Raw genomic sequence first — 72,089 nt, forward strand, 5'->3', positions numbered from 1 at the left:
GCTTGTCTGTTACTGCAATGTTGCTAGGTACCTAGACTTGCAAGTAGGTACTATTGATGGTCTTGCATTTACCCCCCTGTGGCCCATGATACTTCTGGCAGCGGCCCGATTGGCCCTGCCCTGTAAATAATTTGCCTGTAAAAGTGCTCCATGGTGCCAGTCGGCACTGTGTAAAAGTTTACAAACTACCATCTCCTTCTCATACTTCTTTCAAGTACTGCCCAAGAGTAAAGTGCTTAATTCCAGGTGCAACCGGTAGAGGCAAGAGTGGTGGGGCAGGGCGGGGCGGGGCGAGGGGGAAGTCGACATACGACGGGATATGGTAAATAGAATTAAAAAAATATATAAAACCACTTACCTTACTCTGCGATGTGGCGAGCGCAAGGTAAGTGATTTTATTTTCTTTCCCCATCCGGTCGTCTTTCGACTTCCCTCCGCCCGCTCTTGCCTGTACCGGCCGCGCCTGCTTAATTCATCTTTTTTTGTCAATCTCAATATCACCTTCAGATGTTGACTGCTCTTTAGACAAAGTACATACTGCATACATACTCGCGGATGTTGTTTTGATTAACTTGGCATCTGAAATTATATTTTCGATATTTTACCTGCGCCTTCGAATTGGTATGATCATGAAAGAGAACAAAAAGATGTCCTTGTAGGGGTAATCACAGGACTCAACGCTGCATCAATTACTCCTTCCAATGAGGTTTCCACGGGCCGTCCGAACCTTATAATTTTTATAAACAGTAACACATGAATGTAATTGATGTTAACCCTTCATTCAAAAAAGGAGGGACAGGTGACTCCCAGTTTTTTTTTTTTTGTTTTTGTTTTTACAAATTTACTGTGTTTAAAAAAACATCATACAACATTATAACTTTTTGGGCTCAACAACAATACCATTCAGGCCCAAGTACTTAATTAGTCCCGTGACGTTTTGGTCCTGGACAAAGGTCCATGGCATAACAGAGAGATGTTTGCTTGTTTATACGTGTCCTGCTGGCTGCCGATGAGTCTCTTTCAACGAAATTAATTTTATATTAGAAACAATGACTAATTCTTCATCCAGATGAGAAACGGCTCTGACCTTTCCCTGCTGTGCACATAAAGACAGGGTAGGAGAGGGGCGCTCGCGCTGCCAGCTCAGCTGTGTGTGTGTAAATGAGGGTGGTGTTGCACAGGCGCAGTCAGAGCAAGATAGGCTTTCAATTACTGGCATGCATTTACTAAAAATCAAGAAATGGTATTTTCTAAATTAAGAAAAAAGTAAGAGAATCTTACGACTTGACAAAATCTATAACGGTGCAACAGAATATCTGACACTACTAAAATATGTGAATGGGACTTGATATTTCAATGCGTAGATTATCATTTTTGGGTAGGGGAGTTTAATAATCCCCTCAGTCAGAGATGCTCAGAGGTGAATTATACCATCAGTCAGTCATGAAATATTCCTCATCTGCAGTGGCACTCTCATATCACGCATCAGGGCACAAGTCCTAAAAAAAGAAGTGGGGGGATACGGTCACCGGAAGTGACGTCACAACAGGAAGTGACGTCACAAAATGTGGCTCCGATCTGGTCCCAGAGAGGCCAAAAAGGGGAAGTCTAGCTGTTTGGCAGGGGGGACGGCGGCCACCCTGTAAATAAGTGGAGGGACGCCCTCCACCCGCGTGGTACCCCACCTCGAGCCCCGTCACACATAGTTCAAACTAGGATGACCAACTGTCCGTAAATTTCACGGACCATCCGTAATTTATTTTGGACCTCACGTCTGTTGTCCATAAGGACCCCTTTTACGGATGCCTTTTGTACATGATTCTGGTTCTTGCAGGGACCAGAGCTGTCCCCTTGGGAGAAGACTCAGCTCCCTGATGGGGCCGCCTCCTACTCCTCAGAGCACACGAGCAGCCCCACCCCGCCCATTGTTATTCTGTTTGCTTGCTGATGATTGTCACATACAGAATGACAATGGGCCAATCTGAACTATTAAAGTTCAGAGGTGGACTCCTCCTGCCTCGGTCTAGAGCAGGGCTTTCTTTTAGATGGAAGACATGTACAAAACAAATGTACAAAAACGCCCATGCTGCTTTGTGCTAGTTCATAAAAAGTAGCCGGCGAAAGACGTTAAAATAAAGAGGTTATAGTTCTTTGACAGTCTCATCATTTCAGAGCTGAAGCATTTTTAATACTATATACAATGAAGCCTTAGTTGCTGCTTTTTTTTATTTTATGCAACTAACACCTATTTACAAAGCCTATAGTCTTGGCTTGTTGTAGGTCTAATCAGACCCTCCAGGATTTTACGATTTTGCAATTACGCGGTTTGCCGCGAAATCAGCACTTTTGTAAAAATGCCTGATTTTTACAAAAGTGCCTGCGGAATCTGCACTTTTGTAAAAATGCCTCAATTTTTACAAAAGTGCCCTCAAAATTGGCAATGCGCTAAATTAGATAGTAGCTGTTGGTGACTATGGCCCACATGCATCAAGCATTTTTGGAGTCGCAAAAGGTGCGATTCCTTAAAATCGGCCGTTTGCGATTCCAAAAATGCTTTTTGGAATGCATCCAGCATTTTTAGAACTCGCAACATTTTAGCGATTTCTAAAAATGCGATTGCTTTTAAGAAATCGCAAATTTGCGATTTCTTAAAAGCAATGCATGATTACTTTTATAATTGTGAATTCGCAATTAGGGTGTCAAATTTACCGAGTGGTTGAACCACTCGGTAAATTTGCAAAAAGTGTTAAAAACGCTGCAAAAGCATTTTTTACACATTCATGTTATTGACACACATGTCCTTAGGACATGTGTGTGTGCAAAATGATGCGAAAACAACATTTCATGGGTGCAGGGGGGGTCATTTGAACCCCCCTCTCCACCCTTGAAATGCAATCAGGATTTGCGATATTCTAAGTGCGAATTCGCAATTCCCATTCATTCCTATGGGCATTTTAGCCCATAGGAATGAATGGGAATTGCGAATTCGCACTTTGATAATCGCATAATATTTGAGAATCGGTAAAAATTGCGATTTTTACTGATTCTCAAATATTTTGAGAAAATGTACATGCATCCCATTTTGCATTTCCTAATTTGCGATTCCCTAAAAATCGCAAATTAGGAAGTGCAAAATGAAACAATGATGCATGTGGGCCTAAGTTTCATGGGGAGACGCTTCTTCCACATTTTAAGATGGTTCCTTTATCATAGCAAACACGGGCAGAAAGAGGACATCTTGGGAGCTAAACCCAGTGAAGGAACTGGTATGGTAATGGCAACATGACAAATGTAGGTGGCAGGCGAGAGAAGGGCAGGCGGCAAGCTTCCTGGTAACAGAGTTGGCATAAGTAAGGGTCAGGCGGACGAAAGGTGTCGGTCATCATGGTTCAAAAGGCAGCACAAGTAGATGAGATGAGGACAAAGGCAGGAAGGAGTGGGATGGCAGCAAGCACCTTATGGCAGAACCTGGCACGGGTAGAAATCAAGAGAGAGGAGGACATTCTCCAGGCATCAAGTGAAGTGACCAGGTAAGACCAGGATATGAATTGATGAGGTGGCAACTGGATAAATGCAGGGAGTAGAGGAAAAGTAAACATGAAGGGACCATGTTGTGGCAGAATGGGATACAGGAAGGTAATTAATGGGCAGCAAGGTGAAGGGTACCATGGAGACAAGGGACCAGAACACGACACTTAGGGGGCAGGCAGTGAAACCATTGGGGCAGATCAGGTGAAAAGAAGTCACACTCTGGAAATTGCCAGGCGACAAGGAAGTTATGGAGAGAGGACAGAGCAGCAGCAAAATACATCCATACATGTACCATGCAAATGTCTGCCACCCTAGCAGAATAGTAAAAAAACAAGCATTTGCAATGCAATAGGTCTCGCATTTATGCAAGTTTGAGCTATTGGCATTGTAAATGACAATGCCTTTTATTTATGTTTTGGTCTTTAAAACATAAATAAATTACATTATCATTTACAAGGATAATAGCTTGAACGCAAGTAAATGCGAGTCCTAGTACAATGCAAATGTTATAACGTTGTGCCCCCGCCCCCTTCACCTGTGAAAACATAAACGGTCAGAGCCCTAGCCAGACCCTCCAGGATTTCGCGATTTGCCTTGAAGTATTACACGGTTGTATAGTGCCTTTATTATGAGTTTCTCCTCTGCTGCTCCTAAGTGGATTCCACAGGTCATATACTGGTTGCATAATTTCAATTTCTTTGGGTATCTCCCTGTTCTTCCAATCTGGACACCCAGAGCATGCACCAAGGTATGTTCTAGAATGCCACTTCCTATGGGATGCTACCAGGCCATCTTTGATGGGATTCTCAGAACCTATACTAAAGCAAATGGAGGGTTGCACTTCCAAAAGATAACAGCCTTCACCTGTGGGCTGCTTTCTCTGTTCCATATCCAAGGTTACCTATTCAAAGCGGAATGCTCTGCTAAAACAGTTTCCATTGGTTTAAGGCTGAAAATGAATGATTATGAGTAAAATAAAGTGCTGCAAAAATGCAGGTACTTTTTCATATTTGTGCCGCTAAATTTGCTAATCTATGCCACAATATCCTGGGGGGGTCTGCCTAATTTTTCTGTATGTAATGATAGAAACAGCAAAATACCAGCACATCAAGCTCAGCACACATTTTTAGCTTAGGTGTTTTAAGCCACGCCCTTAATTACATCAGACATGCCCCTTGTAGAGACCCCTAGTTTTTTCATCCCACTTAAAGCCCTGAAAACAACCCCATGGCACAACCACCTCGCGTCTTGGCACTGTGCATAATGCATAACTTTCAAGTTTTCAGATTGCCTATGTGCAGGGGCATAGTGAACCCTCCCCATCCCACCCCTTGCTTTAGGGGTGAAATTCTTGATGGTCCTCTTCTGTCTGCAACTCAATAGACAAAGGCTGAGCTCATAATTAATGTGAAAAGGTGGGTGAGTGAGTGAGTGAAGGAATGGCTAAATGGCTAAATGGATTAGTGAAAGGATGAATGGATGAGTGAATGGGGGAATGGATAGATAATGAGAGAAAGGATGGATGGATGAGTGAGTGGAAGGATGGATGAGGGTAACTAGATGGATGCATGGATGGAAGGGTAGACGCAGGGGTAAAAGGGTGGATGGATCAGTGAAAGGATGGATGTCTAAATGAAAGGATGGCTGATGGGCGAGAAAATGGGTAGATGGATGAGAGAAATGATTGATGGATTGATGAATTGATAAGCGAAGGGGTGAATGTATGGATGGACGAGTGAAAGAGTGGATGTAAGGATGGGCGAGCGAGTGAAAGGGAGTGTAGATGGACAAAGGATGGATAGATTAGTGAAAGGGTGGATGGATGAGAGAAAGGATGGATGGATGAGTGAAAGGATGGATGAGTGATAGGGTCAATTGATGGATTCATGAGTGGATGAGTAAATGGATGGGTGGGTGGATGAGTGAAGGGTGAATGAAGGATGGATGGCTAAGTGAAAGGGGGATGAGAGAGAAGGGGAGGATGGATTGATGAATGAAAGCATGGATGAATGATTGGCAGAATGGATGGCTGAATGGGTGAATGGATGAGCGAAAAGAAGAATGGAATGATGGATGAGTGAAATAATGCATACATGAGTGAAAGGGATGGAGGAGAGCTGGAAGAAAGGATGTATAGATGAGTGAAAAGGTGAATGTGTGAACAGATGAGTGACTGGGTGGATGGATAACTAAGTGAAAGGATTGCTGGATAAGTGAAAGGGTAAATAGTTGGATGCATGAATGAATGGATGGAAGTGTGGAAGAGTGGATGGATGAGTGAAAGATGGATTAGGTGAAAGGGTAAATGGTTGGATGGATGAGTGAATGGATGGATGGGTGGAAGAGTGAATGGATGAGTGAAAGGATGGATTGTGTGAAAGGGTGGATGGATGAATGATAGATGGATGAGTGAAATGATGGATAGAGGGATGGATAAGTGAAATGATGGATGGAAGGATAGATGATGGATAGATTTGCAATGTTCGAAAAGGTTTGCATATGGATGGGCACACAGATGGAAGGACAGAATAAATTATGAAAGACTGAATGATGGATGAAAGAATTAATAGAGGAGAGAATGTACATTTGAAATGGTGGATATAAGGGGTTTGATGGAAGGATGAATGGCTAGATCCTTGGACTAGAGAGTTCTTCTGGGGAGGGTTGTGACAACTTACTGTGGTTTCTCAGTGGCATAAGAGCTTTAGTTCAAAGTGGGAGTTATTTTAATTTTCTGGCTACTCCCTTGCCTATGTATTACTATTCTGTATTTGCTGTGGGCTTATGTTTGGTATCTATACATCATGCATATGACATTTTGAGTGACACTCTACTGCTACACGAATGTTACCCTAGTAATTCTAAATGTTTGTATGTTTTGTTTTATGTGTAAGGTTTTAGGGAGAGCCTCATAGTGCCATGAGCTGTGCTTGAGATGTATATTTTGTTTGTAGCAATAGGCAAGGCATCAATAATAAAGGATGTAATAGTGTATCGACAGTACCTTCTTTAAGAAAGCTGCAGGGAAAAGCACCTTTGTGACTTCCGTCAGCTAGTGCAACTATCTGCAAATCCCCCATAAGCAAAGTCAGACTTCATATTTTAAGTTCCACTTGCTGAAACACCCATAGTGCTTTCCCTGTAGAGGGTTCATCACAGGAATCCTCGCTTTAGTTCACCTATGCATGCCGCTTTACATTTCACAATGGCACTCATATATGAGATGCTAGTAACAAAGTCTATCCGAGTAGAGCTACCTGACCACTCCTCTCCCCAAACATACCTGCACGCACAGGACCATGAGTTGTAAACAAAATGTCAGACTGGACAACACTTCCAAGTTGCAGTGGTTCTCCCATATTGCCAAACTGTAACTAGCCCCCCCTTTTTTTAATAGGACAGGATATTGAGGGCCTCATTTATGAAAAGTTTTGCATCACTGGGAAAACACAGAGATGCAATACTTTTCATAGCGCCAACCTTGCAACACCAGATGGTGCAGTAATGACGCATTGCCGGAATGTGTTGGTAAACGGATGCAACTCCACCAATGTGTCATTACACATGGGGCGAGTCCCATGTGAAAGGTCCCTACACCTTGCTTGAAGCAGGCATGAGGATTTGACGCAGTGAAGTCATTGAAGTGGCGCATTGAAATCTTATTGATTTCACTGCGCCACTTCTATGTGCCTTTTTTACCTGATGCAGATATAATGTAGCGCAGGGGTTTACAAAGTGATTCGTCTGCCTAAATGCATTGCTTTGTAAATAGGGTGCAGTGTGGCGCATTAATAATGCTGCCGCAGGATCACAAAAAAGTGACATAATGACTGCATAAGCCCTTCATAAATAAGGGCCTGAGTTTGGTTGAAGAGAGGGAGTGAGGCGTGGATTGAGTCAAGACAGAGAGTTGATGAGACAGCACACTGAACCTGACCACGGACTAGGATTCTGTGAGAGGCCATCGTTTGGATGTGTAAAGTTGTGGGTGGAGAGGTTTAGACTAAGGGTGGGAGAGTCAGAAGTTAGCAAACAATCTTTCAGTTAAGCATTTTTTTGCACGTTGATAAGTCATCAAAAAACAAACACCTTTCTCAAATTGCAGCCATAATTGCAAGCACTTCCATGGTATTCAGACACATGCTTTTAATAGCAGAGCAAACTGTGTGCTTCTCAGAAGCACTGTAAAGGTGGCTCATGGACAACATGTCTCTTAAACGTCTCCATATGCCCGTTCCTCCTCTGTCTTTATGCAAGAGGCATACCGATTTGAAATAAACACTATGCAAAGTTACCTTGCAGTACATGACAAGGACCAGTTTTAAAAATCACTTTTGCACATTTGCTTTGCCTAACCACTCTAAATATCAGATACAAATCGGGGATCACAATTAAACTAAGGGGCTTATCAAGGTTAAGGAGGGAATGGGTAGGAGTGCTCTGAGCTGTACGGGCTCTCAAGCTCAATGAGGTGGGCTCTGAAGGCAGATAGAATGCAGGAAGTGAGGGGTTTGCCCACTGGTGAAGGATAAGAGTGGGGTTCTTCCATCAATGTTACATCACTGAAGTCATAGGGAGTGTGAAATATCGAAGCATCACACAAAAAACATGTGTAGCAAACGAGCCATGTCCAGTCAGCAGGAGAGTGGTAAGGGTGCTGTACGTGGCCAGTGGTGAATTTTGGAGCAGACTTCCGCAAATATATTACTAAAGCTTGGTGTGGTGGGACACTGTCATTTCAAGCCAACATATTCTCTATTGAAAAAGGCACTAAATGTTCACAGGCACAGGTTGCACAGGCTTTATTGATAAAACTAAATACCACACAAACTGTTATGGGAATATTTCACTTTTCCACATCACCATGTCTTGATTTGTTTTGATCCTACTAAAATGTACTTCATTTTTGCTTTTTTAACTGCTGATATATTTTGAAATGATTGGGTAGTTCATCGACAGGTATGTAAATTTTGCTGTCTTAGAAAAGACTAGACATCCTACAGCTTTTTCTTTTACACTCCTTGTACCCAGCAAGATTGTCACATAAGTCACTTGACAAAATCATCTCACTTTTTAGACAGAGAAAGAAAAGTAAAAAACAATCTCCTGGTTAAAATAATAAGCAGCAATTTGTCAGAAGACACAGAGTGACAGTTAACCTCTGTCTTTGAACAAACACCAAACTGTGACAAGATAAAAAATATTATTTAAAGGCATCTTTATTACTCATTCACCTCTGAACTCTAAAATCAATATTTTAGGGTGTGCTTCAGCAACTCAGTGTCTGGAATTTCAGCACCTATGTATTTGACCTGTTTCCTTGTAGTGAGTGTTCCTGTTAAGGGTTATCAGCAGTTCAAATAATATAAGCATGGTTGTGAAAAGGGGGTCTGTGTGCAGTAAGGCCATTTCAGCTCTCTGTGGGCCATACCAAAAGCTGAAAGGGGGTTTTAGGACTGCCTTTTGCTTATCATTGGTTAGATTTATTGTCACTCTCATTTGCTTGCTTCTCATTTGATGGTTTTCCTTCCTCTTTTTATGTTTGTACCTCCACTCAAGCACAGCATCTTTGCCATGGTTTTTGATTAGATGACTTTCATGCTTCCACTGCTGGCATTCAGGAAACAACTCTTTTCTTTTTCCTTAAGCACTCCTTCCATGAGAGTGCATGTGTTTTCTTGCTCTCTCTCATGTGAGTTCTGTTCCTCTCTTCAAATACTCGACCATGCACTCTGCTTGCTGCCTCACCCTTTCCCTACTTGTTCTTTCCATCATGTGCTGCTTCTTAATTTCAATACCCAACCCATCGCACTCTGTGTTGTTCCCCCACCCTCTCTTCCTTTGCTCCCACACCCCTGAACATCCTTTAAATAAATGCTTGTTTATTACCTTTGTAGCAGGCCCTGGCAGCTGCCATTTGCTTTGGAACCACTCCAACAACTATGTATTTACTTAATTTACCAATCAAAGTGGTTCACACTGACTTGGATCAGTAAATAAAAAAATAAGTATGACTCCTGCGATCAGCATATATACAAAAATAATAAAAATGAAATGCGTGGAGAGGCATGGTGTGCAAACATCTTCATGCATGCGATTCTATGTGGAATGATGCCGCCTCTAGCAGCATCATGATACATATGTGTTCAAGAGCATTTGAGGCACTGCGCCTATTTCCGTTTTTAGCTGTTGCTGCACAGAATGAGCAGATTACAATAGTAAAGCCAATAGACCAAGAAGGCCAGACCTGTTGGATTTCCCAATACTAGTTTAGAGGAAGTGTAGGATATGATTAGGTCCGGTTGACATTTCCTATCCGCAGGCATAATCTCTGTGACTGAGGGGCAGATTTACAAGAACTGGCGTATCTCTGCATATTAGCAGAGATGCGTCAGCTAACTTGCGTGACGGAAAAAAAGGCTTGTGCCACCATGGATTCATCGCATTTACAATGCGGCGCACTGTGGCGCAAGGATAGACAAATGCATGATGCATCTTTTGTCGGAAAGGCAGTGCATTGCTGGAGTTGTGTCGTAACCACGACACAACGCCAGCAATGGTCAGGCATGCCTATTCCCATCATGCTGTGTCACTCCTTATGCCTGCTTTAAGCAGGCGTAAGGTTTTGACGCAGTGGCATCGTAAAAGTGACTCCGTGAAATCTTGTAGATTTCTCTGCGTCACTTGTACGAGGCTTCCTTGCGATGGAACGCCCACCCTGCATAGAGTGTACCTGACGCAGGTATAATGTAGCTCAGGACTTTACAACGTGACGCATCTCCCTAGATGCTTCACGTTGTAAATATGTCACATCGTCGTGCTTTGTTTACGACGCCGCTGCGTAACAGAAGTGACGCAAGGGTGGCATAAAGTTGTTGCAAGGGGCTTGTAAATCTGCCCCGAAATGTGTTTGCTCATGCCATTATGCTATGTTTCATGATTGAGCTTTTATTCAGCCCTTTTGCGGCCTATTTACAAACCTCTTGCACTGCCAGGGCATAACTTCTAAAATAGAAAAAAGTTACGTTCCGGCCGCTCAATGGACATGTAAACTAGCTCCAAAATCTGATACCAGAGGGCAGGAACAATGTGAACAAACTGAATGGAAACAATTGTTATTCATGTTACCTGATTTTACTCTATTTGTTTTGCATGCAATGTGTCCTTGTGTCCAAAATTGACACAAGGATGTAGTTTGTGCTAAAATAAATTAGCATAAAATGCCAGATCAGCATTGCACGTGATAAGGCATATCTTTGTGTAAAACTTTTACCATTCCACATAATTTTTACAAAGAACAATACTCAAATTTTGCCCAGGCTTGGGTATGTTCATACTGCCTTAAAGACTAGGGTGAGGCATTTTTACCCTATGTTTTGTGGGTATCAGGCTTGTTTGGTGTCAACACAGACAAGGTCTTGTGTGTATGGAGAGGATGAACAGCGTCAGTGTGGCCAAGTGTATTACTTTGCTCAGTCAGAAGAAGGAGCTATAAATGGACGAAACAGAACATGGGCTTCTATGGGAATTAACAAGGGCGTATTATCAAGCCCAATATCACCGTTTATCGGCAGTTTCCTGCCGATAAAATGGCGATAATTTTAACACCGGTCCTTGATAATATGCCCCAAAGGGTACTCATTATTTAGGAGACCCGAGTCTATCGCTAGTACAACGCCCCACCTGCTGCCCACCACCCATTAACCATCTGCTGCTTTTCACGAGTCACCAGGAAGGGATGCCAGGACACACTCATAAGCGATGGCATCTTGGAAATCTGCCTGGCAGTGGGTTGCCAGACGCTGGCATTCCACGTCTTTCTAATGTACTCAAAAGCAGCCTAATCTAAGAGTTTGGACCGAAAGGGTTGGAGACGAGCCTGACATCGTCTAGGTGTGAGCTGTCCACAGCGTTTTAATTTTTGTTATTACTCAAGACAAAGGCCCTTTCAGTCAAGAAGGTTATCCATCCCCAATGTATTACTAAGCAATCACTATTGCAAACAACGTTGCTTCTTGTAGAATATTTTCAAAGAAATGAATTCACGTGTTGCATTCTAGGCCCGCTCACCTTACTGCATTCTTAGGAGTGTACTCAGGGGATTTATATTGTCTCTTGTTCTTTTAAAAAGTACAAGTAGCCGCAGGGATATGATTTCCTGCAGCTGAGAGTCACCACACATCCTCGAGCTGACGAGTCACAGCTGGGTGTCATTGTATCCCCAGTGGAAGATTTAGCCTAACATGAATCCAGTCATTACTCGGTTCCTCATTACAAGCGAAGTGGCATTTGAAAGGACACATCTTTCTGCAAAAAGCACGTGGGAACATGCCAGGAAAATGAACTCGAATTTACGGCATACTTAAATTGCTAAAAGCATACATTGGTGCAGTAGCACAGGTTTTGTCATGTTGCACTCCATTTCAGATGTGTAAACTCAAAATGGCCTGGTAATGATGCAGTACTGTCTCCTGGTGTCTCTAATACAGTGTGCAAAATTACTGTGTCCTATTACTGAGCCATTTGTAATGTGGTCCTTGGAGCTCTATCTGTGCATGCCTGAGTACCCATGTTTGCCCAAGATGGTTCAAACCCTCCTGTGGACCTTTTGATGGCTGCCATTGACACATATCCTGTCGCCAAAGCAACAATAGCTGAAGCACCAGTAGGAAATCCTCCATTATGTGACATGCTGCTGGTCACAACAAAGACCCCTATCATAGCTCCAGGACTCTCTCCTCTTCTCGCTAAATTATCCCTCCTAGTGATCATTTATTGATCAGCCGAATGGCTGATGCGCTTTGAAAAACAGCGGGTCATCTTTGCTTTTTGTGAATTTGTGTCCTATTGCTATTCTTTTGTCGGACCTCATGTGAAAGTCACCTGGGTAAACTATTCTATATGTGCTACTACTATCTTCAGATGCCTTTGTTCAATGTTTCTGTTCTGTAGCCTTACTTGTTTGGGAGTACAATCTTTAAAAATGGTCCAAAGTTGTTTTCTAGTTCCACCTAACTATGCAAGGAATGGTACAGAACTGTTGCCCACCTCTCAGTGACCATTACGTGTTGCTACATGTCTCTGAGCAGGCTATCCTGAAGCAGGAAATGACACGTAACAGGCTGCACCCTTCCACCATCACCAGTAGGTGTCAGCCTGGGATGCTGTGGGGAGGTGGGCCATGCATTGGCATTGCGGCTGGTTGGGCAGTGGTGGAGGTGGGAGGCAGGGCCGGAACAGCAGGAAGCTGCGTTCAGTCAAGGCAGAGACCAGGGATGCTGCCCGCCTGCGCTACTCGCCATGTTGCCTAAAGCGGCCCCTCACTGGAATAAGAGATGTTTGCTGTTGCTGTCTCATATTTTCGTAAAATATTGGAGCATTGAGCTTTCTGAAGTTTCCCTTTGTATTATTTTTAAAAAAAGGTTGTGTCCTCACAACTTTACACTTATCCTTTATTAGCCCTGGCAAAATGGAATCATGCATTACTGTGGACTTTCCAAACCACATGGGGGCATACTTATAAAATAGTGGCGCAGGGCAGCACAGCAAGTCATATTGCTGCACTGCACTGTATCACTGGGAAAGGGTAAGAATGACGTGACATTTCCCCCAGGCTGGCACACAAAGGGCTGCCAAGCACAAATGCAGGCCCCTTGTACCATGGTGTGAGGGTGCGTGCGTTGTATGCCGGATTTTTAGGTCTCGGCTAAGCGCGCGGAAGCGCGTTCTCGCCGAGAACCTATTGTTGCCGTGTCTGCTTTCCAGGAGACAATCCTGGCCGCGCCCATCGCCTTGGAGGCGATTTGAAACGCGCACGCGAACGCGCTCGCTGTGGGCAGCTGCTGTCGCGCTTTCACACAGACGCACACACACGCGCACCCATGCACCCATGCACATACAGACACCCCCCCACACATACACACGCGCACACACACACGAGTGCTCCCCCCCCATCGCACACAGACACACACACAAGTTCACCTTGACCCCCCCAGCCCTTTTTAACTTACCGGGCCAATCTCGGGGGACTCCGCCGCGGCCGCTCTTGCCAGCTCCTTTCACGGGGCTCCCTCTTGGTCAAGGGAGCCCCGCAACACTTGCGTAACCTCCTGCTGGCAGCCCCGGGGCTCTCCACCGCTCACAGGAGCCCCGGGCCGCGATACGCATTTAGTCCGCCTGCCTCCTCTTCTTCTGGTCCGGACACGGCCCCGCCATCGTCACAGGCGACATTGCCTGACTTCCGGTGCGTGCGCCAATGGAGACACAACACTGCAGAAAGGTGTGTTTTGAAGGAAGTTCATGTATGTTTTTTACTTCTTACTTTTATTAATATGCTAACCTTTTTTTCTACCATCCACTATTTTATGTTGTCATTCTTAATAATCTGTGCGTTCCTTATCTTGTGTTACCTCCACTCCATGTGTTCATTCACTTCCCAGTAAGCATGGGCGGAAAATCCGTTTCGCTCGCGGATTTTGCGGATTTTCGGGAAATTCGCAATCCGCGAGATTCGCGAATCTCCCGCAAAATCCGCAAATCCGCAAGCAGCGGATTTTGCTCGCACTGCTCGCACTGTTCGCGTGAGTTCGCGGCTTCCCAGTACAACTTCGCGCCCCGCGAATAAGTGCTAAATTACAGAAATACGATCTTAGCAAAACTGAAACTACTTACCAGGTTCAAAAGTTCAGGCTCATCATTAGTAGCCATTTCCTGTAGTGCTTCCTGAGGGGCCCCTCCAGAGTTCAGTTGCCAGTTGCAACTATTATGTGACCCTGCTCTGAACCTCAGAATAGTTACACATATGCCACAAAGGTCCTGAATTACAGCTAAGGGAGACAAGCAGGAGCCAGGCTGGAAGTTCAAATCCATTAATCAGCCCCTAATTCATTATTGTCAGTTGGGGCAGGGCAGGTGTTGTAACTAATTTTGCAACAATGAAAGCACTTAGCAAGTGCAAAAGATCACTAATCAGGGCGCACTAAGGAAGCAGGTGCCAGCTAAAAAAATATTCTGTGACACATTAATCAGCCCCAAATTAATTCAGGTCACTTGAGGCAGGGAAGGTGTGCTTTGCTTTGCCGAAAATAATGTACACTGGACAACCAGAGGGTGTGGTGATGAAACAGAGGGTGGCATGGGTGGGCCAGAGGGTGGCATGAGTAGTCAGAGAGTGGCAGTGGTGACAGAGAGTGGCAGTGATGAAGAAGAGTGTCCCAAACAGGCTGGACACGTAGAAACAACAAGTTCGCAAAACTTGCGACCCGACAGGTAAGTTCGCAAATTGCGAAATTGTAAAAACCCTCGCGAACTGGCAGAAACACGGGCGAACACAAAAAAAAAATCCGCAAATTCGCGGGAATTCACGGATTTTGCGGATTGCGAGTTCGCAAATCCGCAAAATTCGCGAACGCGAGATTCGCAAAATTCGCCCATGCTTACTTCCCAGGCCTTGTCTTCATGCAGTTTCTAATCCCATATTCTCGCCCTATCTCAAACCGCTTCTCAACTCTCTTTCCCTCCTCATTTAGCTTCTTTGCCATTTTCTGGCTTTTGTTGTCTTTCACTGTCTGCCTGACGTAACTATCTATCTCCCCTTCGGTCTTACTTTCACTTTCAAACTCTACTTTTCTACGTCCCTTTCTTTTCTTTCACCCCACTGGTTTGTTGTGTCTTCCGCTCCTTCGCCTTGCCTTCCTTAACTCAACCGCCTGGCTCTCTATCCCTCCCTTTTCTCTAAATCTGCTTGCGTTGTTTTTCTCTTTTACTCACTTTCTCTTGCTCGCTGCCCCTTTACTGCATTTTTGGTAAAAGAGAGTGGGCTGCATGCCGTCTGTAGCCTGTCAGCATGTTGGCTCTTCATTAATAGCGTCATTGCAAGGATGAAGTTTGGTGTCCGCGAGCGCTGCCTGCAAGTATTCTGGGATGAATGAAGCGTTACCTGCGGCCCGGTGTCCCTGCTGCAAGGTTCCAGTGTCCAGGTGGGGACACCACGGGGGTGTTTGGAATAATGCGCTCAGTCCGGGCCAGCGGCGCTGACTTTGGGGGGGGGGAAATCAGTGTTCACGCCCGCGCTGCAGGGGCACTATTTCACGACCCCAGGGCCCTTAATTAGATAAATAAAACGACGTCCCCGGATTTCCACTGCATGCGTCCATACAGAGCAGGGTTGTGAGTAGGTCCCGGCTGGGGCGGGTGGGGGGTCTGTGGTGGAGTCCACGCCCAGAGGGCTGCAGTGCCATGTGCTGCAGGCATGGAGGCCATGTGACTTAGCAACGACTACTGGTATCAGGATGAAAGAGCTCTTCCATTTTCTTCAGGGAGCCTCCAGGTACCAAAGATTGCAGGTTGAAGGAGCTCTGCAGTAGGCTGCAAGGAGCTTACATTGGGTACACCTTGCAGGATGAGGGTGTTGTCAATAGACTACAGGGAGCCTGTAAACACTGTAAGGGTCAGAATTTCTGATGCTGCATGCTTGCTACAGTTACTACAGGTAGCAGGATACTCTGGGAGGAACTAGCAATAACAATAGGTAACAGGATTAAACGTGAGCTCTACATGATACTGCAGGCGAGCTCTGCACAGGCTACATGGCGCGCCTAGAGTAATCCGGTTCAGGGCAAGGGACCTCTTCCAGAGGCTGCACCTAGCCTGTGGTGACTACAAGGAAGAGAGCACTCTATCTCTGAAGTGCCAAGCGCATTGTCTGGTGGGTAGCTCGCTATACCGTGAGAGTTTGCTATATTTGAAGTGTGGTCAATTTGCCACTCATTTCCGTGCTGTACGTGATTAACCAGAGGGATGCTCTTATTCTGTCTTTGGTCTAAGTGCCTAACACTGGCGGCAATTGCGGGACATCACCTGCAATAAGTGCTGCACCATTCAAGTTAGGATCACAGGCAGACGCTCAGGAAGAAGGGTGCTGGTACATTGTTTTTAGGTCGAGGACGGCGTTCACGATTACCGAGCAGGAGCCACAGAAAGGCACGGCAGCCCATCTCCCCGCAGGAGAACGCGGTGCCCATCGCCTCACCGTTCCCGCTCCTCTGCTCGGAGGTCCAGATCTCGCTCGAGATCACCCACTCGCCGACCGACATCCCGCTCTCGGTCGGCATCCAGGGGAAGAGCCGAGCCTGCCTCCAAAAGTCGCCCCGTCTCCATGTCTGTGTCTCCCAGGAAGTGATCCGCCATCGGGGAGGCCCACGAAGAGGAGGTAAGAGACATGCAAAAATAAAAGTTTTTTTTTTCTCTGAAAGTTTCTGAAAGCCGTTTTAGCATTGTTTTCTTGATGACACGAAGACACATTGTTAAAGAAATACAGCAGTAAAGCATCTACATGTAATATTGAGGTTGTTCTGCTGTGTTGTCAGTATCCTGCTGCAAACACGACATGAGGAGTCACCTCTTCACACTTAAACTGAAATAGTGGTGTATAGGGTGTATTCTTAACGCGTGCTTCATCAGCCAGAGTCGTTGATGTCTCCTTTGCGCTCGTCGACTCGTGGAAGTGGTGATAAACCAATTGTTTGCTCTTCATTGACTTTAACAACACCATGACCATATTTGATGTTTTTTTTATTATGAATTTTTGCCTTATTTAAAGCCAGCATTCAGTTTTCAAAACAGGTGCTTTGTCGTTTTGATTGCAGACATACAGGCGGCGCCACTGAAATAATGCACTTCTGCTTTTGCAGTGTTTTCTGCATAAATATTTATTTACCCCATATGCCAAATCATCAGGCATCGCTGCATGAATTGCACATTTCACCCCCAAAAAGTTGCTTTTAGCTCAAATATATTAAAAGGTACCTCAAAGTAAGTACCAAAGATGTCGACCCTTTGCAAATGTTAGCTGGTCATCTTTTTATTTTTATACTCCGGCTGTAAACTGGTACTTTTGAAAGGAAAATATTGCAGAGGTAGTGTTTGTTAAAGTTTCAAAAAAGTACAATAGTGACACAGAATATGCCATGTTGTGCCAAATAATGTGACTTTTATTGTTCGCATAAGTTAGCGAACCTTGCCACATAATTAAATCTTCCGTTGTTGCATAGTGTCAGTGGCCCTGTGTGTTGGTTGTTCGAATCAAATGTACAAAATTCTTCTTCAGGTTTTTCTTTACACAGTAGACTGTGTAAACACAGAGGAATGAATGTAGAAAATGAAAACGTCTCTCTGACTTTGCCCATCCTCTGTGTTTGTGTGTGGGGGGATCTGTGTGTGTGTGTGTGGGTAGCTTTTTTTGTATGTGGCTCTATGTGTGGGTGGCTCTGTGTGGGTGGCTCTGTGTGTGTGGCTCTGTGTGGGTGGCTCTGTGTGGGTTTCTCTATGTGAATGACTCTGTGTGGGGCGCTCTCTGTGTGTGTGTGGCTCTGTGTGGGTGTAAATGCAATAGGTCATGCATATGCGAGCGATTAAGCTATTGCCATTATAAATGACAATGCCATTTATTTAACGATTAAGTTATTGACAATGTAAATGACAATGCTATTTATAGAGGATTTAAAAAAAAAAAAGTCATGAGCAATGCCGATAGCTCTACCTTTAATAATGCCGAGACCATTGCATTGTAAATACTTGCTTTGTGAAGGAATCAACACTTTCCTGCACAAAAACAATCCTGAGAGCCATATTCTTCTACCTATGTGTGCTACAGAATGCAGCACACGTAGAAAGATGATGTAACAAGGAGAAATACAAATATTTCTTCTTGCTTTGCCTCTACTGGAAACAGGTGTATCTTTTTGGTGCATTCCCAAGTTTACATGGTCTTGTAAATCTGAGAATGCATCAAAAACTATGAGACTTGAGTGAGAACACCCATGCAATGCTCAAGGAATACCTTTCCATGGCAGAGTAATGCAACACAGTGATTTGTGCTGCGATATACCATATTTTGCAGCCACTCAATGCCAAGCAAAGTGGTGTAAAAAATCTGACATCAGGGTTGCGTCGCACTTGCACCACGTTGCGTGGTGCAAGAGCAACGCAAACCGGGTCACAAATGTGGCCCTTGGTTTATCAGAGATGTCATTCTGTGAGTGAGGAAGAACTATGAAAGCCAAAAGGAAAACTCTACGGCTCTGGAAACTGGTCTAGAATCTCTGTAGTACAGGGTGAGAAGCACTGTTCCGTGACATCCAGATCTATATTTTCACGGGTCTCAAAGCAATTTTACACACAGTTAATATGAATTAGAACAATTTCCTATGATGTCAAAATGTGGGATAAGCTGACATTTTTGGGAGAACGTTAAGATTAGCAACATTTTCAGACTAAATCTGTACATTGCATTGATGGCCCAATTCTAAAAACTGATTGTGAGTGTAACTTTGATGTATATGCACAATGGCTGGGATTCCGGCTGTTAAGAATTCACAAATGATTCATTCATATGATGAAACAACACATGCATTCATCACGCATGCTTTTACAACGCGTACAATACACAGCATGACCCACTTACACGCACGACCCACTACCACACACCCCATTACCATGCATACCATTACAACGAGCATGCATCAGGACACTTTGAAAGTGACATTACAACGCATACACTAACCACGCATGCCACTTCCACGGAAAGTTATATAACAACATTGTGGTGTGTGCTATACAGCATATAACACTGAAAGCTGCACCCAGAAACCAATTGGGCAGCTCAGCAGCTCCATTTGGGGATGGCTGCCAGAGCGGCAGTTCAGGTGGCAAAACATGTACTCTCACCCTCGTACTCCCCTGTCATGTCAATGCACCCTCGACTTAGCCCTTGCAATGACATACCCGGCAGTTCCCGGTGTGCTCAACAATTACAGTTGACGCCACTAATTCTGGGCCGTGGCCACGCCTCTGAGACCGTTAGTTGCAGGTGAGTTTCACCGGCTGTAGTGCCCACGCAAGCGCAGCATAGATTCCAAGGCTGCGCTACTCACAGGGACCACAAGATCACCACGACACCCTCTCGTCACTGCAGCTACTAGATTGAAGGTTTTTGTTGTGCCGCGTTGTTCTCCTGGGCCATGGGGATTACCAGCTGCAACATGGGCAATACCTGATGTCTACCCTCTATGTTCAACCTGTTTCAACGTATTTGGCCGGTGTTATAGGCCATCCAAGAAGACCTTGAACCAGCGCTCACACCAGGGACACATCTCGCTGCAGGCAATACACTCAGAATTGGCATGTTAACAAAGTTAATCTGCCCTTGCTAATGCTTTCTGTAGTTACATGTGTGCAAAATTGAATCATTGTTGAGGTCTCACTCTAGAAGTCATTGCCTGGGGCGCCAAACCAGCAGTGTAGATGGTGACCAAAGACATTTTAGTAGCTTCTTACCATCAGCTTTGCAGGTCAATTTATTCCCCCCCCTAGAGCCTAGAGGCGGTCAGACAGGGGGTCCCCTTTCACAGCAGACACTCCGTTGGGGTTCCAGACGGGGTTTAGGGCTCTGTGAAGCCCACAGTCAGGTTTGATGTCTGCAGGCTTGGCCATGCCTCCACAACACCAACATTACCCCTAACCCCTAAACTCAAACACTAACCCATAATAACTAATTTAAAGTACTGAAGCCACAAAGCCATTACCACACATATGCCTTTATCATTCATGGATTTACAACAAAATTTGTTATAAAGGTGTACTCGTGGTAAAAGCATGTGTGGTAAAGGCATGCATGGTAAAGTCATATACTTGGTAATGGTTTTGTGGTAACGGTCATGCATGGTCATGACTGCATTGTAATGACTGTTTCCCAGCCCCTTTATGCAAGGAAATATATTTTCAACCACAGTGCATCCACACACTGCAGCTGCAGGAGGTGATTAGGGATCGAAATCGTGACCCAGTCAACAAGGGCAGGTGGAACACTAGGGGTCAAATCCACCAGGGAGCGGAACCAGCAGCGTAAAATAACAACAGGTAGGTGCTGAGACGTGACAGACCTGCTGGCATCTACCATAACTGGAAGTTTGGCTTCCATTCTTCACTCCAGGTGCTTAGGAGGAGAGAGTATCGGGGAGTCTGGACCCTGAATAGCTCCAGAACCAGGGGAACCGCAGGGATGAGGCTCAAGGGGACACCTCAAGTAATTTTGTTCTTAATGGAGGTCATATAGAAGTGAGACAAATCTGGAGCTTGATGGGAGTGTGAGACCCCAAACCTCTCCCCCAGCCAGCACTTCTGCACCCCTGGTTGACTTCCATGCTACAACACATGTTGATGTATTCCGTTGTCTTTAAAGAAAACCACACCAAGATGTGAATGGACACTTCCAGACTCCTATCAGATGTTCTGGCTTGTGGAGGAAAAATGAACCAAAAGTTCTACTCTTTAGAGGTTGTTTCTGTTTTTGCAGACCAGTAGGTTGTGGGTTTTCGATGGTAGGGTTAGGTGGAGTGTAATGGGAAGCTAAGAGGCGGGTTCTACTGTGTTAACCGCAGGCCAGTATGTTGTGTCTGGGGTGCATTAGAACAGGCAAATTGTTTCTGCGAGCCAGAAGGTTGTTGATTTTAGGGTAACAGGTGGGTCTTATGGAGTTTTCTCTAGGCCAGTGTTTTTTGGGGATGCGAGGTAGATTTGGTTCATTGGTAAAACAGGTTCTGGGTATTGGGGGTAAGCAAAAATATTTTTTTAGATCTCAAAAAGCACACATTGCTATAGTAGTCCTTGTCATGGAAGGATACTAATTTATGTGCAGATTTGCTCCTTGTCAATGGGTAGAATGCCTTGTCTCACAGTGAAGCTTTCAAATGGCAAAAGTTGGCGGGCGAAAAATGTGGAGGACACAACAGCCGAGTGAATGAAGTGGGATGGCTAAAAACACCTATAAGTAAGTATAAAATTTGTAATTTTTCAGAGATCATAAGATCTTGGCTAACTCCTTATCTAAAAACAAGACTCAACGGGTCTTATTTACAAGCCACTTGCACCGCCCTTACATCTCTTTTAACATGGGAAAAAGGGACGTAACAGCGACCCAAGGGGCTTGTAAATTAGCCCAAAATATCCCAATTCAAAGTAACCCCCAACCTCTTACAGAGCAGAATGAAATACTCAAGGCTGAGATAGAGAAGCTGAAGACCTGAGCTTAGGACTGCTAGATCAGAGGTGTTGGGGTAAGAGGTTCGCAGTGGTTTCTTTAGACTGGGAGTGTTGGAGTAGTAGGCATTGTGGTGTTCTTCAGTTTGAAAGGTTGAAGGTGTTAACATATAGGCGTTGTGTTGCCTTTTTTAGACTGATAGGTTGAAATTGTGGTTGTAGGTACTACTGTATTTTCTTCTGTCTGTATGTTGGGGAGGGCTGGTAACATGTATGTGCTGTGGTGTCTTTCTCATGCTAGTAGGTTGTGGGTGTTAGGGTATCAGGTGTTACAGTGTTTTCTTCAGGGCAGTAGGTTTGGCGTTTTGGGGATACCAATGTGCCTCACAATATTTTTTGCATGTCAGTAGGTTGTGGGTACTGGGGTAGCAGGTAGGTGTGCAGTGTTTTCTTTCATCTAATAGGCTGGGTGAGAGGAGTTCTTGATTTGATACATATATTATTTGGGATAATTGTACCCATTTCAAGTGCACTTGTACCAGTTGTCAATGATATTTTAATTTGTTTCAAAGACCTAGGGGCACATGAATCAAACTTAGAAATTGTAAATCCTTGATAGCGAATATTAAAGATTCACTATTAAGAATTCGCTATTTCCAATGCATGACAGTTTTTGCGATTTTTTAGCGAATCGCTAGAAATAGCAAGCGCAAATAGAGATTAAATAATAGCGATGCGCAAATACAGAAATACTATTTGCAAGTGTCTATTTCAGGAGACATATCAAAATGTAAACATCAGTTCAGCTCTGATGTACAGATACTAACTCCAGTCCACATTTTCCTGCAACACCCAATTGCATTATGGGAGTAACAGGCAGGTTAGGCAAGTTTGTAGGCAAACACACAAGAAGAAAGTAAAACACGTGAACACTGTGTGACAGAAAGCAATTTAATGCGACCCAAAAAATGCTGAATGTGACACGACATTACCCTTACAACAACTTAACTTTGCACGGTTTAACATCACAGATGCAGCAGAAGGAGAGTCTGAGGAAAGTGAATGCGGACACACACACAGGAGACTCGCACTGAGGCCGATGTGGAAACATCTGTGGCCCCACAAAGCACAACTTCTGCCCCCACTATATGCAGGGCCCCAGTTCCACCACTGCCGCCCATGGAACTTGAGGAGGAGCATGAACTAGCTCCACAAACAAGCAAGCCTCGAGGTACCCTCACAACGACACCCCAGTCACAGGTCCGGTGCAGCACAATCCAAAGCCAGAGACGCAGGTCAAGGGCACGCATCACATCGCAGGAGGCCCAAAGTCCAAATGTCTGGGGTGGGCTGGAGAGCCAGATGCTGAGGGGGCAGCGCCTGCAGGCAAAACACATAGGGTCAATGCAGGCACAACTCAGCAAAATGGCAACCAACATTGCAGTCATGAGCGATTATGTGAGAGAGCTCACAACAGCAGAGGTGGAAGGCAACAGGCAGTCCAATGCTGTGATGCAGGAGCTGAGCAGGATGATGCAGGAGGGTCAGGTGACACAAAGAAGAAGGTATCACCAATTAATGCTGCACTTAGAAGGCTACACTAAATCAAACAACCGCCTGAGCACCAACACTGCACTGCTGTCCCATCGGTCCGTGGCCATGCAGCTAGAAATGAGCCATTGTTGTGGGGATATGGCCAGGGCACTGGTCCAGGTAACTAATGCCATGGAACAAATCCCAGCTGCTACTTTGGGGGCAGCAATGTGATAGGGGAGAGGGGAGTGAGGAGGCTTCCAGCCTCAGGAGCCTGTCAGTGCCATTCACCACATACAGGAGGCGCACCACTCTGAGCACAACATCTCCCGAAGCCTCCATGAGGGATGGAGATGATGCAGGCGAAAGGCGTTTGGGAGTGTGTAGTAGGAAGTGATAGACTGACTTTGGCAGACCAACTCAACCATGGTCAGGCAACCATACTAGTGACTGTGATCCAAGTCCAAAAATTAGGCATTGTTATTTTTTTCTGCAAACAATCAGTGTGCTAATTTGCACCTGCTATGTGTGCTTTAAAACACCAACATGGTTTAATGCAAGTAAATACAGTACAGTTCAAACATGCTGTGTCGTGTCTCATCATTAATCACCTCTAAAATAATGTTGTGCAATTTCTGCACATCTCCTTCACCTTTCTGCTGAGCTTGCCCCATGTGCTGGTTGTAGTTGTGGCCCTTGCTGGTTGTCCTCCTCAGGCTCACTGTTGGTCAATTCAATGTGTATGCCTCTCCTGGTAGCAATATTGTGCAATATAGCACATGCAGCCATAATTCTGCAGCAGGTCTCGGGTCGGTACTACAATGCTCCGCCAGTCTTGTGGAGGCAGCAAAAGCGACTTTTCATCAGCCAAAAGGTGCGCTCAATGACATTTCAGGTGGCGATGTGCGCTGCTTTGTATGCCTGCTCATTTGGGGTGACTGGGTTGAGGTATGGTGTCAATATATCCTTTCGCACAGCGTATGCCCTGTCACCTACAGGGTAGTGAGCAAAGGGTTAGAGACAGTTATATATTGCCATTTGGCCATTGTGTGGGAGGAATCATTACATATGTTTACCAAGCAGATGTCCTTCACCAAAATCACCCCTGAGCAGAAGGGAGTGTATGCCACTGTGTCAAAATATATAGGAGTCATGTGTGCTTTCAGGGTATTGAGCCACAATGTTTGTTATGATATAGTTCGCATTGCAGACTACTTGTATATTGAATGAATGATAGGATTTACGGTTCCTAAAAATGTAGTCATTCACTGCTGGTGGACAAATGGCAACATGCGTACAATCTATGCAACCTATTACATGTGGAAACCGGGCTACCTGGAAGAAGTCCAGTTTGGTCTTATTCAATTCTTGTGGGGTTGTGGGGAAGGTAATGTGGATGTGGATCCTTGTCATCATGGTGTTCAGGAAAGATTTAAAGAAACATGAAAGGGAGCTTTGTGACAACCCTCCAGCTACAGCTACTACCCCCTGGAAAATGCCTGACACATGTAGGTGCAGGCAACATAGGACCTGCACATGAATGGGGATGGCATTGGCCGTACGAGTCTGGCGCTGCATTAGGGGTTCCATTTCTGCAATTAGATAAGGGATCATGGCACCATTCGGCCTGTACTTGTCGTATATTTCATCATCTGTCTGTCCCAACAATCTGATGCGCACTCTGAAATGCGCTCCTGTATTCTCCTTCTTCGCTGAGCTGCTGCATGGAGCCTCATCCTCCTCGCCATCACGTAGAGCGCTGCCATTGTGAAAGATTCTGAGGACTCCTAGGTCAGTTTGAATAGTTTTCTAAGGATTTGCCCCTGTAGGGCTTTTTTACTCATGGTTACCACCTGCCTGTAATCTTCTTTAAATTGCACTCGCTAAATTGCGATTTTCTACAAAATCGGTATTTGCAATTTTTTGTGCATGTGTTTGTGAATCTTTAATTGAGATTCGCTATTTGGTATTCACTATTTTGAAGTTCGCAAATAAGGAATCGCTAAATGACCTTATTTTTGCGTATTTCATTAGTTTTGTAATTTTGGGTTCATGCATTGGAAGTAGCTAATTTGTGGTCGTAAACATGCTTTTTTGCGATTCGCAAATTTTGCTGCCGCAATTTAGCTTGATGTATGTGCCTGCTAGAGCTGTCACTGCCACTTGTGAGCTGCTCATCCATCCCTGGTTACCACTTTGTATTCTGGGGCTTGTAGTTTAAGATTTTAAAGATAAGAGCAAAACCTATCCCAATTCAGACCCCCAAGGCTGGTTGAAATACTCTTTTTCTATTTTGGTATTCAAAATAAGCAGCAGGATCATTTCTCATATTTCATCATTCATATTCATATTTCATATAAATTACTAATGATATATAAATAGATCATTATTAAGCATCATCGCAGTATCTCATGCTTCATACTTCATATTCATATTTCATATAAATTGCTCATGATATTTAAAAACAGAATTATTAAGCATCACACTATCTCATACTTCATCATGCATATTCATATTTCATATAAATTATTCATGATATATAAATAGATAATTATCACAACATTATATAAAACTATTCATAATGCATTGCCAATATTTGTATGTGAAATTATCCCCGTCTAAATTGAAGTATTCAAAAATAATTCTTGGCCTAATTGTTCTTACCCGTTTTCCCAACTCAACCAGATTTTGCTAACATGCTTAATAGCGCCTACCCTTTTTGCATAGAGGTGCTCATTGGTATAAACCTTACACATCTTATTATGCCATTGAGTCATGGTAGTTTTTTTTATTGACTTCCAGTTTCCTAAAGTTAATGACTTTAACTTTAGATTTTAGGGAGAGAATGTAGCCTTTAGGCCCGGACTGGCCGTTGCGGGCACGGGCAATCCCCGGGTGCGCCGCAAGGGTGTGGGCCAGTTTTGGGCCCAGGGGGGGAGTTTTTTTGTTACAGGGCCGTTTTTGCAGCATAGCTGCAAAAGCGGCCCGGTAACAAAATCGGCCCGACAAAGAGCTCGGTCGCACCCCCAGGGGGCCGGCCGGGCACTTTGCCAGGGCCGGTTTTGGTTCTCAGTCCGGCCCTGGTAGCCTTACGGCTAGTGGGGCGACGTTGCAGCTGGGGAACCGGGTTCGAGTCTCAACATCTTGCGATTCTGGGGAAATCCCTTAATCCCCCCGTCCCTAACAAAAATGAATGTGTTCTCAATTAACAAACCTGGTGCTATGTAAGGCGCTCTGATACCCGATATCTTCGGGTCTAGTTTGCGCTATTTAAAACTCTAAAAAAAGAAAAAACCTTGACAAGCATAAAACAAAGCTGATTCAGGGCATTGACACCCTTAGTAATTTTCCAGGCCATCCTTGTTGCTTAAGACTTCACTTGCCCCTGCATTGCTTTCGTACTACCCCCACCAATGTTGCTTGCCCCATCCTCTTTACCCCATGTTGCGTCCACCCATCCAACACATGTTGCTACCTCACCCTCTCACCCATGTTGCGTTTTCCACATCGCCTTTTTAAAAAAAATTCACTTTTGCACAATTTTTCTTTATTTCTTTTTTTATTGGACGATCCACATTGGATAAGGGAAGGAAAAGGAATAAAAGCAGGCACATCATTTGGTAGGTGTGCGTATATGTGGTGCACATACATACAAAGTGACACAATAGATGTGTTTTTCTTATTTAGCCATACTGTACAGAATGGCATAAAGGTAGTGGCAAATCTAAGAGGTGCCACAGTGAGACCTATTGGCTTTACCAGTAATTGCAATTCTAGCCGTCTATTTGTTAAGTTGTATTGTGTGGATCTGTTACGTAGAAAGTCGCCTCTTGCAGAAGAGTTCTCACCTACAATCTTAGCAAGTAGCGTATCACAAAAGAAACACAAATTGAAAAACGTCCTATCAACTTGTAAATTTACAGAAAGATTTTCTGGGAGAGTCACAGTGTGCACTAAGATAACTTTTATATTTTTCTTTAGTCTGGGCACCTCTGGAGTGGCCTTTTTGAGTGCGCAAATGGCAATACATGGAAAGTATTCTCATACTCGTTAGTTTTTGCAATTGCATGTACTTTTTAAATTCTTTTAGTGTTTTCTGCTTTGCTATTTTATATATTTTAATTTTATTTATAAATTTTATAATGCGCCTGAATCACCCCCGTGGGGGGGGGATCTCTGCGCTTAGGATGAGCACTAACCAAGCAGACAGACCTTATGGAAATAGAGCAGTTTTAAGATGTTTTCTAAAATGCAAATAGTCAGGGCACTGTCTCACATCAATGGGAAGCTGGTTCCAGTAAAAGGGAGCGAGGCAGGAGAAAGATTTCCCACCTAGCCTTGTCTTCCTCACCTGAGGAACCACAAGGAGCGCCTTGTCTCTCGACCTGAGGGACATCATGGGGGGATCATAAATCTTAAGTTTCCTGGAAATGCAAGAAGGGCCTTTGTTGTGCAAGGCCTTGTGTACAATGCAGCAAAATTTAAATTTAGCCTGCTTGTGGATGGGCCACCAGTGTACATGTTGAAGCAAGGAAAGGGAGGGAGTTCTTGGCGGGGCATTCATAACAAGACGTGCTGCCGTGTTTTGGACCACCTGCAATCTGCTTAACGAGGACTCATTAGCAGATATCAGGAGAGCATTGCAGTAGTCCAACCGGCTCACAACCATGGTCTGGACAAGGGTTTTGCGAGTAGAGTCTGGGAGGAGCGGGAAGACTCGTCGAATCAAACCCAGCACATAAAAGCAACAGCTAGCAGTGTAGGCAACGTGCTCCTTCAATGACAAATCGCGATAGAGGTGAATGCCCTGGTTTTTAACCAGAGCCTTCAGGCAGGAGGAGAACCGAGAGCTGCCGGCCACCAATCGGGTGACCACAGCAGAGGAGCCTCACCGAAGAGCATAATCTGTGCATGAAGTTGGAGAAAATTGCTTTTCATCCAATTTACGATAGCTGTCATACCCGCAGAGAAAGAGGACTGAGCCATTGAGGAGGATTTGTTGAACAAAAAAAGAAGCTGGGTGTCGTCAGCATAGGAAATCGGCATGAAGCCACAGGATCTAAGAAGATTGGCCAAGGGAGCAATGTAGATATTAAACAAAGTGGGGCTAAAACACGAGTCCTGAGGAACTCCCTTGGTCAATGCCAGAGGCTTCGACCGGAAAGGACCCAGATTAACAATCTGGGAGCGGGAAGACAGAAAACTTGTCATCCACTGGTACAAGCAGCAATGTATTATTGAGCTTGTGAGGGTGCAAGTAAGAACAGACTTTTGGTTGTATGAATGTGTATATTAACCCTTTAACTGCTGAGGCTCCCCCTGCTCCCTCCCTCCCCCCGTGCTGTGCCCCTTTTGGGCTATTTAGGGTATTTCTTGCTTAGGGTTCCATAACTTTATTTTTACATATGTTATCCAACTCAAATTCGTGGACTTTTTCCAACATCCTGGGGACTCTAAAAGTACCCAGGGTTTGTGGAGACCCCTGGAGGGGACGAGGAAAATATAAAAAATATTGCTAACATTTGATTTTTTGCTGAAAAACAAGACAAAAAAGTGCTCTGGATAAAAGTGCTCTTTCCCCACTAAATATGGCATCAACGAACAGTTTACTGAGCCAAAGTTACCATCTTCCCAAATTTTCAACTGCAGTTTTGGCATTTTTCCAAGTGGTAGTCTATTCTTCATATTTTTTTGCCCTCAGCCAAGCTATAGAGTTCTGAAAAATAGACAAAATCCTTAATTCAGTAAGGGGTCATATGTGTAGATCCCTCAAATTTTCCCAAAGAAACTAACTGTTAAAATAAAGGAATACTGAAAATGAGTAGGAAAAAAACTGCCAGTTGTGACAATGTTTTCATCTGTAACTTTGTCACAATGTCCCATTGACAAAAAATAATATATAATTGCATCTGCTAGACCCTTCTGGTTATTGGGATATATATAGGTTTTGTAGGTTCTCCAGGAACCTAAGGTGCCCAGAGTCAACATCTGAGCTGCACTGTAGACTAGTTTTTCATTGTGTACCGAGTATAGACCAATTCATATGGTGAAATATGTATAGTGAAAAATGGGTATCAAGGAAACCTATGTGTTTCTGAAATGGTCACATGATATGGAGTTGATGAGCAGTGGTTATTTATACATCTCTGAATTTGTGGGTACACGTACTAGCATATGTTTCAAATGGTATTTTTCAAAATATCTTCTTTCTTACTCACTGGCCTACATTTGGAAGGTGCCAATGCAGCAAACTCCAATTGGTAATAACAAATGTTGTACTATTTTATGCTCCCACATGTTTGCTCATGAAAAAGGCACTTCAGTTGTGTGAGTAGGCCTAGTATCACAACAGGAAACTACCCAAAACACAACATGGAAGGATCACATTTTTGCACTGAAAACTGACCCTTTTGAAAAGCTGTAGATTTTAGGTCCTAGCTCAGCCGGCACCTAGGGAAACCTACAAACTTGTACATTTCTGAAAACTATACAACTGACGGAATCCAGGATGGGGTGGCTTGTATGGCTCTTACCAGGTTTCTTTACCCAGAATCCCTAGAAAAACTAAAACTTTGACTGAAAAATACATTTTCCTCACACTTCTGGGATCGAAAGTTCTGTATTCTGTGGGGGCCACAAACTTCCTTCCTTCTTCCACCCAGTTTTCTCCCAAGTCTCCCAATAAAAATGATACCTCACTTAAGTGGGTAGGCTTAGTGCCAGTGACAGAAAACAGCCTAAAACGCAAAATGGACATATCACATTTTCCACTCAAAACTGACCCTTTCTTTGCAAAGTAGGAAGATGTGGATTTTGGGCCCTAGCTCAGTCGGAACATAGGGAGAGCTAGAAAACATGCACATTTTTTTAAACTAGACACCAGGGGAATCCACAGTGGCATGACTTGCATGGCTCTCTTCAAGTGTATGTCTATCCAAAATCCCTTTCAAACCTCAAACAACACACTGATTTCCTACTTGTTCCCCAATAAGAACGTCTACCCACTTGTTTAGGTGGGCCATAAGACCACAACAGAAAAATGCCATAAAGGGCTACATTAAGAATCTGAGTAGCTGCAGTTTTTGCGGCTGTGCCGTGGAGTCACCCATACAAACCAACAAACAACATACATTTTTCAAAACTAAACAACCAGGGAATTCCAGGGTAGAGTGCCTTACATGGATTCCATGAGGCTTTCTTACCCACAATGCTCTGCAAACTACAATCTATGTCTGAAATGATACATTTTCCTTACATTTCTGTGATGGAAGCTTCTGTATCCACACAAATCCACAGAAATCTTACCACCCAACATTACCCCACTGGTGTCAATAAAAACACTGTGCCACATGTATGGCTTTGACTAGTACACACGAGAGGAACAGACCAAACCAAGGTCAGTGGGAGTCCCCCTGCAAGGGCTCGCTATGACCATGGTTGGATCTAATCCTATTGCTGGCACTAGTAATTACCCCCATTTCCCCCCATGGTGGGTAGAAAGACTATCTCTCTCTTAGTGGGGTGGGGGCATGACCATGGTGGGCAGACCCACCCCTATATTTAAAAAACAAAACTGGAAATAACCACCGCCAATGGTGCGGTAAGGGGGAACTTAGAAGGGAGGGCAATAGGAACGAGGACACTCAATTGCTCTCTAGGTGGCAGAGACTCCTGCAAAGACAGACATTACGCAGCTAATACTGTGGGGTGGTCAAGGTGTGAGTATAACTCAATAGCAGTTAAGTAACAGTATTCATACACCTTAGATAAAATGGTTAAGGGGCTGGGGGATGGAAGTGGGCTCGCCTCTGGAGTTATTTGTGGAGGGGTTCTCCTCCATGATGGGGAATCTTGGAACTCATAATTCTTGTTTGTACTGCTTGTTTTGTAAGTTGGATGTCATGGTGTTTTCGCTTAGACTTATATTTACTTGGTTGAGGGGGTGGGGGGCAGGGGAGAGAATGATAACTGGGCCTCTGGGAGCGGGGACTACCCCCATCCAGATGTAAATGGCAGTTAGTTGCAGAACATGGAACGTTCTGGGTCTTAACTCCCCTAACAAGAGGCAGCGCCTTTGGAAATACCTACTGGATCATAATATTAAGGGGGCAGCACTTCAGGAAACTAACCTTACAAAAACGAAGAACACCGTCTAAAATACAAAGCTTACCCTCTCATTTTTAGATCCTTTCACGCTTCAAAGCAGAAAGGGGTAGCTCAACTCTTGAATATGGTTGTCCCGTTCCAACCCCACAATGCAAAATACAACAGGGCAGGGAGATACCTGATGGTGAGAGGGGTGTTGGGGGGGAGAATGTGCACGTTCGCAGTAGTATATGCGCCCAACGCTGGTCAGCTTGGCTTCCTCCTCTCCTTCCTCACATCCCTGGAAAATGTTGCTAAGGGGGACATTGTCTTAATGGGGGCCTTCAACCTGATTTGGGTTCCAGAGCTTGACACAACGCACCCTCACAGGGCGGCGAGGGGAGTCTTTGGGAGAGCACTTAGGCAAATCTCCAGCACTTTAGTTTGGGGACGTTTGGAGGGGGTCCAATCCTACCATGCATGACTACTCCTTCTTCTCCCATTTGCATAGAACTTATTACCGAATCAATCACATTTTTATTAGTCAGTCTCCATACCATGCTGTCTTGAAGTCACCTTTCCACCCAATCTGTCTTTCTGATCACGCTCCTCTTGAGATGGCCCACAGCTGTGATGGTACTTCCCTAATTTCCTCTGTAGGGATAGACTCCTGAGGGTCGAACTCAGGCAGGCAATTAAAGATTTCTTTGAGATCAACGATCCCACACTCACCCCTAATGCAAACACCTGGGATGCATTCAATGCGGTAATCCGAGGTAAATTCATTGAGTTGGCAATAACCCTTAAAACTCAACAGAGCGAAGATAGACTCATGCTTGAGGGGGAACTACAAGATAAAGGAAAAAACAAATAAGGGGAGCCCATCGATAAAACCACTATGAAAAGTTACCTCACTCAGGGTGAAGTTACAGGCTATATATACTAATAGGGCAGAAAAGACTATCTTGCGCTTACAAGCCAAAGGGTATGAGGAAGGGAATAAAATAGGCTCACTGTTAGCCTGCCAGCTTAGAACTAAGCAGGAAAAGGAGTACATAAAGCACATTGTGGACGACGTAGGAGTCTCCCATTTTAATGAAGATGGGAAGGAGAAAGCCTTTGGGGAGCTCTCCCACATATACCTCGGAGGAGCCTGGACTGCATGACCAAGCGAGATGTCTAGTCACACCAAGCTCCAATGAGGAACTGGATAAACCTATCTCGGGCGAGGAGGTTCAGAGAGCCATAGACGCGCTCAAACTACAGAAGGCACCAGGACCCAATTAGTTCACCGCGCACTTCTACCACATGTTCGCATCAGAACTGACCCCTCATTTAGCGACCCGCTTCAATGATATTCCAAGTAAGCAACAGGGCACTCCCACCATGGGGGAGGCATTTATTGCTGTAATCCATAAAGCAGAAAAGGACCCTAAAGCTTTCTCCTCCTATCGGCCAATAGCACTTCTAAATTTGGATGCCAAAATCTATTCTAAAATGTTGGCTAGCCACATAGAACATATACTTCTGGGTCTCATTGACCCCGACCAATCAGGGTTCATGAAGGGTCACCAGACCCACAATAACTTACGGCAAATTATACACATAATGGAAAAGGTGATAAAAAACACGTCCCGGCAGCACTTCTCTCACTGGATGCGGACAAAGGTTTTGACCGGCCTTGAATGGTCCTTTCTGTTTCGTGCGCTGAAGCGCTTTGGGTTCAGCGAGACCTTTCTAGGGATGATTCGGGCCAACTATCATTCCCCTAGCTCCTGAGTCTTGGTAAATGGAACTGTGTCGGATTCATTCAATCTGGCGAGGGGGACGAGACAGGGGTGTCCTCTCTCCCCTCTGCTCTTCGCCCTCTGCAGCGAACCGGGTTTCAAGGTTAATCTAGCTAAATCCTTCTTACTTAACCTAACCTTGCCACAAGAGACATGGAGGAGGGTAGAGGGAGCGCTCTATTTTGACGCACAAGCAGAGAGCTCACTTATTTGAGTATCAAGCTCACTCCTAATAATACTGACTTGTACAGCACCAACTCCCCCCCCACTATTGAGACCGTTAAAAGCTGATTTTGGCAAATGGAGCGCCGCATACATCTCCTGGGTAGGCAGGATAAATGCCATGAAGATGAACGCTCTCCCCAGAATGATTTAACTCTTCCAGTGGTTGCCTATTCTTGTAGAATGAGGACTCGTTAGGGAGCTAAAATGGATGACCACTAAATTTGTTTGGCAGGGGCAGAGGGCGCGTTTGTCACACCGCCTCCTCAGTAGACCACAAAATGAGGGAGCCTTGCTCTGCCGGATTTTTTGGGTTACCTTTAGAGCGATTCAGATGCGAGTGCTGACGGAGTGGTCCCTACGGGCCTCCGAAAAACACTGGCTCCACATAGACAGGCAGATAACTGGCAGGACTATCTGGGACCTCCTTTGAAAACCGAAGCAAGATAGACCACCAAATTCCTACTTTAGTACTCCCACAGCTACCACGTTATGGGTTTGGGAAGAACTCACCAAATGGCTGCAGTTGACGACTTTCCTATCTCCCTACACCCCCATTCACTTTAATGCCACCTTCCCTCCGGCTCTCCAAGAGGGACCCTTTAATACATGGAGGGCAGGGGGCTGACTTATGATCTCCGATTTGTATCACAAAGGGAAATTACTCACCTTTAGAGAATGTATGCAACAATGTAAACTGTCTGCTAAGTAGGAATTCCACTATCCACAGCTTAAGCATTAGGTGCAGAAGCCTCTGGAGCTGCGGGCTGCTACCAGGGACCTGCTCCCTATTGAGAAATGTGCCCAGTCCGGGACCACATTCAAAGGGTGCCTCTCCTTTTTCTACTCCCTCATTCAGATGGTGAGCCCGAGATCGACCCCGAGACATAGAACATTTTGGGACACAGTTCTAGACACCCCAGTCGAGGAGAAACAGCGGGACTATCTATGCAGAGACATTACCAAATACAATCAATTGATGTTCCTCAGAGAAGCTCACTACAAAATCATGTATGACTGTTGTTTATACCCCCAGAAAATACACAAGATCTTCCCAAACTCCTCTGACTGATACTGGAGAGGCTTTGGCCTGCTATGGGATTTTAGCCATATAAGGTGGGACTGCCCCTCCATATAGCCGTTTAGGAAGGAGATCTAATCCCAAATTAAAAGCATACTCGGCTACCCAATTCTGAACTCTATGGAACACACATTACTGGGGTTAAGGGACCCGTCCCTGAAGCGCCAAACCCAGGGAGATAGGTCTGTTATGTGGCTTTGTCTGGGTGCAGCAAAAATGGCAGTAGCAGGAGCATGGAAGAAGCAAGAGGCTCCCTCTCTGACGCAATGGCATCCAAGGCTGTGGAGGGCACTCACCCTGGAACTTATGACCGATATTGTGGAGGGTACAAGAAAGTGGTTTGATTACATTTGGTCTCGGCTGGTTTTTATCAGAAAGGATTCCACTGTTAGCATGCAATCCATGGCTGAGAGCCCTCCATCTATTCCATATATTATGAAGCGGGGATCTGACCTCAAATACTGTTTGATCTGTCCCCCGGATGTCGCCTCTCACTCCTACCGGACATCCTCCATTCCTGACCACCTTAAAATTGTATCCACCATCACATCATTTTTCTAAGGTTCTGTTATTTTTTTCTCTTTTTTTCATTGTTGGGAAAATGCAATGTTCATTGATAGTAACAGTGACATGTTACAGGTGTGCATGCACACAGGGCAATCTTGTCTTGATTTGGCGGTGAGTTTCTAACTACGAGTTTCTCTCCGTCAATGGACATAGAAGGGGTAAGAACAAGGAAGACTTTGCTCGCCAAGAACTTGTGGATAAGCTATAACCTTTATGTGATCTCGGTAACTCTTGGCTTGTAATGCGCATGTTACAACTGTGTTGTTTCTTTGTGTTGGCTTTAAGAACCAAATAATTGGCATATTGGGGGTAATCACTCCCATTTGCCTGGGGAGGGGGGCAGAAAGACTGTCACTGTGGTGTTTTGGGGGTGGGGGAATGGACATGCCCACAATGGGCATCCCCCACCCCTAAATTTATTTTAATAATAGACTCTGGTGTCTATTGGGCTTTCTGTCCCCAGATCAGGGGTAATTACTGCCATTTCCCCCACTCCAGGGGGCAGAAAGACTGTTTCTCTTATTGGGGTGAGGTATGACCATGCCTCACCCATATAAAAAAAATCCCTGGTGACTAGTGGATCCAGAGGGGGGGAGGGGGCAGATTGTGGTAATCACCACATCTTCCCTCTGGGTTGGGTTACGAAGACTGTCTCCGTAGTTTTTGGGTGTTGGGGTCATGGCCATGTCCATAGTGGGAAGCCCCACACCTATATTTATTTTAACAACAGACCTTGGGTTTCTAGAAGGCTTTCTGTTTCCCCAGGGGGGCAGATCGGAGTGATTACCCCTATCAGCCCCCCTGAGGGGGAAGTAAGACTCTTCTCATATGGGGTTGGGGGAGCACAAGCCTTTGCCCAAGGGGATCTTCCCCAAGTGGGTGGATCTCTGCTTTGGGATAACTTTTCTATGGTGATCCCCAAGCAGTGATCCACTGGGAAGACGGGAAACAGCCATTACAATGCAGCTGTTACAACGCATAGTCGTTACCACGCGGTTGGTACAATGCTTGTACTGTTACCATGCATAGCCTTTACCATGCGTGATTTTACAACACTTAAGCATTTACCAAACATGCCTTTACAACAAATTACGTTTAAAGGTATGAACTATTAGGGCATATGCGTGGTACAGGTGGTAAGGACATATATGCGATGTGCAGGCAATCGGCGCAGTGTGAGGAGACAAAGAGACCTGGCTTCAACATTAGGGGGGAAAAAAACTACTTGTGCATCTGCCTCAAAGAACTGGCTCGTTCCCACGGAGGTAAGGGGGATTGCACAGGAGGGCATGAGGTGGGGGGGGGTGGGGGGTTTCAGGGATGGTGCCACAGTGGGTCAGGTTTTAGGGCTAGGACCAGGTTTTTTTTTCACGGGCTGGTGGCCAAGAGGGATTGTGCCAGGCGTACGGTGTTAGGGCTCAGAGCTAGGCTGGTTTTGTTTATAAAGGGCTGGGGGCCAGGTGGGTTGAGTTTGCACCAGGGGCCGGTTTTAGGGATGAGGACTGGGGGCTGTTTTAGATTTTCTGGGAAAACCTTTACTAAGCATATGCCTTTAACATTCAAGCTTTTGCCATGAAATTCATTGTAAAGTCATGCATGCATGGTAAAGGCATAATTATTGCTAAATTATGCGTGGTAAAGGTTATGCATGGTAATGGCATTCGCGTTGTAACAGCCTCGTTGTATTAGCATGCGTTACAACAGAACGTGTTGTTGTGTCATACATCCCTGGGAATGGATATAATTGGACAGGGGAGTATTTGCCCTTCTCAGTAATATCCCCCCACTCCAATCTGTGCTCGAGGGGCTAAGACATGTCCCGAGCACTGATGCAGTGAATCAATTCATTTAACTCTCACTTTAGTTTAATGACGTCAGCACGCCCTGCACATTGATCGTCATTGCAACAAAGAAAAAAATGTTACAAAATAATAAAGGAAACTCTCTGCTGCTTTGCACCACAGAGGCTTTATTTACCTCCCCAGTGCCGGCCAATGGCCGACAGACACACTGGGGAGGGAGGGGGTTAATTGAACTGACACCAAGTTTGGGTTGATGTTAGGCTAATTGGACGCCATTGTCCAATTAGCCCCTGTAACCAAACCAGCCATATACTACAATTCTCCAACTTTATATTTTGCATAACCATGACATAGAGGTAAATATACATTTGCATGATGTATGTAGTGCCGTAAAGCTCCAAAATTATCCGTCCCACAGCCCCTATCTAAGCATGTTTGCTTAATTTACCCAGATCACAATGTATTGCCCAGACGTTGACAAGACAGCTGTGCTGCTTCCATTTACAGAGGCTATTGATTAATAATTAATAAGAGAAGAACATGTTTTCAATAATTGTATGTAAGTTGTGGGTGCAATATTTACTAGCACCCTAATGCTCAAATACTAGATTTATTGTATGATATGAAGCATATTGTCTTCTGCCTTGTACACGTAAATTAAAAAGGTGGATAAACATTAAAATGTGCAGCAGCATACATCTGGCTGTACCCTCATGCTTGAAATATCTTTGAGCTTTTGTTTTTTTCTTCATTTCAACATTGTTTGTATATTAAAATACAGAAATGAATAACTGACAATAGAATATTCAGTACATAATATCTGAATAAGCATGAAATATTGTCATTGAAATATAATGCAAATAAACCGCTAATAAAAAAACACTGTAGTATAACAATCTACTGACGCTTGATCAGAGGGTGTAATAAACAGTATTCGCAACTCATAAGTCCAATAATCATAACAAGTAAATAGACAAGTTAAGGAGGAGAAACTGGCATATGAGTACTTAAGAAGGTTTCCAGATGTCTTTCTTGACCCATGATACTTGAGTAGTATTAGTAAGGTAGGTAGTTAATTGCTGCCAGATGTTCTCCCTTTTATCAGCTAATTGCGAAGGCTTAATATTGTATGTGTCCAGTCTGTGGGGTCTGTGGGTATGGCAATCTAAATCTCACTGGATATCACTTATTTTATAAAGAGCTTATTTGTGTAAGAAAAATGTATGACAACCACTCCACAATATGGGGCTTATTTACAAGCACCTTGCACAGCCGGTGCTCCACTTTTTGTGATGCACGGACTGCGCATTTTGCTGTCCTATATTTACAAGGACACGGAAAACCACCCTGCGTGGCTTTTCTTGTCCTTGCAAATATGGCCCCTTTATAGGTCTGTGTGGCAAATTCCACTCCGCTCGCAGAATTTGCGGAATTTTGGCAATTCCGTGTTCTGCGGAGAACGCGGAATTGCCGAAAATTCCGCGATCTGCGGCGTAGCGGAATTTTTTCCTTTTTTGCACTTTCAAAATGTGTGTTCATGCATGCGGGAGAGACATACTGGGATCTCTGCCTTCGCTGACATGTTTTCCTATCCGTTTGTGTCTGGCCGTGGGATCCCGCGAGAGTGTGCATTCTCGAATACGTCATTCGGATGCGCCATCGGACATCCTTGTCCACAAACTGGAAACATGGATCGCGAGCGGGCAGGACAAGTGAAACAAGGTGGCCGTGACCGCATGGGCAAGTTTGCAAGATATTTCCCAGCGCATGGGAGAGCCAAGGGATCCGTCATATTGTTGTAGATATGACACATCCCTGTGCTTCAGAATTAATGCAGCGCGGAGCAACCAAATGGCTTGTGGCACCATGCTGAGTTAATTATTTGTAAATAAGGCTCTATGGGCTAGATGTAGGTAGGAAAGATTTACCAATTTTAAATTACTGAATTTTACCGATTCGGTAATTTAAAATCGGTAAATCTATGGGTCCGACATGTAGGTATTCCAGATGTGCTGGAATACCGAATCGGATGAATTCGGTATTTACCGATTCGGTAAATACCGAATCGGTAATGCCCATTCATTCCTATGGGCTTTGAAGCCCATAGGAATGAATGGGCATTACCGATTCAGTATTTACCGAATCGGTAAATACCGATTCACACAAGGGTGCAGGGGGTGTCACTTTGACAGCCTCTGGCACCCCCAAAACAGGCACGGGTGCCATGTGGCAGGCATACCTGCCCTAAGGGCAGGTCTGCCTGTCACATGGCATAGGTGTGCATGCACACATGTGCATGCACACCGGAATCGGTATTTTCCCATCAAATTGGATTTGATGGTAAAATACCGATTCCTTAAGGCTCCTGGGACTCTGAAGAGTCCCAGCTACATATGGGTGGCTCCGAATCGGTAAATTTACCGATTACTTATTTTACCAAATCGGTAAAATTACCGAATCGGTAATTTTACTGAATCGGTAAAATAATGCCCCGTACATACCATTCGCCTATTTACCGATCGGTAACGGCCGAAAATACCGATTTTCGGCCATTACCGACCGACCTACATCGGGCCCTATGTTGCTAAATGAAATTGGACCTGAATGGTCAGTGATATCCTTGGGACAATCAAAAGACATATGTATAAATGACCTAGGAGATTAATTAAAAATACACATATCCAGATGTAACATTTTCCATTCATATAAATTGATGGGTGTTTGAATTATGTTTTTTTAAACAAAAACAGTGTTTGGGCTGCACTTGCTGAACACAATGTGGAATTAATTTAAGTGCCGTGTTTTTTTTCATAGGTTTATAGATCCATCACACGCCAAATCATTTTCCCACTGTATTTCCTTAGCAGTCTTATCATGATGTGTAAAAATGGAAAAACAAATGTGTGTATGTCTGAAACTTTTCGGCCCACCAATTTATTATCTGTTTAAAAAAAAGGGGTTATACCCAAAAGCAGTCACAGGGACCTGGGTGATAGTAGTACTAAGAAGAGGGGTCCCAGACTGTAAAGAATACAGAGAATATATACATATGGTAATTAGAGACATAAATCTGGAAATAGTAACACCATCGTTGTTTAATCACAATGTGTAGGTACGTTTCCTCACAAATTAGTATATACAATTAGAATGTATTGTGTGCCCCAGGAAGGAAGGGGTAGGGGAAGTGGGAGTGTATGGAGGAGTGTGGGAAAATTTGAAAAGTGACATAGCAACGATCAAACAACCTTAATATACTTGATAGTAATATGATTTTACAAAAACATGGACCAGTGGTTCAAAAATAATTAGATACACATCATGCTTCCAAAAGAGAGTACAATCAATGATATATATGTGGAAGGAAGCTGAGAATAAGAAAGCTGTTGACGTTTCGACCCACGGATAGGTGCAGGCACAGGATGATGCCTTGCTAAGGGGTCTTCATCAGGACGGGGGTAGGGGCGGGTTACCTAAATGAGGGTAATGGACAGGTAATCATTGGTCAAAAAAAGAACTAATCTTGAGATTTGCACATATGTACGGTAGAAAGGGAGATGTTATAATTACCATGTAGTATTGAATACTTGATATATGGTAGAAATTATCTCATGATAGACAAGGAACATCAATTGGTGTTGGCCATGATGGCAGTAGAATGGAGAGGCCACGTCTCCGTGTTTTCTGTTGATGCGTAAATAGTGTTCTATAGAGGACCTGCGGCTGTGTATGAAAAGAGATCCCGCCGACAAATCGGGGAAACTTCAATGGCATGTATCGCTGTTAAATCCCGCCAGAACACCGATCGGGAATCTGGTCTCAGGGAGAAATCCTTCAAGACTCCCGGTCCACAATGGCGGCCGCATACTGCAAAACCAATTTATTATCAACAGGAAGTTGTCTACATCAATGAACTTGAGAGAGCAGATAAAGGTTCTATGTAATAATGGAGACTGTGTTGCTTAAAATTGCATAATGTTTATGACATGAAGAAGGTATTTTATAACCATTTTATAATTTAGATAAAGGGACTAAGATGGAGTCCATGAATAATTGAGACCATATACATATTTCATGTATATTCCAGATTTTCCAGAAAAAAAGAATCTTATTTTTACTTTAAAAAAAAATCAAATAAAATTATAATCTTTTTGTTAGTAGTATGCAGATCAGAATCAATGCACAGACATCATATTACAAACATCAATGCAATATACTGTTGCCCGTCTGTAAGAGAAGCTTGGTGCAGTTCCTGGTTCATAGAGTGCATCCCTTAGGAAGTGTCATACAAGAATTAAACTTACAGTGTGCCCCTGGCTATTTTGCGAGTGCAACCTTCTGGGGACCCTTAGTATCTCACCACCCTAATGCGCATTGAGCTTGCGAGACTATGGGGGCTTAAACAGACTTTAACCAACTTGCGATTCCATGGCGATTCCTTGCAGTGCCCGTCAAATTGAAGCTCAGTGCGCAAGCGCATTGACATTAAAAGCGCGTGCACATGAAAGCGACAAGGCTCCCTCCCACGGCAATCCCCACCCCCAGCCGCCAGCACCTCCCCTCTCTCTCCCCGCACACAGCCAGGCTCGCATTTCTCCTCCCCCTCCCCAGCCGCCAGCACCTCCCCTCTCTCTCCCAGCACACAGCCAGGCTCGCATTTCTCCACAGCCAGGCTCGCATTTCTCCTCCCCCTCCCCAGCCACTAGCTACTCCCCTCTCTCTCCCCGCAGTTTCACGGCCGTGTCTCGTCTTAAACCCTTAAACATGCACAACTCATTTTTTACACACTGAAACAGACTATTTTTTAAACAAAATTCGGCAGCCTTCGACATCTGTTCCCCAGCCCCCAGCCGCCAGCACCTCCCCTCTCTCTCCCCGGACACAGCCAGGCTCGCAATTCTCCTCCCCCTCCCCAGACGCCAGCACCTCCCCTCTCCAGCACCTCACCTCTCTCTCCCTCCACACAGCCAGGCTCGCATTTCTCCTCCCCCTCCACAGCCGCCAGAACCTCCCCTCTCTCTCCCTGCAGTTTCACCGCCGTGTCTCGTCTTAAATCCTTAAACCTTGTCTCGTCTTAAACCCTTAAACCTGCACAACTCATTTTTTGACCACTGAAACAGACTATTTTTTAAACAAAATTCACCAGCCTTCGACATCTGTTCCCCAGCCCCCAAACGCCAGCACCTCCCCTCTCTCTCCCCGGACACAGCCAGGCTCGCAATTCTCCTCCCCCTCCCCAGACGCCAGCACCTCCCCTCTCTCTCCCTGCACACAGCCAGGCTCGCATTTCTCCTCCCCCTCCCCAGCGGCCAGCACCTCCCCTCTCTCTCCCTGCAGTTTCACGGCCGTGTCTCGTCTTAAACCCGCATTTGACATCTTCGCATTGAATACTAAAACATGTTGGAAGCATCATGTTCTTAAAAGAATTTGTATTAACTAATACACATTAATTAGCCTTGTACCGAAAACAAAAAATACACTACCCTAGATGTGTGGTAGTGAACGGCAGCGTTCAAATGCTGGTGAGCCCAACAAAATCAAAATACAATGGCAGCCCTCTATCTGTTTTGTGTGCCTTGATGGGGTGGGGGGCTGAGGGGGCTTTCAATGCGGCTTCCCTTTGCAGGCTCAGTTTGAAGCCCTGGTCTTAACTATGCAGCCTCGGCACTCGATACAAACGGAGTAGCAGCAGAAAGGAACGGGCTGCAACTTGCAAAAATCAACGACTCCAAGCGAGCATGCACAACTCAATTTGCCAGCCTTCGCCATCTGTTCACCAGCCCCCAGCCGCAAGCAACTCCCCTCTCTCTCCACGCACACAGCCAGGCTCACATTTCTCCTCCCCTTCCCAGACGCCTTCACACACTCAACACCCTCACACACCCTCAATCACCCTCACACCATCACTCAACATCACCCCCTCACCCTCACACCCCCTCACCCTCACCCACAGTCACACACTCAACCTTCAAACTTGCACACCCTCACTCACCTTCACACCCTCACACCCTCACAACACTCACCCTCACTCACCCTCAAACTCTCACCCTCACTCACCCACACCTGTCACACTCTCACACCCCATTAGCCTCACCCCCTCATGTTCACACACCATCACCCCTTCACCCTCACACACCCTCACCCCTTCACCCTCACAACCCTCACACCCTCACTCATACTCACTCCGTCACCCTCACTCACCCTCACACACCATCACACACCCACACACCCCCTGACCCTCACATCCACTCACACTTACACCGTCCAAGTCCACCCCCCCATTAGCCTCACCCCCCTCATGTTCACACACCCTCACCCCTTCACCCTCACACACCCTCACCCCTTCACCCTCACAACCCTCACACCCTCACTCTTACTCACAATGTCACCCTCACTCACCCTCACACACCATCACACACCCTCACACCCCCTGACCCTCACATCCACTCACACCGTCCAACTCCACCCTCACAACCCTCACTCATACTCGCACCGTCACCCTCACTCACCCTCACACACCATCACACACCCTCAGACCCCCTGACCCTCACATCCACTCACAATCACACCGTCCAACTCCACCCTCCAACTCCACACCCTCACACACCATCACTCACCAACACACCCTCACCCTCAACACCCTCACCCTCACACACCCTCACTCACCCTCACCCACTCACCCTCACGCACCATCACTCAACATCACCCCCTCACCCTCACACCCCCTCACACACCCTCACCCACCCTCACCCACAGTCACACACTCAACCTTAAAACTCGCACACCCTCACTCACCTTCACACACTCACACCCTCACAACACTCACCCTCACTCACCCACACCTAGCATCACACACACTCACACCCCATTACCCTCACCCCCTCATCTTCAGACACCCTCACCCCCTCACCCTCACAACCCTCACACCCTCACTCGTACTCACACAGTCACCCTCACTTGCCCTTACACACCATCACACACCCTCACACCCCCTGACCCTCACATCCACTCACCCTCACACTCACACCGTCCAAGTCCACCCTCCAAGTCCACCCTACAACACCACCCTACAACTCCACCCTACAACTACTACTCCACCCTCCAACTACTAATCCACCCTCCAACTACTAATCCACCCTCCAACTCCAAACGTAAATAGCATTAGGCGGCATTTAATTCAATAACAAAACATCGGATTACACACTTGTAGGTATTCAAAAATGAAAACTTAATGCATCGCGAGGACAGTGCACCAATTAATACATAAAAACGCAGAAAAGGATTGTTAAATATAACATTTTTTACGAAAAAAAATAAATCCAAAGAAAAAAGGGAAACATCTGAATACACAGCGAGTAATACACCAATTTAAAAGGGGACAAAGACATCTAAAGGACACAAATTCACAACATAAAGCAGTTACTAAAGTAAGGGGAAATAAATAAACCATTAAACAATGGTGGAAAGAATCCACAAAACAAAGAAAGTGTGTAATCACAAGAGCACGAGACCTCACATCCAAATTGCAATTCTTCCATAAGTACAATAAAGTATTCCACTCAAACTACACAACAAAAACAATACAATTTTTAAAGGTGGCTTCATACTTATACTTTGCCACAATTAATGCGCATCTGTAGTCGGAAATTTAAAAGGAGGTAAACATTGTCTCTAATGAGCAAACACTGACAAAATCACTGCGCATCTATGTTAATGCAAGCCAAGCTTTTGCAGTGCGAATTGACGTGTACCTTACAAAAAAATGATAACTTTTTACATGCATTATATAAAAAACGTTACTGATGTGTTTGTTTTTTGATTCAGCGTTAACAACAGCATCAATTAACATTACATAGGTCTTGATTAGCTTCTAAAACAACGCTTCACAACATTAATACATTTGAAGTGTACAATATTCACGGAGAAAAAATGATCACTTATAGGCATCATCACAACCACTCACACCCTCACCCACCCTCTCCCTCAGCCTCACACACCCTCACTCATCCTCACCCTACATCACACCCTCACACTCTCACAACCTCACACCCTCAATTACACTCATACCCTCACACACCATCACTCACCAACACACGCTCAGCCTCACTCACAACCTCAAACCCCCAGACACTCACATCCACTCACCCTCACACCGTCCAAGTCCACCCTCCAACTACACCCTAAAACTACAATACCACACTACAACTCCACACATAAATAGCGTTAGGCAACATTTACCCTCACCCCCTCATCCTCACACACACACTCACAACACTCACACCCTCACTCATACTAAAACAGTCACCCTCAATCACTCTCACACACCATCACACACCTTCAAACCCCCAAACACTCACATCCACTCACCCTCACACTCACACCGTCCAAGTCCACCCTCCAACTACACCCTATAACTACAATACCACCCTACAACTCTACCCTCCAACTACAACTCCACCCTCCAACTCCACACATAAATAACGTTAGGCAACATTTATTTTAATACGTAAAAATCGGATTACACACTTGTAGCTATTCAAAAATTAAAACTTAATGCAACGCAAGGACAGTGCAGCAATTAATACACAAAAATGAAGAAAGGGATTGTAAAATAAAACATTTCTTTCACAAAGATCATAAATGCACACAAAATAGGCAAACATCTGAATACACAGCAAATAATACAACAATTTAAAAGTGGACAAAGCGAGCTAAAGGAAACAAATTCACAACATAAAGCACTTACTAAAGTAAGGGAAAATAAACCATTAAACAATGCCAGAAAAAATCAAAAACACAAACAAAGTGCGTAATCACAAAAGCACGAGACTCTGGTGTTGCTCTGACTGATGCTGCTGTTGCACGAAGTGTTTTGGTGGTGCTAAGTGCACAACCACAGGAATACCGTACACCAAAACAGCATCAAACAGCATCAAAAGAGCACAACTCAACAACACAACAGCACTACTAACCACCACCCCAACATTACGAATCAACACAACATTATCACTCAGCAACAACACATTAACACAATGCACCAACACAACAACACTCAGCACATTAACATTGTCACACTGCAACACTACAACATCGCTCAGCACCACCAGAACAACACCCAATAACACCACAACATCACTCTCAAGGACCACATCATCACTCGCAAACACCACATTAACACTACACAGCAACACACCAACACTCCAAAATACAACAGTACTTAGCACCATCACAACACCACTCAGCATCACCACATGGACAAAACAACAACACCACAATGATACTATTGTTTAATAATTAATGCGGCTGTGTTGGTAAGTGTTGCTAGGCTGCTGGAAAGTGATGCTGCATGTGTTGTTAGCTATCGCCCTCAATATACCTATCTAACTATCTATATAGATCACAAATTAACAACAACATCTATACAATAGAGATTTCGTTCCCATATTCATGTATTGAGTATTAAAAAATAAACTTACCAGTCAAACGACGCGGCAACAAGACAAAGAGAACAACGCCCCTTGCCCACGCAGCTGTTCACAAACATCTAGGGAAGTATAAAAAATACAAAAACATCCAAAGACGTCTCCCCTTATGCCCATAAATTGGAAGCAACACCCTTATTCTCACTGTTGCATACATCAAAGATAGTTCACATACACATTCTGATCTAACACATAGAAAGCTAAAAAACACAAAACACGTTTGGGAAAGAAAATAGACTGCATACACTACTACAAAGTCACACATACTGTGGCAATGGACGGGCACATATTCCGTCCATAACTAAACTATAAAAAAAAAAAAAAGCCAAACACATTCGCAAAATAATCTATATTAGCTTACTATTTAGACTTAACTGTCAAACGACGCAGGAACAATACAGGAAGAACAACGCGACACTTCACAAACATCTACAAAAGAGAACGTTTACGGACGTCAGACGCAACGCCACGTCACAAAACAGAACGCAACGATAGCCTCAAAATTACGTCATACCTCAAATAATAACACATTTTCTTCAAAAAAATAAAACGCTACAATAATAAATGCAACACATCGCGTACGCCATTTTGAACAACAAAAACAATATTAAATAGGGTTACAATATTATACATTAACACACTGGGCAAACACGTACTCTAAAAAATACACAAAAACGTTCAAAATCAGACAACTAAGCAACACGCTCACACTGACATGTCTATTACTAGTCCATCTGTTCCTAAATTATACTATAATAGGTGGGTTTTATCACAAACACAAGTGAGCATTACAAGGTAGGATTGACACAAACACATGCTGGAAGTCACCCTCAATCACTCTAACACATCATCACACACCCTCACACTCCAAAACGCTCACATGCACTCACCCTCACACTCACACCGTCAAAGTCCAGCCTCCAACTACACCCTATAACTACAATACCACTCTACAACTCTACCCTCCAAATACAACTCCAGCCTCCAACTGTACACATAAATAGCGTTAAGCAACTATTTGATATATACGTAAAACGCGGATTACACACTTGCAGCTATTCCAAAATGCAAACTTAAAGCAACGCAAGGAGAGTGCAGCTATTAATACACAAATATGCAAACAGGGATTGGAAAATAAAACATTTCTTTCACAAAACGCATAAAATACACACATTACATCACTGTGCATCCTCTTAATACATTGATAGGGAAAATAAATTCAGCAAATACAAAAAGTTTCCTTTAATACATCGATTAGCTCAATAACATATAATCCGGCTACTTCAGCATCACAGGAAAAAAACAATGCAAACACAACATACATAAATATAATAGAAACTAAATAGCACTTCAAAGTTCAAACAACAGCTCTTGTACGTCAAATAACAAACACCAGCTAAAAATACATTACATTACAGTTTTCGAAAACATATACATTACATATCGACGATTAAAAACAAGACTTTAATTTACATTACATAATAAACATTTACAAATATTACGATCGAAAACAAACAATGTCAACAGTTATCAAAATACACTCCTATTCATTCGTTAAGTTAAACATACTATAGATACTACATTACATTACATAAAAAAAACACTTTGAAATAAATTCTTACCTGTCAAACGACGCAGCAACAGCACAGGAACAAGAACACGCCTTCCGCGCACCAACATTCTCGATCTTCTGGGGAATTCCACCGTTGACGTAAGCAAATCGGAACGTAACGTCAAAAACGTCGCGCTCCGATTGGCTACAAATAAACGTCAAGGAAACGTAAACACTCACAACACAAAAAAAAACTAGAACGCTAACGTAGGGAACGTCAAGGTGACGCATTGCGTCGGCCATTTTAAAATTAATACAATTAATACGGGACTCCACAGACACCAAAAACACACATAACACCACACATTAATTAAAACACACACACAGTTAAATCACATAAAAAAATACACATAAGGCAGGACAATTACAAAGGGAAGCTCTATCACGTTTTTTTTTACACTACACATATTAAAAATAAAAAAATAATAATAATAATTATTAACATACACACACTCATAACATCACCCTCACACCCCAAAACTCTCACACACCTTCACACACCCTCAATCACCCTCACACAACATCACCCTCACACACCATCACACACCTTCAGCCTCACACCCACTCACTCACCCTCACCCACACTCACACCCTCTCACACTCACACACACTCACACACCCTCACTCCCCTCAAAAACTCACACCCCTCACAACAATCTCACACTCACTACACCGGACAGCCTCACCCTCAGACACTCACCCCCCTCACACTCTCTCACCATCAACACCCCTCAGCCTCACACACCCTTACCCTCATCCCCTCACCCTCACACACCCTCAATCACCCTCACACACCCTAACTCTCACCCTCAACCACTCACACACACACACACACACACTCCCTCGCTCACCCTCACCCTCACACACACTCACACCCCCTCACCCTCACACCCCATCACCCTCACACACCCTCACTCCCCTCACAACCTCACACCCCTCACAACACTCTCACACTCACTACACCTCACACAGTCACCCTCAAACACCCTCACATACACTCACCCACCCTCAGCCTTGCAAAATCTCAACATCAACACCCCTCACCCTCACACACCCTTACCCTCATCCCCTCTACCACATTCACCCTCAGTCACCCTCAAACACCCTAACTCTCAAACTCACCCACTCACACACCCTCACACTCCGTAACTCACCCTCACCCACCCTCACCCTCACACCATCACACACCCACACACTCACACTCAATCATTCACCATCAAACAGACACACTCACCCTCACACACCGTCACACAACCTCATCCTCACACCACCTCACTCACCCTCACCCACACTCACACCCCCTCACCCTCACAGCCCCTCACACACCCTCACTACACTCACAACCTCACACCCCTCACAACACTCTCTCTCACTACACCGCACACCCTCACCCTCACAGACTCACCCCACTCACCCTCTCTCAACATCAAACCCTCAGACTCACACACCCTTACACTCATTCTGTCACCCTCACACACCCTCAGTCACCCTCACACCCTCACCCTCACACACCCTCACTCCCACCCTCACCCACTCACACAACCTCACACTCCCTCACTCACCCTCAGACACACTCACACTCACACAACGTCACACAACCACACCCTCACACCCCCTCACTCACACTCACTCACACTCACTCACACTCACTCACAATGACTCACACTCACCCTCACACACCCTCACCCTCACACACCGTCACACACCCTCTGCCTAACAACACCTCTCTCACCCTCACACACACTCACACTCACACACCGTCACACACCCGAAGCCTCACACCCCCTCACTCACCCTCACACTCACACACACACCCCCTCACCCTCAAACACCTTACACTCACACACCCACGCTCCCCTCACACCCATCACAACACTCTCACACTCACTACACCTCACACGCTCTCAGCCGCAAACAACCTCACTCACCCTCACCCTCACACACACTCACACCCCCTCACCCTCACACCCCATCACCCTCACACACGCTCACTCCCCTCACACCCTCACACGCCTCACAACACTCTCACACTCACTACACCTCACACCCTCACCATCAATCACCCTCCCACACACTCACCCACCCTCAGCCTTGCAACTTGTCACAATCAACATGCCTCACCCTCACACACCCTTACCATCATCCCCTCACCCTCATTCACACTCAATCAACATCACAACACCTAACTCTCAGACTCACCCACTCACACACAATCACACTCCCTAACTCACCCTCACACACCCTCACCCTCACACCGTCACACACCCACACACTCACACTCCCTCAATCAACATCAAACACCCTCACTCACCCTCACACACCCTCACCAACACACACCGTCACACACACTCAGCCTCACAAACACTCACTCAACTTCACCATCACACACACTCACACCCCCTCACACTCACACTCCCTCACACTCACAACCCTCAGGCTCACACCCCTCACCCTCACATCCCTCACTCTCACACCCCTCACCCTCACACCACTCAAGCCACAGATGGGTGTGCGATGGGAGGACGCTCAGCTTGCAGGGCTGTGCTTCTATCCCCTGCTGCACTCTCCTGCTCTCTAGAAATGTGGCATAACAACAAAAGCTGCCATCAAAGTCACGTCAATACAAATCATGTGGCATTCCAAATGCTATAGGTGTCACATTCACAAAAATTAAAACTATTGGCATTGTAAATGACAAATCTATCAATGTAGCTATTTGGAAAAACTACACAAAAAAAAACATTTACAAGACCAATAGCTCCTACTTTTCTAATGCGAGACCTATTGCATTTCCAATGCTTGTTTTTTTACTGAAACAAAAACAAAACGTACAAACTTCTTACTGCTATTTGACAGTTTCTGGCGGAAAGGGCATTCTCCCACAGGTTGTATTAGTGTGTCTTTCTTTGGCCTTTAGGCAAAGCCTTAGCGTGGTGCAGCGTCCCATCTCTCTAACTCTTATACTCTGTAGGGGGGTATGTCTGTGTGAGGGGTAGGGGGCGCATATGGGGGTACTCGCCTGAGATGGTCCAGCCATGAGGATCTCTCTCATCTGCAAAGTCGCCCAGGCATGGGCAAGAGGGTCTGCTGGACCTGGACATGGGAGTATATGTGTCCTAGGGGTACGGCCCGACGTGGGTAGAGTTATTGTTATTGTCGCTACGTGCTTACGGGGGTGGGTGAGGGGCTACGAGGAGGGGTTCGCCATCGGAGAGCCAAGTCGTGTGAATGGCCTAGTATTTTCCACAGAGCAGTCAGTATTGGTCCCGTCATGATGATTTGTCCCCTGCGCATTGTCCATCATAAGACCCTAGGTCTCCAAGTCCCGACCTGCATTCTCACCAGTGCAAACCGATCAGAGACAGCATTCCTCCGCTACTCCCCATTCATGTAGATCCTCCCTCCATTTCTTCGGGAGAGGGTGTATCCACCTTCCAGTGAATAGCTACGCAGCGTTTCGCTAATACCATCCCAAGCATAGCAAATTTGTGCTGCATATGAGTTGTGGCCTTGGGTGCCAGGAGTACTCCCAGGAGACATTGCTTAGTTGAGGATTAAATTGAGAGCTTCATATTATTTTTACCTGAATGTTCTTCTTATACCATACAAAATTATGAAGAGCTTTCCCATTCACTGGCATTGAGTCATCAAAGAAAAAACCTGAGTAAACTGTGAGAAAAGGTAATTGTAAGCCCTAAAATCTGACTTGCAGGCTGTGACATAAGTATCACTTCTGAATATATTAAAGGATCCATATGATCATGTTTCTAAAAGGTAACATAATTTGCTTTATGGTGTTCTCCACACTTGTTTCAAAGAAAAATCTTGATGATATCTAACTAAAAAATCTGGAAAATAACTCCTCCAGTACATTTAGGGTTTTAAAGTTTTAATAGACAACGTTGCTTTTGCATTATTCCACACAAATCTAGCCAACCAGGTTTCTCCAATGGGTAGCCCATGACTTACTTGTAGCTCTCCAGCTACCTATAAGTAGGCCTCTTAAACGAAGACCAGCTTTTTCTTAACAGAATAACTAGGGGCCCGATGTAGGTGGCCTTTACCGGTCGGTAACGGCCGATTTCGGCCGTTACCGACCGGTAAATGGGTCAATGAGATGTAGGGGGACCTTGTTTACCGATTCGGTATATTTACCGAATCGGTAAAGTTACCGAATCTGTAAAATACCGAATCGGTATTCATACCGATTCGGTATTTTACATATGTAGGTGGGACTCTTCTGAGTCCCAGAGGCCTTACAGACTCGGTATTTTACCATGAAATAAAACCTCATGGTAAAATACCGATTCCGGTGTGCATGCACATGTGTGCATGCACACCTATGCCATGTGACAGGCAGACCTGCCCTTAGGGCATGTATGCCTGCCACATGGCACCCACGCCTGTTTAGGGGGTGCCAGGGGGTGTCAAAGTGACACCCCCTGCACCCTTGTGAAATTCGGTATTTACCGATTCGGTAAATACCGAATCGGTAAAGCCTATTGATTCCTATGGGCTTTGAAGCCCATAGGAATCAATAGGCTTTACCGATTCGGTATTTACCGAATCGGTAAATACCGAATTTTACCGATTCGGTAAAAGGGAACATCTGGATTCCCTACATACCAACCCCTCACATTTACCGAATCTTGATTACCGAATCGGTAAAATTCGGTAATTTTCGGTAATTAAGATTCGGTAAATGTTACTTACCTACATCTGGCCCTATATGTATACCAAAATTGTAAGCATGTATTGGAGATTTACATGTATCATGTATTTCCAGAACTCATAAACTGAGCTTTTGGAGAAAAATGGATGAATTTCTGAAATATATTTAAAGCTGAGATTGAGAGACAAATCATGCATCGTCATGGAGATTGATTACGAATATGTTTACCTTTCTGCCAGGGGCATTGCATCTACAGCTGTTATGCATAAACCACCTTGTCAGAAATGGGATCTCTAGACAGGCGCTGCGTCAGAATTGGAGCGATGCTCCACGGACTTTGGTGAAGCCTTGCTCGAGACTTACGTAGTGGCCTTACTTAGGAGGCGCCATCAGGGCTTGCCTTGTAAGTCATCGTGTTGCATACTCAGGGAGCAGGGACCACAGCTTCGGTGCAGGCATTGGTGATGCATCGATTCCGCAGGGATGTGCCTGTTCCGAAGTGACACTTGGAGTCGATGCGTCAATTTCTTGCTTGCAGCAGCAGAATCACCTCCAAAGGTCCAGGACTGGGTTTGGCACCACTGGTAAGGTCAGGACTTACAGCAGAGGATCCCAGGTGATGGTAGCAAGATGCATGTGAAGTCTTTGATGGCCCTGAGACTTCCAATAGGAGGAAAGCTCAACTCAAACCATTGGAGAAACTTTAGAAAGCAGGATGCAGAGATCAAAGTCCAGTCCTCTCACTCCCAGGCAAGAACCAGCAGACAGCAGGCCAACACAGCAAAGCAAGCAGCAAAGTGGCAGTCCAACAGCTCCTCTTTCTGGCAGAATGTCCACAGTCCAGAAGTGCTTCTACTGTTATTGTGTCAGAGGTCCAGTACTTATACCCAGTTTGGCCTTTGAAAGGTCTTTGCAGTGCACAAGAACCTGCCCTTCCTGGCCCTGGTGCCAATCACACTACGGGGGTATGTAGTTCTTTGTGTGAGGACCGGCACAGCCCTACTCAGGTGCAAGTGTCAACTCCTCCCACCACTCTAGCTCAGGAAGAACCATCAGCATGGTGATGAGCCATCGGGATATGCAGGGCATACCTCAACTCCCTTTGCATATGACTGCCTAGAGTGAATTCACAAAACCAAACTGTCATCCAACCCAGACGTGTATTTTAGAGAAAGGCAGAGGCACTGAGTGGTTAAAGTAAGAAAATGCCAACTTTCTAAAAGAGGCCCTTTCAGACCTGCAATTTAAAAAACAACTTCACTAAAAGATATGTGTAGTAATCTCCTTCTTATGTAATGCATCTCCCTGTCTCTGATGCTCTTGCTATGTGATGTCATTTAGAATGTTAAGGAGGTTTGTGCTTGAAGTGAGAGGAGTTAGAGAAGATGGGCTGAGCAGCCAGGAGGCCGCTCCTGGTGGGGCTTATATCAGGAACTTATATTAGGAACTTACATTGGAACTTACTAAGCTGTAACTTAAGGAATAAACTACAAGTACAAGAGCTGTCTACTGGACTTCTTTATCTTAACACTGGCGACGAGGTAAAAAAGGACCCATTTAAAAGAAAAGGAACTTCAGTGAATTTAAAGAGATCATCATTGCAACCAAAGACAAGAAGAGAAACGTTTAAAATTACTTTCCTGCGTCTGGGTGCCCCACCGGTGTCTGGTTCCAACGGACAGTCTCAACCCAGAGCATTGGAATAACCTTTGCTGAAGTAATACTACTACTAAATCATCTGGCACTAGAGCAAACTTAAAGGACTCCCTGTTTTCATCTAATGAGTCAGCGTTTTACGTGAGTAACGTGGCTGCTGCTGTCTGTCCTAGGTGTGCCTGTGCACTCCTGTTTAAATGAAAGTGTGCCTGTGCTATTTCTGAAATCTGCTGTTTAAAAGATTGTCAGCTCACTTTGTGACTTCAGTTTATTGCCTGCGCAACTTGTGCCAACCTACTGTTTAAAGGTCTCCTGTTTACAAAAGCGCTACTAACTGGGACCGTTACAACCTGCAATTAAAATTAAAGTCTGCCTGCATCAATCTGTGTGAACTCCGTGTTTCGGTACCTTGGAGGTTGTGCACTAGCAGTTTGAGTGAAGAGACGGCTATTCTACTTTGTTATTTGGCTTGCCGTGTGGCCTACGCTGAGACCTGATGCCTATTTCTGCCAATCTCTACACCATTTGGGAGTCTGTCTACATGCCTGACTTCGAGAATTGGAACTTGATCTGCACACCATTAATTTCTGACATTACACTATGTTTGGATCTGTAACCCGGGTGAGAGATCGCTCACCGGTGTTTGCTGTTTCATGATTTATTTATTTATTTATTTCCCTTGAAAAAAAAATTGTGTTCTCCAACAAGGTACTTTTTGATTTTCTTTACATTTTCCCATGGACATTTCTACAGAGCTGTTTGTGTCTCCCTTCATTCAAATGACAACGGTGACTACTTTTATTATTTTGATTTGTTATGTTTAAGATGTTGTGAACAATTTTGCATATTTCCTAATTTATGCAATGTGTAGTTTGCGCTGTAATTTACCCTTGAGTGCATTTCTTCTAAGTACTGTGGTGTGCTAAATATCTATTTATATGCTCAATGCTTAGAACTCTGTTTCTAGGTTATGTATGTATGCTGTTACATGTTCTTTTCTGTGTGGATTTGCAAGTGATACATTTTGAAATAATTTATTCTATTATTGCCTACTTTACTGAAGCCACGTTTGTGCTCAACCTTTGTTGAGGTGCCCATTTGCTTTCATTTTGGTGATGATTTGCGTTATGCTTATTGGGGTCATTTATGTTCTCAACTATGTTGAGGTGCTCCAATTTGTTTTCATTCTTAGTGATGATGAGCTAGAGTGATGCTAGAGTGATGCTCAATTTTGATGTTTATTTCTGTTATGAACCACTTTATAGTGCTCTATTGTTAGAGGTGTTCATGCGCTTGCTATTAGAAGCCATTGGGGCTCAATTTTATTGTCATTTCAGATGAACCACTTATAGTGCTCTATGGTTAGAGGAGTTCATCTATTTACTGTCAGGAGCCGCAGGGCTCAGTTTTATTGGTGATTTTCTGTTACTTACTGTGAGGAGCTGCATGGGCTCAGTTTTATTCTATTGATAGAGAAGTTGTGCATTTTCTGTGAAGAGCCGTTTTGTCATGGACCACTTTTACTGTACTCTATGTTTAGAGGAGTTCATGTGTTTACTTTGAGGAGTTGGGCTCATTTTTATTGTGCTTTATTTTAGAGGAATAGAAAATATTCGAGTGCTTGTACAACCTTTGTACCTGCTCCCCTTTGATACTCTTATTTCCATCATGTTGAAGAGGGTGTTTATTTCTGGTGCATTTATGTTCTTTCTTTCTCCTGCCTTTCTGCTTCTGCCTTCTTCTGTTTCATCGTATTCCTGCAATTTATTACAATGTGTGCAGTAGAGGGGATGTGATATTTCCTGGTCCTGCAATTTATTACAATGTGTGCAGTAGAGGGGATGTGATATTTCCTGGTCCTGCAATTTATTTTCTCCTGCAAATGTGTGCAAGAGAGGGCATTCCTTGTCCCTGGTAGGTGAACGGAATGTTACAGTGTAGGCAGTAGAGGGGATGTGATATTTCCTGGTCCTGCAATTTATTTTCTCCTGCAAATGTGTGCAAGAGAGGGCATTCCTTGTCCCTGGTAGGTGAACGGAATGTTACAGTGTAGGCAGTAGAGGGGATGTGATATTTCCTGGTCCTGCAATTTATTACAATGTGTGCAGTAGAGGGGATGTGATATTTCCTGGTCCTGCAATTTGTTTAAGTTTACGACTTCTATATTAATATTTTGTTATTTACATTGCTATTACTACATTTACTATTTACCATTTATTTATTATTATTGTTATTACATAGGGAAGGCTATTTTATTACTTACAGTACTATTATTGTAGTTAAAGTTATTAAAGATGTTTTACTGTTTATTACTTACATTATTATTACTATTGCATTGTATTTATTATTAGTACATAGGCAAGGATAATTTTTATTACTTACATTTCTCATTATTGCTTTACTTTTACATTATTATTATTATTACATAAGAAGATTTGGTTATATTATTATGGTGTTCTTTTATATGTACTTCTGGAATGTTTATCTTCTCTTCCTATGTTATACTATTTCGTTTTGTTAAATATTATAAAGGGGAAGATGTGTAGTAATCTCCTTCTTATGTAATGCATCTCCCTGTCTCTGATGCTCTTGCTATGTGATGTCATTTAGAATGTTAAGGAGGTTTGTGCTTGAAGTGAGAGCAGTTAGAGAAGATGGGCTGAGCAGCCAGGAGGCCGCTCCTGGTGGGGCTTATATCAGGAACTTATATTAGGAACTTACATTGGAACTTACTAAGCTGTAACTTAAGGAATAAACTACAAGTATGTAATAAAGTAGTCCACGCTTGTAGGTAGTTCCCAAGTAGGTTTATTGAGCAGTTAGGTTAAGTCAATAATAAGCTCAGTTGGAGACCATAGGGAGACCCCACCAGGAGCATCCATCTATGTGCTCAGCCCATCCAACTGTCACTATCTAGGCAGAACACTAACATTCTGACAGCTACTTCAATGAACATTCCATTGGTGGTGGGAAGCCAACACATTGAGAATAACAGGATATTACATATCCCCTTTTCTTATACAGAAAACAAAAGCTAGAAACCACAAATAAGAACTAGAAAAATAAAACAAGAAAAGTAAGCAAAGAAAGAAAGAAACAGCGAAAGAGGAACAACCTGTCACAAGCAAAGCAACAAGAGAAATAGAGAAATAGAATTCCAGAAATAGGAATGGGAAGTAACCAGAAATAGAAATCCAGAAATAGGAAAAGAAACAAACCAGAAATAGGAATAGGAACAATAGAACCAAACATACAAACCATCCTCCCTTCTTACACAACAGGAGAAAAGAAAAGAATAGAAGAAGATACGAAAAACAACTCCAACGCATACCTACTGGCCAGAACAGGAATGAATGGAGAATGAAAAAGAATGGAAATTATAGAACACAGAAAATCAGAGAAAGAAGAAAAACAGAAAAGAAGATGAGGAACGAATAGGAGAACCTCATCAAAACACTATTAACCATGAACAAAATACATATAAGTAGTGCAATGGAAATAGTGCGAGAAAAATTAAATTAAAATACAGTAAAACAGAACATATTTAGCTATATATGCATGAAAGCACTGGAATAAACATAAAACTAAAGCTAAATATGATAATAAGACAAAATCTCATTTTCACAGTGCACCAGACTATGAACTGAACTTACAAGCGTTGCAAGAATAAAGACAAAACTGTGTGGGAAAACCACGTTGTGCACTAAATAAAATGCTAAATAACTAGCAAATATGAGTAAAACTTGTGATAAGAGATATAAGAGACTTTAAACTTTTCAAAAATCCCTTCAAATTGGATCGAAAAGACAGAGTATGGGTGGGAACCCATGTCACACAAAGGGAATTGCACCCTAAAACAACTCCTAAACAGGAAGAGAAATACAAAATTAAGTATGAGTAGGAACCCATTACAATAATGTCAAGGGACAATATCCCAAGCATAACAAAATGCACCTACAAAATTAATGGAGTCCATGTGAGGACAACTATTGTGGTGCTGTTAGAAACCAAAAAGGACTAATATCCTTAGCAAAACACAGAAAAACAAAATTAATGAGATCTGTGTATCGACACTAAATGTGCACAATTATAATCTAAAGGGAGTATGACCCTATGCGAAATAAAGACAACAAAAACTAGTGAGATCTCTGTGTATGAAAAACAGACGTGCACTAATGCAAATTCTAGCGAGGTCTGTATGTACAAATGGAACCTAAAGGGACATACAGGGACCCTTAGCAAAAAAAACAACTTGCCTTTTCAGAATAACATGTAAAATAAACTGTAAGTACATGAGAGTGTACAGATAATGCATGGCAAGCATGTGAGTTAGGTGAAAAGCATAGGCAACAAAGACCAGGCACATAAAGGAGGGACCAGTGAAAGAGTGTGCGCACCACCCAACACTGAGAATGAACCAGAATAAGGAGACCAGCTCCCAAACATAACAACCTACACCATATATGTGCCCAAACATCACCATAAAACAACATATCACCTAACTATACACAGGCAAGTAATAGCAGAGAACATATTAAACAGGCAGATCACAACCAGAATGTTAAAAGAACAAATGTTGTCAAAATGCACAAGAATTACAACTATTCCTGTAAAGAAAATAAAATTAGAGAACACCGGTGAGCGAACTGTCTCACCCGAGATGCCTTCTTCTCTGAACAATTAGTCACAAATGTCACACACCACAATAAAAGGATCGTGCTCTCAGACGATTTGGTATAAAGTGTCAAAGTCCAAATACCTTTTGCTCCAATAACTAAAAGTGAACAGGAAGCATTACGCCATTTAGTGTGAAGAAAGAGCGCTCCAGCTTCAATATGAACATTTCCTTTGGTGAAGACAACGAAGCGCTGAACAGTTGTCGTTCAATATGCTGAAGAGGAAATATGAGGAGAACAGGGCAAGTTGTTGTCATGGTAACGGAATAGCATTGAAAATGGCCGCCACGTCGAACATAACGTAAGATGCGTGAGGTCAAGATGGGCGTGTGTAGAAAGGAAGGCGTCAGAGGAGTGAAGAACGTCAGCCTTTGTGGAAGAAACACTGTTCACCAACTCCCAGAAGCGTTCTATCGACGTCATCAGAAGGATGGAAGGAGAGGAGCAGTGAGGATCGCTGCCAGCCAACTGACACTCAACCGTCATCAACAAGAAAGTCGGTGAGTAAATAGATCGATGAAAGGCGCTAAGGGCTGAAATCGTTTGAAAAATGAAAACAGTAAGAAAAGCGCAGCGCTCCTTGAATGCTCCTTGAAATACTCAAAAATAAAAATTCCCATAAAAGAACAGCGCCCATAAAATGCACTATGGTTGCAATATGAAAAGATACAGCTGAAACACCATAGTAGGGGAAAATGTTGAAAAACAATAAAGTCCACTCACAAAAAATATCGCTGTGCACAGCGCTGTCTCGAACACATAGTCAAGTGAACACAAACCCTGTTAATGAAGAATACTTCAAAGTGCCAGGTCGTAGGTACTGACGTGCAGGCAGGTGCTGACAATAAAGACCATAACACACTCCTTCTCCAGGCAGTATGTAACAAAATGGCTCTCTTGAAGAAAAAACGTTGCACCAGTGCCTCAAAAAAATTAACAGATGTCAGGTTGAGGACTGAAATACACATCCAGCACAGCAGAAAGGCAGAAAATAGGCAGGTTGGCAATGATGGAGCAAAAAGTCAAAGATGCAGGGCGTCAAATGTGGGTGTTAGAAGGCTTGACAAAGCACAGGGTAAGACAAGGCTTGTAATTAGAAAGCAATAAAGTGGCTCCAGCTTGTAGAGATAAAGTTACAGTCAAGAATTGACTCACCAGACACTTGTACAACTGGCAGACTGCTGTGGGCGACCGGTGGCAGGTCACTGGTGGGGTCACGATGCCAGTTGAGGTGCCTCGTCGCCAAAATAATGTAATAAAGTAGTCCACGCTTGTAGGTAGTTCCCAAGTAGGTTTATTGAGCAGTTAGGTTAAGTCAATAATAAGCTCAGTTGGAGACCATAGGGAGACCCCACCAGGAGCATCCATCTATGTGCTCAGCCCATCCAACTGTCACTATCTAGGCAGAACACTAACATTCTGACAGCTACTTCAATGAACATTCCATTGGTGGTGGGAAGCCAACACATTGAGAATAACAGGATATTACAAAGTACAAGAGCTGTCTACTGGACTTCTTTATCTTAACAATATGTTTTTAAATTGTGAGTCCAGAGACACAAAACTCCAATTTCCTATCAGCTCCAAATTGGAAAAACCTGTATAGAATGCTTCAGTGCAGCTCCAATGCTAACCTATAGAAAAATTAGGCCTTGCTATAGTATGAAGCAAATTTAGCGGCTTTTGACTACCAGAACATGTAAAACTTAAAAGCACATTTCCCACCTTTTAAATACACAGCGCCCAACCCATAGGGCTATCATCATTAGAGGTGCCTTACATATAGTAAGAGGGAAGATTTGGGCCCGGCAAGTAGGTGCACTTGTCAGGTCGACATTGTGGTTAACAACTGCACACAAAGGCTCCTCAGTGACAGGTCTCAGACATGTGTGGAGGGTTACTCATGTAGGTGGCAAAATTATAGCTGCAGTCCCACTAGTAGCATTTGATTTACAGGCCCTGGACACTTTTAGTGCCCTGTACTAGGGACATATCAGTAAATCAAATATTCCAATCATGGAGAAACCAAATGCTATTACATTTTATGTGCAGCACATGCCTTTTAACACTGTTCAGCAGGCAAAAAGTCCCCAGAGTCCAAACACCAGCAGAAACACAGTCCAGCACACAGTCAAAAACAGGAGGCCAAAAGCAAAAAGACTAGGGAAACCATGCCAAAATATGCTAGGTCTAACGTGTATACTCCCAGCAGCAAGTGGGGAGAACTACCCAACCTCTTGGGAGTTCTCTTCACTAAGGCAGAAAAACCTGGAAAGACCATCGGCGTTGGCGTTTTCTGTTCCAGGATGGTGTTCCGACGCAACGTCGATTCCCTGTAGAGAGATCGACAACCTCAACAGTTATAGATTCTCACTCCTCATCTGCATTAACCATCTGAGGGGCCTGTAGTCGGTCTGAACCAAGAAGGGGGTCCCAAACAAGTAGGGTCTTAGCTTTCTCAGCAGCCAAACCACAGCAAAATCATCCCATTCTATTGTACCCCCACCTCTGTTCCCTGGGAAGTAACCTCCTACTAATAAAGGATACCGGATGATCTAAGCTCTCTTCGTTTAACTGTGAGAGCACGCTGCCTATGCCATGCTCTGAGGCAATAGTCTGCAGAGGGTCATCTGAACTGGACCCCACCACTAGCTGGGACAAACTCCTCCCCAAGACCTACACTCACCATCCACCAGTGACTGCCCACTGATGGGGGACTTGGGACACTTCGGATCCTCATTGAAGTGCCCTCCTTGACTATAGTCAAAATACTTCAAGGTTCTCTTCCCTGAACGATTTCCTGAAGGGAACAAACTCTTCGCAACAGGGAGTTTGGGAACTAGTTTTGGAACTTTTCGAGAAATCTTTACTTTTATTTTTGTCTCCCCCTCCTTCTTCTGTTGCGAACCCTATCCACCCTTGGTGGAGTCTTCCACACACAACTTCATTTGTACCCTGGTGCTAAGCCAGATGTCCACCTCCTTCTCAATCTTCCTGGGGTCAGTCAGCTAACTATCAACCAAGTGTTGGTGCAGCTCTGGAAAACAAAGACTAAAAATGTGCACTCATGCAATCAAATTGTTCAGTCCCTGATAGTCTGTTACCTTACTGCCCTTCACTCAACCATCCAGTGCTCTGCAGAAAAAATCAACACACTCTACACAAGGCTGAGGACCAAGTTTCACACTTTCCCTAAACCTTTTCCAGCAGTTTTCTGGGATAAAACCATATGTCCTGACCATGGCTTCCTTCGTGGTGGGGTGCCTTGTCTGGTACTCAACTTCTAAGGCCAATAAGGTGACTCTCCCCTCCTCCGTGAAATGCTTCCATAAACCTGCACCCCAATCCCTCACTGGAATCCTGTGCATGTGCAAAGCAATCTCATAGACCCAAAACAACCAACCTATGTTGTCTCCCACTCCATAATCAGGCACCAGACTATTGGTTATGTGTACCTTTCCTTCTGATTGTACTGAAGAAATGTTGCCACCATCTGTGCTGGAGCTGGCTTTAAAATCCAGCTCCTTCAAGCTCAACTCTTGAGCTAAAAACATCTGTTTAAAAAAAATCACTTTGCTGTTGGGGGCTTCATGTGACATGCTTTTTTAATGTATATATTGAAGGTAGTTACTGTGAACGGAGGATTGGCAGAATTTTTTTTAGTACTGGTTAGTAGATTTGTGCTGGACTATGGTGTGCATCATTTCAATTGTTTCCCCAGCAGGAAGAGTGAAACCGAATTTACACCACTTTGTACTAGATGGTATAATTCTGTTGTTTTACCATAGCATTGCTCTATTTTGCAATAGCTCCTCTTCTCAGGAGTAAAATTCTGTCTGAGAAATGCCAGCCTTTAGACCCAGCACCACTTGTGGCAGGTTTATTTCAGAAACTTAAAATATTTACACCACAGTCCAAAGTGATAGACACCTTCTGAAAACATTGTTGGAACACGTATTCATTAGAACTAGCCTTCTCTGTGCATATGTATTACCCAGCTCCTTGCAATGGGTTATTGTAAGTTAATGGCATTCCCCTGTCCCAATGGGATCTTCTGCTTCTCATAGCAACAAACCTACACAGAAAAGCTCATATGCCTGTTGCAAACCAGTCAGGCTCTGTTATTGACCTATCTATCCTCTTTCCTGAACTCCAGGTACCACCGCACGTGCCAAACTCAGCCGAAAAAAACACAGTCAGCCTACTAGGGATGTAACAAGCCATGATCAAGCTCACCCTTTATCAAAATGCATTCCTTTGCTCTTTGTCTTGTAAATTGCTTTAGGAAAAAAACTCAGCCCATCATTGTTTCCATTAAGAGTACTTGATTTTGGTCAGTTTGCTTGTTGAAAAGAATGAGTTTTGCATCATTTTGATGAGTGTTTTCACAGACGATATATAAAGGTTTGATCTCTTAGGTGACAAAGCACCAATTTGATTTTCTCTTGAAACTATAGTTCCAAGGGCTTTGAACTTTGCGCCAAAGTTTGACTGCTCAACATTTCTGCAGTGCATTATTTTGACACACTAACTATGTAGGGTCATGCTCTTTCTCATGGGTCACATTATCTCTGTATGGTTAAGCTCTCTATAGGGTCATGTTATTTCTGTAGAATAATCCGAGCTTTAAGGTCATGCTCTATGTGCATGGACGTTATGTGGACTAGGTTCTGTGGCTTGGGACTGCTCTTGGTAAGAGAATTTCTGACACTTGGGTTGATGCTTGAGACAGTTTTATAGAGCCTTAGATAGCAAAAGTTGCCACACCGGGTTATTAATAACCCTTGAGTTCTTGCTGTGTGGAAGGATAATCTCAGGTTTTCAATCCCGTGCATGGGTCGTGCACGACCAGGTAAAAAGAAAGTCCTAGCATAGGTTGTCTGGCAATGTCAATTATGTTTTTGTTGCCTCGCCCCCAAAATAGCTGCCAGTAGTTTTGGACTGCAGATCTGGAGCATCTGCTCCATTGACGGTACGGCACAGAGCATGGTGTCCCCTCTGTACACTATGTAGCTGCAACACTGTTGGCCTTTCCTGTTTGAACCAGATGACTATGCAGGTAAGCTACCTCTCTTCACAACGATCTTATTAGGCACAGCTGCTGCTACCGCCCTACCATTAAGGCGACAGTGCATACAATTTAAAGTCTGAGAGCTTCCCTGCACACATGGATTTGAGTGCCAGAACAAAATTATAAAGTGACTCCACCTTTTTTTTTTACCTTACCCCAACTTACATACTGGGTGAGAGGGCGGGCAAAGTTGTGCTGTTTGGCTACTCTGTGTCCCTTTGGAGCATATTACACAGGGCCAACTTTAGCGTTGGTGGCGCTCAGTGTGACAATGTTTGTTTGAACTCCCAGCCAATGACCTCTTTCTTCACGGATTCCCTCACTATCACCCTCCAACTCCCTCGCATGGTGCCACTCATCTCTCTTTAGCCTTACTCTCACATTTATTTTGCTACTTATCTCAATACAAACTTTCAGAACACTTAACATTAGAAACATATTATACAGAGACAATGAGTCAAAAAAGTGTGTTATTCAATGAGTATGAAATGTTACTCAAAACAATGAAGACCACAATGTGTAGGAGTTACATCTCATACATACTGGTAGGGATTATCCCCTAGATTCATCAAAGTCCCGATTTGCGAGTCCTTAATAGCGATTATTAAGGAATCGCTATTAAGGAATTGCAAACGGGATTCATGTAGGAATCGCTAAATAAATTGCGATTCCTACACATTCCTTATTTGCGATTAGCAAATTGCTAATCGCAAATAAGGAATAACTCCCCATTCATTCCTATGGGCCTAAGGAATGAATGGGGAGTTATTCCTTATTTGCGATTAGCAATTTGCTAATCGCAAATAAGGATGCGATTTCAAGGGTGCTAGGGGTGTCCAAAGGACACCCTGTAGCACCCCTGCAATGTAATCTACATTGATGTTGCGCACACACATGTCCAGAGGACATGTGTGTGTGTGCAACATGCAACTTCGAAAAATGCATTTCAAAGCATTTTTCTAAGTTTTCGCTATTTACCACGAGGTTTGACCTCGCGGTAAATAGCGGCCCGAAATTGCGATTTCGCAATTTTAAAATGGTTAATGAATTGCATTTAAGGAATCTCAAATAGAGATTCCTTAAATGTAATTCCTCGCAATTTTGCGAATTCGCAATTACCGATTTTTGCATTTGGGATGATGAATCACAAATGCAAAAATTGCGCTTGCAAAGGGCCAGATTCTCAGAATCTGGCCCTTTGCAGCCGATTTTTCAATGATGAATCTACCTGTATATGGTAAGAATGCTTGTTCGGCAGAAGAGAAGGGGCAATGTAGGGGATTGGTTTACTGGTTGAAGGTAGTGAAACCCTACTCAAGCAGCAACCACAATACCTGTCAGGGTGAAGTCACAATCAAACCCAAATTAACCTGTATTTAACCCTCTGGTAGCTGGGCATAAAAGCATCCAGGCTTGATTTAGAAGGAATGTGTTAAGCAGTTATGCAGAACCTTCAAACAGTGACAACATAATACAAATCCTACACCAATTTAAGAAAAATAGAATAAAATGTAATAAGTTATTTAAGACCAAAATGACAAAAAATCCAATCAGTAGAACTGGAGTTTTGCAATGTAAAAAATTTCAGGTAAGTCAGTGCCTAAAAGCACAAAGTGTCACTCGCGGTTATCTAGTCATGCAAGACTGAAGAAAGGCACGAGTTCAGGCCGACCACAATGCTATGTGGTCAGACACAGGGACAAGGTTAGTCACGCTCAAAGAATTACCTTTAAAAGTCCAGCATGAAGAGTTCTGTTTGCGGTGGTGGGGGCCATGAGCAGCAGAGAGAGAGTTGTGGATGGTCATCAATGTAGTGTGAAGAGAACGCTGGGTACTGTGCACTGTGGTTGCTGGAGATTCATGTTTTTGGTTACAGTGGGCTGTCGATGCTCTAGCACAAAATGCAAATCTCATGTTGCCGGGCATCACTGGTGGGTGCTGTGGTGCATAGAGCTAGATTCACCTAAACTTTTCATTAGTGGGCGGCACAGGCAGCAAAATATTGGCTTGAATAGGACTGCTTGCGGTCGCAAAGAACTCAAACTTCAGAATTGTTCCTTTTCTTTGGAGAGGAGCTGCACTGATGCCACACCATGTGTGCAGGACTTGAGGAGCACCTCTTGAGGATCAGGAACTCACTCCAGCAGAGGCCAGCAAGCCTTAGGCAGGTCCAGTTGCAAGTTCAGGCAACAGGGCATCTGGGTAGATGCAGGGATGATCCTGGAGCTTGTTATGTCCCTGTAGCTCAAAACAGGAGGTCAGTCAGCTGACCCTTGGAGTCACTTCAGCCTGGGATGCAGGGTGCAGGTTCAGTCTTCCTTCTCAGCAAGCAGGGCAACAGATGACAGGCCTGCAAAGTGGCAGGGTAGCAGGGCAGTAGTCCTTCTGGCAGCAAAGCAGCACAGCCGTCCTTCTTCTGTAGAACTGACAGGTTCAGAGGTGTACTGAAGACTCCAGTCTCAGTCTGAAGGTCCATTTTTGTGTGCCAGTGCCCACTTTGAAGTAGGAGACGTTTCGAGGGACTTCCACTCCCTGAGGTGATTGGCATTTCTTGCTTCCCTGCCCCCAGCTTGTCTGGGGACACAAAAGATTAGTTTCAAAATTGTTTGGGAGTGGGCGGGGCAGAGCCTTGGTAATGTGCACGTGTGGTAGGTGCCAGCTGCTCCCCCTCATCAAGTCAGAGATGGCCTATACTGCCAAAACCAATTCTCCTTTGTCTCACTCTCTGGAAGCAGTGCACAAAGACCAACTGCCTGCTACACCTAGTCAGGTGACCCAGGACACAGGCTGCAGACAAAATTGGTAGTAACAAAAAAATGACAACTTTCTAAAAGTGACATTTTCATAATTTTGAATTAAAATCCGACTTAACCATTGGGATAACTAAATATCATTTAAAAGCACCCAGCTGCTCCAACTGAAGCGTCCTGGTGCTGAAGCTTGCAAAGTGAAATAAAACAAATTATTACAGCTCTCTAAAGAGATGAAATTTTAGCAGCATTTTGAAAGTATTTTCAGAATCTGAAACTCACAGTGATATAGGGAGTACATTTTAGTGTTTGACTGTCAAACAAAGGAGCATCCCCCCTGCCTCTCCCTATATCTCTTAGGGATACGTATTAATCCCTGATTGGAAGAGCAGAGAGTTCTGTTAGGGACTTAGTGGCATACTTATAAGGACATTGAGCAACCAGAGCTTTACTTTTTACGATGCTCCGGTGGTGGAATGCTCTGCTTCATATTCACAAGGCAGCACTAAGCCACTTTGCATGGCTTTACGCCACATTGTAAATATAGCCCTCCTTGCCACCGTTTTCGGTGGCAAAAGGGACATGCAAAGGTGTTGCTGTGCGTATTCCCATGCAAAACCCATTGTTTTTTACACTGCCCCAGATTTACAAGGATTTGTAAACCTAAGGCAACCCCAAAAACTAATGCGTTTTAAAAGGAGGAATTGGAGTGGCACAAGGGGGATATTTTTATTTCTCCTCGTTTTTTGCTCATTCTGCAGCACACATAGAAGGATCAAAATGCCATGAACAATTGTTTTTGTGCAGGAAGGTGTCATATCCTGCACAAGCACAATCATCCCTGCAATGCAGGCACCCTTGAACCATGGTGTAAGGGTGCCTATGCTGTTGATAGGCAGCTTCGCTAGGCAGATTTTTTAGCGCCTGGACAAGGGAAAACACAGGGGTGTGGGGTATTCTTGTAAATACGGTACATCCCTGCATTTTTTAAATTACCCAGCATGGTGTAGCTAAATTGCTCCCAGTGCCTCACTGCACCATTTCATTATAAAAAAGGCCCCTTAGGGTTTAAATATCGTCTGTAGGAGGAGAGTACCAGACAGGTGAAGCGCCCTGTAGGCAATTGTAAGGATATGAACATTATCCTCTGTTTGTTGGGAAGCGAAAGTAAGGTTTAAAAATTCTGCATAAAGGATTTTCTTTTTGGATATCTCAAAAGGAGGTGTGCTGCTACATTTTAGACTAGCTGTAATTTATTGTGGAGTGCTCTGGACAGTCCAAGGTGCAGTGAATTTGCCTAATCTGCTTAGCTGTGATCAATTATTTAGTCACCAAACTCGACATTCCTTCCTAGTCCCATGTGAAAATTATCCCTTAATAAATGAAACATTCTGTTGACTTGTGGGAGAGTCAGGCCTTGAAGTAGTGAAAAGGCAAATGTAAGGGTTTTCACTATCAGGGCATATAAAAGTAAAAAGTACATGTCCAGCTTTTTAAAATGCACCGTACCCTGCCCTATGGGCTGTTTAAGACTGGCCTTTGGGGTGACTTATATGTATGATTTAAAAGGTTCATTTTGCCAGGTCTAAATGGCAGTTTAAACTGAAAAAACAAGCTTCAATGGCAAGCTGAAACATGTTTAAGAGGGCTTCTTTAGTGGGTGGTACAAACAGTGCTGCAACTGTTGTGTAACTTTACTATCGACTTACAGGTACATCAAATGTGCCAATTTGGTGTAAGGAAATTTTACCATGTTTTACGGCGTGAGCACACGCAATTTAGCACTGGTTAGCAGTGGTAAAGTGCACAAAGTTCTAAAGCCAACAAAGTGAGCTCAGCAAAAAATTGAGGAGTTAGGCAAAAGGTTTGGGTGAAGACAACTCTGAGGTTGACAGGTTTAACATGCAGATTAACAAATGTTTTACTTTGTGCAAGAATCAAAGTTGCTGTGCTGACCCACATGAAAAGGAGAGAGCACAACCGAATCATATTTCTGGGATATGGTGCTCTGGCTTTTTCCAATGTTATAAAGAAAAACAGTGGTCCTTGACTATTGATCAAAGAAAATACTTGTCTGAGATTATTTTATAATTAGGGATGCAATTAAATCTGCATGCTTTGACTCAAGCAAGTGGGAGACATATATTTAATTTCAAACTGGTTTTTTACGCAAAACAAAAGGTAGTACCCAAGATTGGAAAAGAAGGGATATTACCACACTTCAATTATTTGTTCTTAACCAAATTTACATATTTATTTACAGTTTGATGGAAAACAATCATAATTTTAAACGGCGCAAGTACAGTGAGGAAAGGAAAGGGGTGCTCAAGTGTTTAGAAAGAAAAAGGAAAGCGTATTAAACTGTACAATTTCAATATTTACAACAAACAAAAGCGGGGAAGCTTCCGCTTTCAAGATGGCCTGTCCATACAGTTTTAATGGGAAGGAAATGGGACAATATAGGTACAAGCACATAAATTAAAAGGCGTAGACGTTTCGACCCTGGTGCTCTAGGGATGTTTGAGGCCTCGGCTGCGGGTCTTCTTCAGGACAGGGGGCATGAAAGGGGTGGGGGGACCTTGGCCGTTATCAGGCACGTATTCTGGCTGGGAACACCTCAAGTTAAAAATGAGGTGGGTATTAGAGTTTATCTGATACTTAATGTTAACAAGAGTGTGGTTCAAGGGGTACTGGGTACATTACCAATGAAGCTTTTCAGGGATAAGGGTTCGTCCCGGCTTCCAGGGGGTAAATCACCTGTAATGTACAAAAACGGAACTGGATCAGTGCCCATCTCCCACGGGCATCTGATTACAGCAAATATACTCATAAGTATAGATTTGGAAAAAGGTGTCCTGTGGGGAATGGACAGTTTTGTCAAACCCCAACCTAATTATTAAGTTCATTTCTCTATAGGTAAAGGACAGCTTTGCACTTACCACTAGTTAAGATGGAGAGGCAAAGTCCTACCGGCGCCCCCACGGGCGGTCCAGTGGTGATGTGGATGGAAGTAGTCAATTACCTCTCTTGATATATCTCAGGTTATTATTTTAAATTCCGGTACCTTCGTCACCTAGCATGGGATTAAAAAGTAAAGAGGCCGGTAAGTGACCGATATTATCCCCCATAGGGTGATTTGCTTAAGAACTACGTGAACCTCGTGGTTCATGGGGTATGACTCTCACCTGATTTAAAACGTCTGGAAGCCACAACTGATTCCAGCGTGATCTATTCCAAAAGGCGGACAGTCTTCAAAAGCGGCTATTACTTCCGCGTCCGCGATCAGAGTCACATGTACACCGGGCGGCCAATCGGGGGGCGAAAGACATAGAAGGAGGCTTCATTGTTTATCAGTCCGTCATGAAACTCAAAAACGGACTACCCTGCTTACGGGAGGCAACACTCGCCCCTGTTGGTTTATACGCATCACGCGTATTACAAACGGGTTATATGCATGGGCATATCCAATCTGTGCCCCTGTTGGTTTATACGCATCACGCGTATTACAAGTGGGTTATATGCATGGGCATATCCAATTGGTGCTACAGAGAATTATTAGTCCACCCGATTTTGTATAAACAATTGGAGTGGTATGTGGTTAAAGTTACCAGCTGTAAATGAAAGTAATGGATACCAGTGTGTACAATAAATGATATAACAATTCAATATTGACATAGGACATTGACATAACAATATATACAACAATGATTGATACAAACTTAACATAATGGATTACACAACAATGTTAGGGGAGAATATTCACAATATACCTTGATATGCAATGGAGTATGCAACACAGTAAATTACACAGCAATGTTTGGGTACTATATTCACAATATACCTTGATATGCAAAGGAATATGCAACACTGTTGTAAGATGATTATACGCTACATATTCAAGGGTAAAGTGAGTAACTGATTAGGATATATTGTTAAGAGATGGAATATTCAGCCATTATGGATTGACACCATCTGTCTCAGAACTTCTTCGCGGTCATTGAGACCGCGGTTGACAGTATCAAAGGCGTGCATCCAGCGACATTCACGGGTACTCAAGAGTTTGGCATAGTTGCCTCCTCTGGGGTTTTTTGTGGCCTTTTCTATTATCCACCATTTAAAGCTTTCCGGGTGATGGTTAAATTTTAGAAAGTGGTCTACCAGTGGGGCCCCTTGTACCTTACATCGTATCTTACTACAATGTTGTAGGATATGAGCCTTGGCTTTTTGGGTGGTTTGGCCTATGTACCAAAAGCCACATGGGCACATTATTGCATAGATTGCTCCCATGGTGTTGCAATTAGTATGGTGTTGCATCGTGTGTGTGTAATTGTCGCTCCTGTCCCTCGGGCTGAGTGGTCGCTCCCCAGTGTCCCCTCGTGACACTCGGTATCGTTGTGCTGCTTTTGCTCATAAGAACTGCCTAATTTTAATTGCCTGCAGTGTGCCTGCTTGCCGAGTTGATTTATTTGCACTTTAAATTATTTTATCAGCCGCTTTGACTGTTTGTGCGCGTTTTTCACTAGCGCGACGCTCTGCTCCCCCCTCCGCCTCCATTTTGTTGTTATTGTGATCCCTGGAGCCCGCCCCGCCTCCCAGCTGAGCCGCCCTCCCACTGACCAGATCAGCGCTCCAGTACCTGAGAGCGCCGTGACTCGCTCCTGTCCCTCGGGCTGAGTGGTCGCTCCCCAGTGTCCCCTCGTGACACTCGGTATCGTTGTGCTGCTTTTGCTCATAAGAACTGCCTAATTTTAATTGCCTGCAGTGTGCCTGCTTGCCGAGTTGATTTATTTGCACTTTAAATTATTTTATCAGCCGCTTTGACTGTTTGTGCGCGTTTTTCACTAGCGCGACGCTCTGCTCCCCCCTCCGCCTCCATTTTGTTGTTATTGTGATCCTTGGAGCCCTCCCCGCCTCCCAGCTGAGCCGCCCTCCCACTGACCAGATCAGCGCTCCAGTACCTGAGAGCGCCGTGACTCGCTCCTGTCCCTCGGGCTGAGTGGTCGCTCCCCAGTGTCCCCTCGTGACACTCGGTATCGTTGTGCTGCTTTTGCTCATAAGAACTGCCTAATTTTAATTGCCTGCAGTGTGCCTGCTTGCCGAGTTGATTTATTTGCACTTTAAATTATTTTATCAGCCGCTTTGACTGTTTCTGCGCGTTTTTCACTAGCGCGACGCTCTGCTCCCCCCTCAGCCTCCAGTTTGTTGTTATTGTGATCCCTGGAGCCCGCCCCGCCTCCCAGCTGAGCCGCCCTCGCCCCTCCCCCTCCACTATCCATATATGACAGGAGTTCCCGCGCGCAGCGTTCACGCGCAGCGACCGCGCCCAACCCGCGCCGAAGGTGCGCCAAAGGTAAGCCCGTCTACGCCCGTCCGCGCCTGGACCGCGCCCAGTGCCAGACCCCCTGCCCCTCGCGCTGCCCAGCCCTCCCGCTTTACCTACGATGCTGCCACCCTCCTAGCCCTTAACCCCGGTCGCGCCCCCAACTGCGTCCAAGCCGCTCCTGGACACACCCATGGACCTTTCTCATG

The sequence above is a fragment of the Lissotriton vulgaris genome, chromosome 2_1 (assembly GCF_964263255.1).
Source record: "Lissotriton vulgaris chromosome 2_1, aLisVul1.2, whole genome shotgun sequence".
Taxonomy (NCBI): Eukaryota; Metazoa; Chordata; class Amphibia; order Caudata; family Salamandridae; genus Lissotriton; species Lissotriton vulgaris.